The 72089-nt window shown below is 35.0% G+C and overlaps 3 protein-coding genes across 3 annotated transcripts; 1 reads left to right on the top strand and 2 right to left on the bottom strand.

Moving 5' to 3' along the window:
• Positions 1 to 23816: 23816 nt before the first annotated feature.
• LOC145607645 (acireductone dioxygenase 1-like) lies at positions 23817 to 27183 on the bottom strand. Its single transcript, XM_081663232.1, has 5 exons — positions 26864 to 27183; positions 26650 to 26737; positions 26474 to 26568; positions 24310 to 24549; positions 23817 to 24144 (listed from the first exon to the last, which is right to left on the bottom strand). Exons 1-5 carry the CDS (start codon positions 26873 to 26875, stop codon positions 24016 to 24018), a joined length of 564 nt encoding a protein of 187 aa, XP_081519358.1. The 5' UTR covers positions 26876 to 27183; the 3' UTR covers positions 23817 to 24015.
• Positions 27184 to 32006: 4823 nt separating this feature from the next.
• LOC145608674 (beta-glucuronosyltransferase GlcAT14A-like) lies at positions 32007 to 36894 on the top strand. Its single transcript, XM_081664280.1, has 4 exons — positions 32007 to 32743; positions 33466 to 33541; positions 33638 to 33753; positions 35886 to 36894. The coding sequence occupies exons 1-4, from the start codon at positions 32176 to 32178 to the stop codon at positions 36395 to 36397; spliced, it is 1272 nt and encodes a 423-aa protein (XP_081520406.1). The 5' UTR covers positions 32007 to 32175; the 3' UTR covers positions 36398 to 36894.
• A 922-nt stretch (positions 36895 to 37816) lies between these two features.
• On the bottom strand, positions 37817 to 55317 carry LOC145608284 (protein PAM71-homolog, chloroplastic-like). Its single transcript, XM_081663900.1, has 10 exons — positions 54944 to 55317; positions 49506 to 49677; positions 46521 to 46704; positions 45780 to 45827; positions 44292 to 44388; positions 39420 to 39577; positions 38727 to 38792; positions 38593 to 38643; positions 38403 to 38507; positions 37817 to 38321 (listed from the first exon to the last, which is right to left on the bottom strand). The coding sequence occupies exons 1-10, from the start codon at positions 55071 to 55073 to the stop codon at positions 38256 to 38258; spliced, it is 1077 nt and encodes a 358-aa protein (XP_081520026.1). The 5' UTR covers positions 55074 to 55317; the 3' UTR covers positions 37817 to 38255.
• Positions 55318 to 72089: the final 16772 nt, after the last annotated feature.

The following is a 72089-nucleotide window of genomic DNA, read 5'->3' as shown; positions in this document are numbered from 1 at the left end:
AACCTGGTAGGCCTATAAAATTTTCAAATAAATAATAAAACTTCGGCATGGATTATTTATTTGGAACAAAATATTAAAGTAGGGAAGATTATTCAAGGGCTGCATAATTAGAAATTGTAACTATTATAACTATGTCCATTAAAAAATTTTGACTACATAAATAACTATATATTAAAACAAAATTTAGAACAATATTTTAATTCTTGTAAGAGTTAATAGACATGCATTCTAAAAATATTATGTCAAAGGAACAATATTTTAATTCTTGTAACAGTATTATGCCACACATATACTTTCACTAATTAATTAAAAAAAATTAATATTTAAATTTAATTATATCGTGACCTTAAATTTTTATACTCGAATCATAACATTATAAATTTATTTCATATACAACTGAAAATTTATCTACTATAAGTCCAAAATGGTACACATTTTTAAATGATATTATTTGTGTACATATATTATACATATATTGTACATGTATCGAATATGTTGTTTGCATATATTGGCCCATATAAATTTATGTAAATAAAATTTGTTGATCAAACTTGCATGTTGTTTCCTTATAGTGATCAATTATTTAATTATTAGGGAAATTCTCTTTGGTGAACTCCAACTTTTTCATTTTCTAAGTGGTAAACGTTCTTAAATTTTATTATTAATGGTAAACCTAAATTATTGATTACCATCGATAAGTCTTATTTTAACAAAAAAAAACCTTAACTATAGCTAGTTTTTATATTTTAAAAAATTAAATTATTTTCAATATACTTTTCAAAAAAAAAAAACCCTTCCCCACCCAACTTAGCCACCAACACATCAGCTCCACCTCCTGCCAGCGGCCAACGTTTCTTCTCCACCAACGTCGGCGCTCAGCTCCACCTTTGACGGTGCACCGGCCGTAATTTGCTCGAACTTCCTCGGATTTTTGGGAGGCGAAATTAATCAAGTATTTAGTCAAAAATTCCCTGCATTGCTCGAATATGAGGCCAGTAATTTTGATTGAATTATTTGGGGTTCCTAGGGTTCGAATTCTTGTGGTTTTGATTCGATTTTTTTAATGAAAATGGAGGATTTATGCTCAAATTTGCTCAATTTTTCTGGGGTTGGTGTGGGTTCGAATTTCTTAGGGTTTTTTTAATGTTGTGCTCGAAATTGGGGGATTGTAGCTCTGAATTTTTTCCGATTATGGGTGTTGATTTGATTGTTATTTGGTTGTTGAATTTGAGGGGACTTTATGGTCGAATTTGCTCGGATAATGGGCGATTTGGTTGTGAATTTGTGGGGGGGGGGGGGGGGGTTTGGGTCGAATTTCTAGGAATTTCTAGGTGATTTTTTTGGTCGAAATTCTGTGGCGCCGGTGGGGGAAACGGGAAAGAGAGAACGTGCGGGGCTGGCGGTGGTCGGAGAAAGGGGAAAGAGAGGAGGTGCGAGGCATCGTCGACCTCAGGTGAGGGAGGCCAGGCGGCGTTGCCGGCCAGAGGTGGGGAGGCCAGGCGTCGCGGTTGGGGGTTGGCCGCCAGCAGTGGTGCTGGTGGCTAGGTGAAGGGTTTTTTTTTATAAAAATTATTTTTAAAATATGTAAAAAAAAAAAAAAAAAAACACCTAACTAACTATGGTTAAATATTAAGTTAAATTTAATTATTAATGTTATATTTGACTTAGTATAAAAAAAATTTAGGTTTACCATTGATAATAAAATTTAAAAACGTTTACCTCTTAGAAAATGAAAAAGTTGCAGTTCACCAAAGAGAATTTCCCTAATTATTATATTTTGATTGTATATAACAAACTTTTATAAGAGTTAATTGGGGTCAATTGGTTTCAATGCTTTAAACTTGACTTCAGTCACAATTATTTTATTTTTATTTTTTTTGTTGTTGTTAATAAGTTGGGTCAATATTAATTGGAAGTTTTTAAAGTTCAGAACTTGGCCTCGATATCTTTTAGTCTAAGATCCACCACTACTTTAGTGTGAGAGGTGGAGCCATATCAACTAATACCCAAAGAAGAAGAATGTTTTTAACTCTTTTTTATACGTTACATATAATGTGTATATTATTAAAAAGAGTTCCAAGCAATATATAAAATGTGCAAGGAAGATAAAGAGAAAAATGAAACCTCTCCAACAAGTGAATTAATTAGAATAAAGATTAAGAATAATCACCATAAACATTTACATAAAGAAGGGAGTTACAAAGAAGTTATATAGGAAAAGGAGAAAGCCAGTACACATGTTGTTGAATGAATCTAGACATGAAAAAAATCTACCGCACAATCCACCTGTGGGCAAACATGGTAAGCCACAACCTACTTGTGGAGTAAAGTGTTCAAGCTCTAAAAAAAGACCACAAATCAACCAAGAAACATGATTTTTACTCTCTCTAACCCAACAAGAGGGAGCTAGGAGGAGAAGGTGAGTGTGGTGACTTGTGGGCGGCAGGTGGAAGAGCGGGTAAAGGAGGGGAGGTGGTTTTGGGGAGAGGTTTAGTGACAAATGGGGAGGGGGAGGGGGACCGAGAGAGGAGGAGAGAGAAAGAGTGTTTTTTCTAAAAAATCAAATTCTTTTAAATAGATGTAAAAATAAAAATAGAAAATTTTAACCAACCAGGCCACAGTGCGACACATGTATGATTTTAACCTGTTAAACAAGTTATCGATTTTATATTCTATTTTGAGCAGATGTATGTTAAAAATCATTTTATTTTAAAGTAATCAAAAAGTCATTTTATTTTTGAATGATCATCCAACGGTCGTTTTATTCTTGACATTTTTTCTATTATTTAAAACATTACCAGAGTATCAATCCGTTTTGAATTTGATTATTCCGTATTATGAAAGATCAAAATGAAACCATGTCTAACAATTAGTTTACATCTAAGTTACATTATTTATAGTAAATATATGGTGGGCCGTGGACACGAAAAATGATATTATGATTGAATAAATTAAAATAACTTATTAATTATTTATGATGCTTGATATTTAAGATTGATTATTATTAATGTAGTAGTAGTGACTTTTCCTTTATGATTTACCAACGCCACTGCGTACGTAAGCACACGTAGGCAGCTAGTTAAAAGTTTTTATTTTCTCTGGCCTGCTCCACATATACTGCAAGAATTATCATTTTTTTAGAAAGTTTTACAAATATTGCAACATTTCTATATTTGCACATGTTTTTTCTTTCCTTCTCTCCTAATCAAATGGGTACATATCTTCTTGTAATTTGTGAAACCCCCCCCCCCCCACAACCCACCCATAGTGCAACATTAAGGGGAACAAACGAAGTACATAATAATTAAAAATGGGAAATTTTAGCATAGATGACTTAATACTTGATTAGAGTCCTAATATGATTGTATTAATATTACTTTTGATCAATTACTACAACCCTAAAACATACTTGGTATAAGAAAAAAATACTCTTGTAAGAATCGTCTTGTGTAAACTTGTTGGAATCGTCTCAATAAATAGTTTATTATTTTTTAAATTGTTATAATTTATACTTATTGATAATTAAAATATTACTAATCAAATATTTGCATCAACCTATGTACCCAAGAGAAATAAAGCAAGTAATAAAATACGGAGTATAGAGATATTATTTAATTTTTATTTTACCTTTAAGTTTACTTTCGTACATATCTTAATCTTAACCATACAAAAGTTTTTGTTTGTTGAGATTTGACTATTCATGCTGATGTGCTTACATCTCACCATTTTTGAAAAGTATTATTTTTTTTTTTTACTATTTTGCATTAATTTTTTTTTTTACCATGAAAAAGTAGGCAAATAAATTAATTATAGTATATCCTTAAAATTAAAAAAAAAAATCGATGTACGACACTTATAATGGAGATATTTAGTTATAGTATATCTATATAAGAATAAAAATAAAAAATCCAAGTACAACACTTATTGATAATGAAAATAAGAAAAGTAATTAATTGAAAAGGTTAAATTTTATTTGGATATTATTGGTTACCACTCACACAAAGTCGGTTGAGAAGGTGTATAATAATTAATAAAGCTCTACAAAATAAATAAAAAATAAAGACAAAGGACATGGAAGGAATTTAAGCAAAAGAATTCACTGTATTTCAAATAAATTAAAGGTCAAACTTTAAAAATTTTGAACATGAATTTTCATTTACATCAAGTTTTTATAATATGGTCACGTTAAGCTTTATTACATTTGTCTCATTGTATATTTTATTAAATCAAGTTTTTATAATTATTATGTATATAGAAATTAAGTTATATATGTTTTAAAACGCAACTTGAAGACTGTAAAAATTTAAATAGGATATAAAAAAAACATTTGGGGATAGAAACTACATAGAAATTATCATTCCTCTAAAAATATGATCACAAGTTTCAAACATGCATGGCTGACGTTGACAATGGGTGGGCCACGGGATGTGAATAACAAACACATTCAATCGGTTACTGTAACTCTAATAAAGTTCAAAAAATTGTAAATAAGGATAAAATAAATTAAAAGAGAACATGGATGAGATATTTGCAAAAGATGACACCTTCAAGCCCAAACTATCTTTTCTCTCTCTCTCTTTTTTTTTTTTTTTTTTTTTTTTTTTTTTTTTTTTTTGATTGAAGGGATATTTTCACTTTTTAGTATAGTGAGTGCTTTCCCTTAATAATGCTCCCAAAATTTGTAATTCTATAAATACAGCCACACTTTTAAAATTTCTCATTATACTATCCACATCATCATTTAAGTATTAATTCATTTTTTGGTATCCGGTTCAACCTAATACCGCCATTTTAGTTAGCGTTTTCCGAATGGGGAAAGCCGCTAACTGAAGTAGCGGTTTTCCATTGTACGTAAAATAAAATAAAAAATTGGAAATAAATTATCAAATCTACAATATCCAATCTAAAAAAAAATCTACAATATTCAAGATAGAAATTCAGAAGAGCATACTGAAATCAAGATATGATTAATTATACTTCAAATTAAATCAAACTAAAATAAAACTAAAAAAAATCAAATCTTAGCTATGATTGATAATACTCCGAACTAAATCAAACAAAAAAAAAATCAAATCTTATTTTTGTTAGATCTTACATATTGTAATTATAAAAAAAAATCACATTATACATTATTAACCAAATGGCGGAAGTTTGTGACGCTAAGACTACGGTACCGCTATAGCGGCAATGGCACAACGATGGTGGTGATAGCGGTAGGAGTCCATAGCAGTGTTTAAAATTTTAGGGTTGAGAGAGAGAATTGCAAGATAATCAATTTCCCAAACTTAATTTATCTACGCCCAAATTGATCAAAAACCCACCAACCGGATTTTGAGGATGATAATAAGCAATAATTGATGAAATTGTAAGAATGGGCGAAAGAAGTTTGAGTGAGATAAAGTTTGAGCAAGGTTTAGCAATGGAGAATATATCTTTGGTTTGAACGCCAGGAGAGAGAAAAAGATGTGGTTTTTTTTTTATAATTATTGTAAGGTGGAAACCGCTTATTCAAGTAGTGGTTTTCCTATCTAATCCGCTATTTGAAGTAGTGGTTTGTGATAAAACCGGACAAAAAATTTTAATCAACTGAACCGCTGACGTGGAAAGTATGTTTGGAATTTATAAAAATGTGGCTGTATTTATGGAATTGCAATTTTGTAGAGCATTATTAAGGGAAAGCACTCTAGTATAGTATAGATTTCTGAGAATTTTCCTTTTTATTTTAATTGATTAAAATTTATTTTCTAAATTATTTTTTCTAAACTTTTATTTTTTTTTTTAAGAATTTTTTTTCTAAACTTGATTGAACTATTGATTGGAATGTTGTTTTTTCCTTACAACAGTTAATATGTCAAATACCTTCAATTAGTTTTTTTTTTCTTTTTCTATAACATTTTAAAAAAGAGAAAAGTAAGTTTGGGCAAAAAGGGTAGTTGTACAGTATATTGTTTTGCCATATTTCCTTCCATATCCCAACTACCTTTGTTTATTTTTTATATTTATTCTTTTGGACTTTTGGTTGTTTGCTTGGTATTAGTCATTACGTGTCAAAGTACGTTTTGTATTTTTTTTTTATTCTTTTTGGTTTTTTTTTTATGTTTTATTTATGCAAAGAAAACGTGTGTAACAAATTGAAGCCAAAACATTGATAAATGTCATGCATGCATTTTATGCAATTAAGTGGCTTATCACTTGCATGGATGCCAACATTATGTTGTATCCCATCAGCCATCACGTGTCCAAGTACCTTTTTTATTTTTTAAAAATAATTTTCTTTTTTTTGGTTTTTTTTTTGTTTTATTTATGCTTTTTGTTTTTTGCTAGCTATGTTGTATCTCATCATGTGTCAACCTTTTTCCACAAGTCACATCACCACCTCCTTTTTTTGGTGATAATTCCCATTTCCCTTCCTTATTTTCTGGCTCATCTCATCCAAAAACAATACTACGCAGTACAAAATTACAATATATGACCCTTTTTTATCACTTTATATTGTCTTTTATGTTGTCATTAATAACGCATCAGCTTCAAATTAATTTGATTTTACCTTTTAACTTTATTACTTTATATAATAATGAAGAAATTAAGAAGAGTATATTCAACTTATCTTACAACTAAATTGTTTTCCTGAATTCTTATCAAATTAATGTAAATTGTTTTCTTTTTTGTTTTCCTTTTATTCCCATATATACATACACATAGTTATCAATATGTAGTATATCTTTTGGCATATATTCTTTTGTTGATGTGCATAGTTATCAAATTACTGTTCATGTTTTGGAATTTTGATTGTGCATATAAGTAGATCTTCGATGCTACGATAGCATCTCACTCCATCTTCATCCTAAAATATTTTGATATATCAAATTAACGTGTAGTACTACATTTGTATTTCTTTTCGTTCGGGTAGTTACATTGATCATCAGACAATAAAGTATTATTAAAAGGTTATTGTATGGTTAAACATGCATCATTAATGTAATATAGTGTATGCTATATTCAAATATTTTCAACACAATTAATAAGCAATTTTTTTTTTTCTCAATTTTATTTTTATAAATCATGGCCTTATTAGTTGTGTTATAACATGTGTTGTAACATGGTTTTAGGGGAGCTAGGGGGATGTGTTAGGCTCCTCTTATAGTGTCTTGGTGCTCGGGTTCAGGCAATTGTAGGGACTACCCTTTGTTGTAGTATGTTTAGGTTCTTAGGATTGGTTTTGGTTTGTTGTTTGCATGTTGTTAGCTTTTTTTATCTACAATAAAATCAAGAGAGTATACGAAGGTTATTCCTTGGTAAATTTATTTCATCTTATTAGCAATGGATTTTCAAATCATTGCTTTGAAAAACCTTTATCTTAGTCTTGTTTTCCAACATGGGGCTCCTTTAAGTTTCTTCTAAAGGTTTTTAGTATTGTTTCGGGGTTTTTTGAGTCCCTTGGGAGAGTTACAACACTAAGACTAGATGCTCGCTTGGATGCCTGTACCTGCAAAACAACGGAGCACCGAATGGTCGGTGGTCCGCCTCCGAAGCTTAAGTTAGTCTAAGTCCGAAGAATAAGGTGCGGAATGTAAAGGGTTATCTGCTCGGATTCCGAGCTCGGGTGTACTGTTCTCTTGAGAGTGACAGTTCTAACAATGATTGGCAATCACTGAGTATATCTCGTAAAGAGTGTCAAAAGAAACGTATATATCTCCATAAATGAGGAGGTCATCTCCTATTTATAGGCTTCTCGAAAAACGTGCACTCCCTAGGGTTTCGTGCCCCAGGGAATATTCACGCAGCTTTTGCAGACCTCGGGATTTGGGCCTGAAAGCCGCCAATCCCAGGTCCTTTTATCCGTCTGCCACGTGTCGTTCCCTGAGAGGTCCAAGGTGGCGCCCCTTTCAGTGACACGTGGCGGACTCTGATTGGGCCAACTGGCCTAGGGTATTTTTACCCAAATCATTTGCCCCTCACAGGTGACACGCGCTTGCCACGTGTTGCCTGTGACAGGTGTCAGCATCCGATTGGTCGGATTTTGAAGAGTTACTGTGGAGGGAAAATTTTAGGGTTTTTAACCCCTCTATAAATAGAAAGTTTTCACCCCCCCCCCGAATCTTTTACACCTTTGCGAATCTTTGGAGAATCTCTGACTTTTGACTTTAAGAATCTCAAAATTCCCTAAGTGTTTCTTAGTTCTCAAGCATCCGACACTCGGCCCGCTGTCCGACCGTTCTCAGCCAACCAAGCGTCTCTCACCCTTCTTCTAAAGGTAACGCCTGTTTCTTCTTTTACTTCTCATTTTTTCTTTGTTTTCGAAAAAATGGTTTCCCAATCGCATGCGGCACAGTATAGGATAGTGATCAGCCGGTCACCGGGGACGGCTGAATCTAGAACTTGCAGTGCCGACTGCTTGGCCAGCGACTGTGCTTTGCGAACTTCTCCGAATCCGACTGGTTTCGCGTCTGTGCAGGACACGATGGCCAGAACAAAAAGAACAGCGAGAAAACCCAACCCGATGGATCTTTTTTCCCGTCGGATGGTTCAACTCTTTATTCTGACGGCTCAATGAGGGTGCCTCGAAGTGAGGTGTCGGAACACCCTGATAGCCCTTCTTATCTTCCTCCTACCCCCACTTATTACCATTCGCCCTCTTCAAGCGGTACTCCTAGTGATAGGATACTGGAGGAGGCAGATGAAACCTATGCAGCCGGGCCTTCTGAACAGGCGCCGGAAGAGAGTCTAAGGGAGGACCCTGCTGGCACCAGTTGGCAGTCCCTTAGCTCTGATGACAGTTCTGATGACGAGTCGGCCTCGTCATCTTCTTCAGATAATGCCTCCGCCCCTTCAGGGGAGGCAAGGACAAGAATAGATACTGCCAGGGAGTCCCTGGCAGTTGAGAAGGGGGAATCTTGGGCCGAGCCGAGCGCTTCCAGGCGCTTGGAGAAAGCCCCTTACTATCATCATGTTCCGCAGAGCAGGCGCAACACCATGGCAAACGGCCTTGCAAGTTTTAGGTGCAGGGTTGTGCTGGGCCATGGCTTTACTTTGTGCGTCCCAAATAAGGACGACACCATTACTTGGCCGAGCATGGCCAGCTACCAAGACCGAGCATTCGGTTGTTATGAGGCGGCCTTTCAGGCTGGCTTGCGCTTCCCTCTCCATCCGGCTGTGGAGAGAATTTTGGATGGATACCAACTTGGTATCTGGCAACTTGTACCCAATTCCTGGATAAACATTCTGGGGTACGTTGCTGCCTGCGAGATGCTGCAGGTGGAGGCGAGTTTTGAAGCATTCGCCCACATGCATTATCTTAGTAGGGCGCCTGCTAGGGGTGGCGAGGGCTGGTACACCTTGACTACTTGCAAGGGGTACATGATGGCTGTTGGCAAAGAAAACAAGTGGAAAGACTGAAGAACTAAGTTCTACATAGTTAAAACCGCCGACAACCGCCTGAACTAAAAGTATAACAGGTGGAACAAGGATCCACCTCTCCTAGCAGGCAGGAGTGCACTGCCAGCTCTTCCTAGACGATCAAAGGAGGAGATCATGGATGCGGGTTTGTTTACCGTGTCCGTGAGGAGGAATGATGAGGGGGACAAGGAAGTCACCCCTCAAAGCTATCTCCCTTTGTACAAATGGTTTGAGGAAGGGACATTCTTGGCCGCTTGTGGGCTAAGTACTGAGATGCCGAGAGGTAGTTGGCCGTCTGTTTAATATGCCCTTTTTAATTTGCTTGTCTTCACTGGTTAAATGTGACTAACACTTGATTCTTTTTTGCAGACAAAGCGATGGAGAAACTCTCGGCCTCCAGGAAGCCGGCTGTATCTGCTGCCAGATATAGATCAAACGTCCTTAACAGGGCGGAAGCCACCACAAGGGTGGAAGAGCAGCAACCAGCCGGTACCCCAGGGGTGAGATTTTGTACTTAGCATTTTTCTAATTAATGCTTATCCTTTGCCGACTGTTTACTGACCTTTGTTTTGTCTTCAATGACACAGGGTACCTCCTCCAAATCCCCGTCCAAACCATCCGACCCTAAGCTCCAAAAGACTAGGGCGGGTGATGTGAGCGCATCCGGCAAGGGCGGTCGGAAGCACGTTGCTCATAAGCCCAAGAGGCCCTCAGACGCCCCTGCTGGTGAGAAGAGGTTTCTGGGGGAAAAGCCCCCCTCTTCTTCCGGTAAGGAGAGGCTTTTGGGGAAAAGGCCCGCCTCTTCTACCGGTCAGAAGAGGGTTCTGGGGGAAGAGGAGGTGGATGAGGAAGATGGTAAGGACCATTCGTCCCCTTTTCCTTTCTTCAAGTTATCCATACTTGAGTACTTTTCTAACTTTTTCTTCTTGCAGTTCCCATACAGAGGCCGACTGTAGTTCAAATGGCCAAGTCCATGCTGAGGGCGATTGACCCTGTTGATAAAGCATCCGTCAGAGGAGTCGGCACCCTAGACCTTGATGGTATTCTAGGGAACCTTTGTGAGGTATAGACTTAGCCTTGCCTTAACATTCGTCTCTCTCTTTTATCTGTCTGGTTCTTAACCATCCGGCTTCTTTTTGCAGGCCATGCTGCGCGTCCAAGGGCTCGGCAGACCCCTTAAGGAAAAGACCAAAGAGGTAAAAGCTGCTAAGGCTCAGGCCGAGTCCGCCTTGGATAGGGCTCAATTTGATATTGCTCGGAATGAATTTCTGACGCTTGATATGATGTATTCGCAGTCGGAGGCCAATCTGCAGGTGAAGAAGGACCTGGACTCGGCCCGCCTTCAAGTCTCCAACCTCAAGAAGGAGATCAGGTCCCTTAAAGCGGAGCTCGAGCCCCTTCAGGACGCCAAGGATGAGGCCGAAAGGGCCCAGAATAGGGTGAGCCGCCTGGAGCATAAACTCACCAACCAGGAGCACCAGCTGAGGACCAAGTTCGAGTCCCGTGCCGAGCAAGAGAGAGTTGAACTGGTCAAACAAATGATCAGGGATAATGATGCCATCATGCGGGACACTTGGGCGGCTGTTCAGCCAGGCTCGGATTACCAAATTTGGAAGTCCAAGTTTGATGAGTTCAGCAAAGCTCTCGACGATCGCCTCCTTGAGGAGATGGAAGAGGCTTCCAAGGCTGATGCCGAGGCCGAGGCTGCCGAAGGCTCTGGGTCCGACTCTTCTGGGGAGTCGTCCTCTGGGGAGGAGGAGGAAGATCAGGCGGAGGAGCAGGAGAAAGATGATGAAGAGCAGCCGAAGGGCAACAGGCCGGCTGCCAATGAAGAGGCTCTCCCCTGATTACTTAAGCTTTTATTTGTTGTTTCTGCGGCCGAATGGCCAAGTACTTGTTTTTCCGGCCTGTGTGCCGAGTATTTATGTATCTTTACCGACCGAGGGGTCGGGTAATTTGACAATTTCCCTGGCTTTGCAAGATAACAATTTAACCAATCGTCTGGTGGCGATTGGTCATTTTTAATTTGAATCATTCGGCCATTTGGCTGAAGTTTTTTCATTCTGCCCTTTGAATTGTTTGAAATTTTTGCATGTATTATAACCTGTATACCATGCGAATGTTCTTGCCCCTGGACGGATGTCGAGTGGTTTCGGTTTATGAGATTGATTGACTTGGAAATTATTGATACTTAGGCAAAAACAGGCGCATCCAGCCATTGGCCTCATTGAGATTAAAGTGTTAAGTCTGGGACTTAACTTATTTTCGTTAAATAATTCGTCCGCCTGTCTTGCCCCATAGGTAAGGGTCAGGCGGCATCCGGCTGATAGCCTTAAATAAGTGCTAAGTAGTTAACTTAACGCATTTTTATTAAATCATTCCGCCTGTTTTTCCCCTGAGCTAAAACAGGCGCATCCGGCTTTATGCCTCGGTTAGCCTCTACTTATGAAACAGTGACCATTTCCGAACTGTGCTAGAACAAATAGAAAATTTTGGCCTTTTAGATTTCACTTTCGATTAAAACAAACGACTGCGAGTGCTGTCTTAGCATTCGGTAGGGCCGCTTGATATATTCGTAGAGCAATGTGCCACCCAAATGGGAGATGCTTCTCCTCGACGAATTCACTCAAATGGGCGTCGCCGGTTATCTGACTCATGTTGGAGCAGACGGTCATACTCATGTTGGAGCAGACTGTGACCATTCGGTCTCTTTTTATCTGGCCTTAGGCCTCGTAATTGATTAAGTAAATGTTGGTATAAACTTAATAAAATTTCGTAGGAACGACTGTTTAGAACAATTGGCTCCTTCAAAGGGTTTGGGGCGTCTGCTGTTAAGGACAGGCGCCTTTCAAACATATTGGTCGTCTGTAGCTGGTACAGACGGTGCTGAAAAGCATAAAGTTGAAAAAAGGAAGCATATTCTCATTAACAAATCTTTGAGATAACAAAATGTGAGTATTTACATTCGTACTTAGAAGTAGTACTTTTTCAAGTTGTCTACATTCCAAGTTCTGGGCAGCTGCCTGCCGTCTGGTTCTTCCAGGCGGTAGGTGCCATCTCTTACTTCCTCATAGATTCGGTAGGGGCCTTCCCAATTTGGGGTAAGCTTACCCTGCTCATTCGCCCTACCGACTGCTTCCATTTTTCGTAACACAAAGTCCCCTACTTTCAGAGGACGCTTGTGTACTCTTTTGTTGTAAGCCCGAGTCATTCTCAGACGGTATATCTCATGGCGCAAGGCAGCATTACCCCTGCGCTCTGGTAGTGAGTCCAATGCTAGACGCATGGCCTCCCAATTTGCCTCCTCATCATACAACATGATTCGAAGAGTCGGCTCATAGTGTTCAATGGGCAAGACAGCTTCTGCACCATACACCATAAGGAATGGGGTCTCTCCAGTTGCCCCTTTAGCAGTCGTCCTGATGGACCAGAGGACGTGTGGTAATTCATCCGCCCAAAGGCCACCAGCCCGTTCAATTTTCTTTTTAATCCCGTCTGAGATTAACTTGTTAAAGGCCTCGACCTGGCCGTTTGCTTGAGGCCGGCCGACTGATGCAAAAAAGCTAGAGATCCCTTGGTCTCCCAGCCAAGTCTTGAGTTGAGGCGTTTCAAATTGAGGACCATTGTCAAAAACCATAGACATGGGCACCCCGAAACGAGTGATTATGTTTCTCCAGATGAAGGAAATAACATCTTTTGTCTTAAAGTTTTTGGCTGCCTCCGCCTCTACCCATTTAGTAAAGTAATCCACAGCCACCAATATATAGCGCGTGCCGCCTGGTGCGGCTGTATATGGCCCCAAAATGTCCATGCCCCATTTGGCGAAGGGTATTGGGCTGTGGATGGCCGTCAGATCTGTAGCTGGACGATGAATGAGCTTGCCAAATTTTTGACATTTGTCACATTTTCTCACCAATTCCATTGCATCCGACTCCAGTGTAGGCCAGAAGTAAAGTCGCCTGGCTTTGGCAGCAAGGGATCTGCCCCCTATATGGGAGGCGCAGAATCCCGCATGCAACTCTTCGAGGACTTCCTTACCCTTCTCGGGGGTAACACACTTCAACAGAGGTTTCAGAAAACCAGCCCTGAAGAGTTCCCCTTGTCGCAACTCGAAGTTAGCCGCTCGTTTTTTCAAAAAGCCGCCTCCTGTGGTGAGTCAGGGAGTGTGCCGTCTGTAAGATAAGCCCGGATGATGTCCATCCAGGTTGAGCTTCGGTCAAGAACTCCAATGGGGTCTTCTTCAGGGATACTCCTTTTTTCCATGACCTCCCAGAAGACTGACCGAGGCGTTTCACAAGAGGCGGATGATGCTAGCTTGGACAAGGCATCCGCCTGATTGTTAGAAGACCTGGGCACTTGACTTAGTGTAAATTCTTCAAGTGTCCCAACTTCAGCCTTGACCGCCTGCAGATATTTTACCATGGCCGGATGAGTGGCCTCGTACGTTCCATTGACTTGGAGTACGACCAATTGTGAGTCTGAGCAGGCGTCAATTTTATTTGCCCCTGTTGCCTTACAGTACCGAATGCCAGCAAGCAGGGCTTCATATTCGGCCTCGTTATTGGAGACCTGGAACTTGAACCGTAGTGCATATTCAAATTTGTCCCCCTCAGGAGACTGGCAGATAATCCCTGCACCACAGCCATTCGCAGTAGAGCTCCCGTCTACATACACTTTCCAATCCTGACTAGTGTCATCCGGAACAACCGGCCTTGTCATTTCCACAATAAAGTCGGCGAATGCTTGCCCCTTTATTGCTTTCCTGGGTTCGTAAGTGATTTCCAATCCTTGCATTTCAATCTCCCATTTGAGCATTCGTCCAGAAGACTCCAAGGTTGTCAGAGGTCGTTTAATCGGCTGGTCAGTGTAGACCACTACCGCATGTGCCAAGAAGTAAGGTTTCAATTTCTTGATGGCCATGTAGAGGGCGAGACCAAACTTTTCAACCAAGGGATACCGAAGCTCAGCGTTCCTGAGAACATGGCTGATGAAATAGACCGGGAGCTGAGTGCCGTCTCTTTCAGCTAAGAGAACAGCGCTGAGGGCATGATCGGAGACGGCCAGATACATGAAGAGCGTCTCTTTGGGCAAAGGGCTAACAAGCCTCGGCAAAGAGTGCAAATGAGTTTATAACTTTTGAAAGGCCGCCTCTGCATCAGCACCCCATTCAAAATTAGTCTTCTTCCTGATTGCTTGGAAAAAGTAGAGACACTTATCGCCTGACCGACTGAGGAATCTCCCCAGGGCCGCCAGACAACCTGTAAGCTTTTGAACCTCTTTCACAGTTCGGGGCGACTGCATGTCGATGACCGCCTGTATTTTCTCAGGATTGGCCTCTATTCCCCTTTGATCAATCAGGAATCCGAGAAACTTTCCAGACTCAACACCAAAGACACACTTTTTTGGATTTAGCATGACCTTATGCCGCCTGAGTGTGGCGAATGTTTCTCGGAGATCAGCAAGATGATCCGCTTGTAGTTTGGATTTGATTATCATGTCATCAATGTATGCTTCTACATTCCTCCCAATCTGATTAATGAAGACCGTATTAATCATTCTTTGGAAAGTTGCAGGCGCATTCTTCAAACCAAACGGCATCACATTATAACAGAACAACCCCTGATCAGTGACGAATGCCGTCTTTTCTTGATCTTTTTTCCACAGGGGAATCTGATGGAAACCTGAATAGGCGTCCATAAAACTCATCAAGGCATGACCGGCTGTTGAATCAACCAGGCTGTCGATCTTTGGCAACGGATAACTGTCCTTCGGACATGCCTTGTTCAGGTCGGTGTAGTCAACATACATCCGCCAAGTTCCATTAGGCTTTTTTACTAACACAACGTTAGCTACCCAGTCAGGAAAGTTACATGGCCGAATGAACTTGGCGTCCAGCAGCTTTTTAACTTCAGCTGCTGCCGCCTGACTTCTTTCTTCGCCGTGATTTCTTTTCTTTTGCCGAATGGGCTTCTTTTTAGGATCTACGGCTATTTTGTGGACAGCGAGATCCGGGCTTATGCCAGGCATCTCTTCTACTTCAAAGGCAAAGATGTCTTTGAATTCTTTCAAAAGCTGGTGCAGACTGTCACCTAGCTTAACAAATGCAATCGTCCCCACCTTAACAGTCCGCTCTGGCCGAGAGTCGTCCAGAGGGATATCAATGTGCTCACCAGTCGGCTGGGGACGGAGATCATCCGACCGTTCCCCGGTCTGGTGGGGCCGCTTGGTCTTTGTCATCATCAAGGTCGACTGTTTGTTTGCCTCGGACGGCTGCTGCGGCCGCGGGCTTGACATCCGAGAGATAGCACTCCCGAGCTGTCTTCTGGTCCCCATTAAGGGAGCCGACTGTGCCATCATCCCTCTCATACTTAACGAGCATGAGGGCAGGAATGATGACAGCCTTGCACTCGTTAAGAGTGGGTCGACCAAAGATGAGGTTGTAGGCAGTAAGCTCTTCAACCACGAGGAAACGGATGGTCATATGCCGGTCGTTTCCCTTTTGCCCCAGCCGGATGGGCAAATCTATCCGTCCGACTGAGTGCACGAGTCCTCCCCCAAACCCTACAAGGGTGTGCGAGACCTCCATCATGCTATCTGGCTTGTACTTGAGATTGGACAAGCATTTGAGGCTGATGAGGTCAGAGGAACTGCCTGTGTCGATCAAAATTCGACCAACCAGTTGGTTGGCCACTTTGCATTCAATGACAACAGGGTCATCATGCGGCCGACGGACTTTGCCTCTGTCCTTTTCGGTGATGATGACCTCGGGGAAGGCGGATGTGCTTGCCGCCTCTCCCTCTTCAACGGAATGGATCATCTTTTTCAGATGATCCTTGGTGCCCCGAATGGTCGGGCCACCCCCGGCGAATCCGCCTGCTATGGTATATACCGGATCTTCATAGGTGTCGGTACTAACAGTCGACTGGGGAGCCTTCTTTTTGGACTTCCCCTGATTCGCCTTTGAAGTCACTTTGGACTTCACATAGGACTTTAGCTGTCCTTTGTCGGCCAGACGGTCAAGCTCTCGCTTGAGGCTAAAACAGTCGTTGGTGTCATGACCGACATCTTCATGGAAGTGGCAATGTTTATTTTTGTTCCGATTTTCAATGGAACCTCTCATTGGAGTCGGCTTCTCAAGAGTCAGCCGGTCCTTGATTTCCATCAAGATGGAGCAGCAGTCCTTGTGGAATTCGTACCTTGGGACGTACGGTTTCCACTCTTTCTTCTTCTTCTGGGCCGGCTGATCAGAGTTATCAATGGCCCAGACTTGCTTTTTCTTTTTGCTCTCTTCTGGCTTGGGAGCCGACTGAGCAGGCCGACTCTCCTTCTGTCGGTCGGACCTCTTAGAGTCCGACTGTTTGTTGGAGGAGCAGAGCTCGGTCGCCTGTATATAGGCTTCCGCCTCTCGCAGCGCTCCCTGCAGAGTGAAAATTTGCTTTCGGACAAGTTCGTACTTAAATGTAGAACCGTCCTTTAGACCTTTGAAAAAGTCTGTAAAGGCGACCTCGTCAGATAGCCCATGGATCTGGATTCGTACCAGATTGAACCGCCTGACGTAGGAACGCAAGCCTTCTTTATCTCCCTACTGTACATTGCCAAGATCAAGGCTTGTCTTCTTGGCAGGGATGTTCATAGAGAAGTTGGAGGCAAACAAGAACGCAAGCGTCTTGAAGCTATTAATGCAACCAGCCGGCAAGTTGCCGAACCACTGTTGGGCTATGCCCTTCAACGTGGCTGGAAAGCAACGACACCATGCGGTATCATCCAGCCCTTGTAAATACATGAGGTGGGTGTATGCTAGCAGGTGGTCTTCGGGGTTGGTGGTCCCATCATAGGTTCCTACCAACACATTTTTAACCTTGGCCGACTGTTCGGCGTCGGTTATTTCCTTAGAGAAAGCAGAGGGTTGGTCTCCAAGGTGCTGCAGCCTAAGCTGCCAGTCCATGGGCTGATAGCCGCATGCCGCCTGTCCTCCAAAGAAAGCAGGTTGGATGTAAGGTTGAGCAGGCGTTTGGTACAATGGCTGAGCCATGTACTGAGCCGGCTGGATGACATGAGGTCCAACTTGAACCAGGGGGCTGCTTATTGGAGTCTCATGCACAGATTGTGAATACCTCAACGAGGTATGCTGGGAGCTGTCGTGATAAGTCGACGTTGAGGCCGACTCTGAAAGCTCATTCCTCTTCTGCTCGATGTAATGTCGAGCATCAGAGAATGTTTTCTTGTTACCATTCGGCTGAACATGCCGAATGGCTTTTCTTGCAACCGTTTCTGGGAAACAGAGTCTTGAAAGGTCAAACTGAGGCCGAGCCGTGTCCTTGGGATGAGGAGTCGGTTGTCGGTCCCTGATCGATTTGTTCTTGCCCATTTGGGCTGACTTCTTGGCCGACTGTTCCTTGGCAGGAGTAGCCGACTTCTTGTTGGTGAGTTGTTTAATCTCACCACGGAGAGTGCTCACAAGCTTCATGAGCTCATTTCTAGTTACTGGGTCTGACCCTTCCACGTTGGTAGAATCAGACGGCTTCTTTGAATGTCCGGCTGGTTTGCTCGGAGCAGTCTGAGAGTGAGGGCGCTCCCGCTTTTCCCTGATGCGGACGCGCCTGGAGATGAGAGACCCATCTCTAGCAGTATAAGTTTCGACGTCACCGTCGTCACCTGAATCATGGTCCGTCTGGACCAACACTTCGTCCAGGGACCGATTGGTCTCTGGTGGCTGATTAGTCTCCAGTGGCCGATTGGTTTCTGGAGGCCGATTAGTTACAGAAATGGGTACAGTTTCCAAAGAGGCCATCTTAGAGGTACTCTCCCCACAGACGGCGCCAAATGTTTCGGGGTTTTTTGAGTCCCTTGGGAGAGTTACAACACTAAGACTGGATGCTCGCTTGGATGCCTGTACCTGCAAAACAACGGAGCACCGAATGGTCGGTGGTCCGCCTCCGAAGCTTAAGTTAGTCTAAGTCCGAAGAATAAGGTGCGGAATGTAAAGGGTTATCTGCTCGGATTCCGAGCTCGGGTGTACTGTTCTCTTGAGAGTGACAGTTCTAACAATGATTGGCAATCACTGAGTATATCTTGTAAAGAGTGTCAAAAGAAACGTATATATCTCCATAAATGAGGAGGTCATCTCCTATTTATAGGCTTCTCGAAAAACGTGCACTCCCTAGGGTTTCGTGCCCCAGGGAATATTCACGCAGCTTTTGCAGACCTCGGGATTTGGGCCTGAAAGCCGCCAATCCCAGGTCCTTTTATCCGTCTGCCACGTGTCGTTCCCTGAGAGGTCCAAGGTGGCGCCCCTTTCAGTGACACGTGGCGGACTCTGATTGGGCCAACTGGCCTAGGGTATTTTTACCCAAATCAAGTATGGTAATGGTATTTTTTAGAGAAGAAGCTAAAGGTACCCACAGTTAAGGGTACTAAGTCACTTTTTACAGTGACTTTGAGGATGTTGTCAAGCCTGGGTCGTCTATTGTTCCTACTCTTGTTGCCTAATGATAGGATAAAGTCGTATCTCCTAATCAAAAGAATTACTCAAGTCCTCTAACTAAAGTAGATAGGGAAGTAGGGTCGAATCCACAGGGAAACAAGTCTTTCTTATTTTAATTCATTAAAACAATTTAAACTATCAAGTAACCAAATTATTATTATGTGAAAATTATACTAAGGGAAAAACAATTCAATTAAGCAAATCGAATAAGGTAGAGATCAATAAATCAAAGCCTAAGGTTTAGGTTCACCAATAAACATTATTCCAGGGTTAATATAAGACAATCACTTATTAATGCATCAATCAATCAGATCATAAAGGGCTTTTGCTCAGTATTACAATCACAAAATTAACCTACCAGTATTAAATTGCATCTCTTGAATATTGACTTAACCATTTATAAATTAACATGCCTATTGAAACTAAGCCTAAACATCAATTCTTATATCTCTCGAATTTTGAATCTATATTGCATAACTCATACAATTAAACCAGGTTTAATCTAATTGCATAGCATTAAATCAATCAATAGGAAATCAACCAAAACATTGACAATCAACGATAATAAATTACCCCTTCATATTGTTTATGGATCACCACAACCCTAGAAATAAAACTACTCACATATATTAAAATTTAAATTACGCAAAGCAAATTAACAAGACATGATTAACCAAAGCAACTAAATTATTGAAAATAAAAGGGGAAGAAATTGTAACAAAAATAAATGGAAATAATGAATTGCATAAACCAATGCAAAAGTGTAGAGAGAGAACAAGAGTATTAATCAAAAGCTAAAACTCAGAGAATTTAACTAATGAAAGACATCCCCAAAACTCTCTTAACAAAAGCGTATTTATACTAAGTTAGAAAATGTTAAGGTTAAACGAAATAAAAGACGCTTAAATGTTACTTAAAAATATGCGCCTGTTCGGGTGCCATCTTTTACTTCCTTTTACTTAAAAATGTTAATTAAATTAAGCGTATTCAATGGAGGAAGACTCGCTCGCGCCCGGTTGGGCGCGCCTCTTTTACCTTCTTTTGCCTCGCACAGCCGGGTGCGCCTCAGGGTGAGGGCCTACTCGGTCGGACCCTTATTTGTTTGTTACCTGTATGTCCATTCTTGTTTGTTACAAAGCTAAGATCTCATCAATGAACAAATAAAACATACTTCACCCCAAAAATCAATTAAAACCTAGCATAACCAATTCAAGGCAAATCCAACAAATATGCATCAAAGTCAACCAATCAAATCCATCCAACTATTCATCTTCTCTAACAACTATCAAATAGAGCAAATCACAAGTGTATATGGAATACAAGACTAGTGCTCACGCACTCTTCACTCTTTTATGTGGCGCGGATATAAAATGTATCTGATTGCTTCCCATCCAATCCCTTTATTGTGAACAATGCCCTCCTAAACTCACAACACTTGTGTGTTTAAGAAAACATGCATTCAACCTAATAGTCGACTCGAAATATGTCAAATCATTTTTTGCATTGATAAACAACTAACTTCCCACCATACGTATTTTTAGATGCTATAATACGCTTAAAAATACACAAGAGATGCTATGTTGTCACCCAAATTGGGTAGTTTATTATTAAACTGTCCAACTAGTATGGTATGGTTAATATCCACCATACCATCCCACGACACCGCATGTTCACCGAAATTATCCCCAGAAAAAACCTTTGAACAAGCAGAGCATAATGTCGAGACAGAGCAACGAATGGACCAAAAAAATCAACTTATAAAGCGTTCTTAGTTCTTTACGCGATATATATATCCTTACTCATTGATTCAAATGTTCATTAGAGGTAAGGTAATTTAATTATACAGTTTAACTAATAACATCTCACAAAAATTTATTAGAAAAAGTCTAACGATCAATTATAAAATTATTTCTTTGTAAAGAATTACCATAATGGGTATTGTTGTATGAACCTTTTTATATTTCATGCACTAGTACATTTCTCAAATAGTCAAAAATAATCTTAAGTAGAAATATCTTTTCCTTGGGATTGCCAAGAATCTCTCTTTAATCTGTAATATGTATAACTTGTTTGGTAGGTGGTAATAAATAATGATAATTTGAATGAATTTGTTTGCATATTTGTAAAGGAAATTCCTACATCTATAACCATGGTAATTCTAGTTTATTCCAATTTGTTTCTTTTGCCATACAATTTTCCATTACCATGCTGACCTAGGAGTTATCTTGTTAGGGGCCCGGGCCATTGCCCCTCAACGAAGTTGAACTATGGTAATGGGGATTTTTGTAAGAAAAAACACTGGTTTGGGGATGGATTTGCATTACTATGGACGTTACAAGTTAGGACGATACAATCTTTGTAAAATTTCATTTGATATCATTCTTTCCGCTTTTTATGACTATATGATCACCTATCTATTTAGTTGTTTAATGAGTTAATTTTGACGGAGCCCCATTTAATCTATGAAATTAACATTTTGTCAAAAAAAAAAAAATCTATGAGATTAACATTTCAAGTTAATCTCCACTCATAACTTTATGCATTTGTTTTTGTGTCACTAAACTATTTCACTTTTGTTATTTAAAAAATAGAAGTAAAGCAATATATTATGAGAGGAGATTTATTTATATATATATTTTTTTTGACAAGAAGAGAAAGGATTTCATTAATGAAAGATAGCCAAACAGCACTTACAAACAATTCCGAGGAAATCTAAAATTCCAATACAAATACAATTCACCTTAGAACTAGTTACATCGCAGATTTGATCAACGATCGCCTTTATAAAAATCTTCATCTGAAGCAATACAATCTGTGAGTTAGCACTAATTCGGCTTGAGATCCACATATGAATAGTTGTTTGGGTGAAAAAACTCATATGACTTTCTAGACACTTTTGGAGATTGTGAAACCCTAAATCTTCGAACTTTGACAGACGAACAAACAAATAAATTAAACCTAATAGTAGATCAAACTCCATCATAAAAATGTGATCTTTTATTGAAAGCAATTAAAAAGTTTTTTTGGGGCTTACCACCGGTAAAAATACCGATGGAAGCCCCTACAAAAATTTACAATTAAGATCAGAAGAAAAGAGATGGAAGAGAAAGAGAGAGAAGGAAAAGATTGAAGGAAAACCTTCAAAAAAGAAGAAAAATCTATCAATGGAGGCTAGAAAAACCCTCCCAAGGGAGAAACCCTAGAGGGGACCAAAAAACCCTCCCAAGGAGAAAACCTAGAGGGAACCAATTATTTATTTTTATATATTATTGCAGAGATAAACTTGAATTTTCCCTTTAATTTTCGTTATGGCAATTTATTTATTTTTATTCATTTTTAGTTAGTCTATTAAAAAAAAAATTGAGTTATTTATTACACTTTTAACTTTACTATCTATTTACATAACACCCCAAGTACCTCACCTACAACGTATCATATTAAAGTCAATTTATAAACCTCCTAAATTTATGATTAAGCGTATAAAAAAAGTGATGAAAAGGTCATATTCACTTCACCTTACAAAAATATATCCAGAGTTCAGAAAAAAAAAATGTACGCAAAGGAAAATGATTATATATCAAGGCGGGAAGTCTCATTTCCCAAATTCCCACAAATGGAATGAAAAGTGGGTCCATGTTAACTTTTAAGTAGAATATGATAGAGAAACAGGAAAAAGATTTTCAACTCAAGTAAAATTAATTTAAGTTCCTTAAAAATAAGGTGAAGTGAACAAGGCCTAAGGGGCATTGGGTAGTCCAACAACACCAACTTTTTTCTTTCCCTCCTCCTTTCCATGGGGAAATTCTTGTTAATCAGCTTGATTGACAAGCTATGTAAATCAGGGGGTATATGGGTAATCTTCCTCCCTTCTCCATTCTTCCATTACAGCAAGTCAGCAACCCACCTTCTTCCTCCATGAATCTGTACCGCTGACCATCGCCGCCACCGCCTATGGTGGTTAAAATTGCTTCCACGAAGTAGAGGATTTCCCTAAGGGATTGATATGGCCATAGTTTACACTGTTTTTCAACTAGGGTATCATTTTGTTACCGCCGCAAAGCGTCATTTGGGGCATTTCGCCATTGTTGTTGAAGAAGACGATGAAGAGGAAGGCCGGTGGTATTAGGGTTTCTTCTCTCATCCTTTTCGGTGGTGGAAATGGTGGTGGAACGGGGAAGCCTTCGGCCTGTTCTCTCCAGCTTAACTTTAGTTCAGTTCAGTTCCAATCAGTTTAGTTCAGTTCGGTTCTTAATTTCCTTCTGTCATAAACAATTCATTTCAGTTCAGTTCAATTCAGTCCAGCTCAGCTCCAATCAGTTCAGCTCAGTAAATCACAACATGCCCTTCGTGGTTGATCGGCGGGAAGACGGAGTGTACTGTCGTGGTGATCGGCAAATCGGTGGTCATCGGAGGGGTGGCTGACTAGCTGTAGATCTGGTTTTGGAGAGCTGGTCGTGGCTCGTGGTAGATAGCTATAGTATTTTTTTATTTATTCATTTTTCTAAAAAATAGAATAAAATTGGGACTAATCTACAATTTTTGTTAATCAGACTGATTGACTGGGGCGCTCCTCCTTTCCATTATGTAATACTTGTAGAGATTAACAAGATACCAAGACATATACTTAGGGGGTGTTTGGTTCAAGCATATTAGGTATAAGGTATGAGTTTGGAATGACCAAAACCCATACCTTATGTTTGTTTCTTGAAATTTCATTTTTCAAACCCATACCTCAAACCCCCAAGGTATGGGTTTTTGAAACCCAAGGGGGGAGGTGGGTATGGCTCATACCCATACCTGTTTAAAATTAAAAGGAAAACTATCATTCCTAGTTTAAAACCAAACACATGAAATCAAGTATCAAGTTCCAACCCCATACCACCTAGGTTTCATTCCTCATTCCAAACCCAGACCATAGTTTGAACCAAACGCCCCCTTAGAAAGTTTACATATAGCAATATATAATAACAATAATTGTGTAGAATTTTTTACACTATTACTTCCTACTAATGTCCACAAAGAAGCAGCAATACACATTACAAGCAGCCATAGCTCTAGCATATCAATGATTACAGTCACAGAATACCTATATAATTTTGATACGCACGAGCAACCACAAGGTATGGCTCGAATGACTAGTAAGCAGAAACAGGCATCCTCGCTTTCTCTGCCAAGTTCTTTACGTACTCCTTTCTAACTGGATGATCCTCCTGTGGCCGATTATAGGGTGTCCACACTGGTTCTCCTATGAAAAGCCTCATCAACTGCATGTTGTTCATAAGTACTCTCATTAAATCATAACAGCAATTTCCATAGATCCCTTAGTGGTAATAAACAGATATAGGTAACAAAGAGGGGATGCAAAGCTCAACAGTAGTGAGACTATATCACACAAAATTACTGCTGTATACTACGAAGTGTATACTTGCCTTCACATAGTTAGAGGTGTCAAGAGTGAAACGATGGTATATTCCAGCAGGAAGTATGATCATATCACCCTCTTTAAGCCAGATCCGAATCCAACGGTCTGCCTTGTCTCGTACATCAAAGTAGCCACTTCCCTCCAAGCAGTAGCGTATCTCTTCATCTGCATGTATGTGTTCTGTGAAGAAGTTCTTCAGCTTCTGCTCATAATTCTCCACCTTTTCAGGGCACAAATCAAGAATATCCTGCACATCAGAATAAATCGTATGAGCCCCTACAGAGAAAACAACCCTTGACTTAATCGGAAATCATAAGATAGATAATGTAAACTTTGCAACTGTTGGGTTCAAGACATAAAGTTCCATAACTCTGGTTTTATATTTTTCATCAGAATTGATACACAATTCCAATCCTTCCCCCACCCCACCCTTCTGAACAAAAAGTAAAACACAGCTGCTGATTGCTAGAGTTACGTCTGCCCAGCTGCAATGTCAGCAATATGTCAACTCCAAGCCAAGTACGCTAGGATAAAAAGGCTCCTCATAAAGTGTCATAAGCATAGCCAGTCATTTGAGGGGTTCGTGATGATAAATTTTTAATTACTGGTATGGCCAAGAGCACTTTTAATTGTTACTAGTAGGTGTGTCGTTTTGAGTTCAAATGTTAAATCCTACAGAAAAGGAAACAATAAGCTAATATGCAATTGCATTCTACCTAGAGGTTCGTTAAAGCTTCACAACTGTGGAAGAGCAAGTCTTCTAAGGAAATAAATAATATCGGCTTAGGCTCTTAGCCGTAGTAGTGTAGCAGGATATGTATGTTGAGAAGAAAAGAAATAAGAGAGATAACAGTGAAGACTGACGAGCATCATTTAGCTGATTCAATCAGATGTCAATGTGTAAAACATTAAATTATAGAAGCAAAGAGCTCTGCAGAAATTGGAGAGATTTAGATTTTTACCCTGCTAAGTTGAGACACCCTTTAATATCCCCCCTATAGATTTTATATAACAACATTATACCATGTTAGCTAAGTACCAAGGACAACAGACTTTGATACAAATTGATTATAGATGGATATCCTGCAGCATATTACAAAATTCACAGCACTCACAAAAGATTCACATGTAAAACCAGAACCATGAACTGCAGAGTACATAGTAACTCTTAACAAATTTAGAACGAATTACTATCATTCTCTCTAGATTGCTCCTCAACTCCTCGCACCTTAACACTAATCAACTCATACATTCAATTCCTCAACCTTAATCTAAAGCACTGAACCCAATGTAACTCCTTAACTCTTGAGCATCATAATCAGTTAGCTACAATTTTAAATACTACCTCCGCTTCATATTATGTGCAACATTTACTAAAAAATGATGTTTACATTATGTGCAACAAATGTTGTCTTTCATTTTAAGTTGTCATTTCTTCTACCTCTTTCCTCATCACATGCATTTATATCTTTCTCTCTCCATTTAACACTCACAAACAATCTTTACCTAGAGTCAATGTCAAGGCCTTTATTGCACATAATATGAAATGGCGGTATGTAGTAGCATTTTTGCTTATATTACTTCTAGCAATCAACTCAATCTCATGTTGATTATCCCTTAAAATTTTTCGTAACTCACAATCCTAATGCAACATCAAAAAACAGATTGGAGCCAATTATCAATTATGCAATACATATACTCACCAAATTTCCAATTCAATAAGATCAACATCATCCAAGTATTATTTTTTTTTTGGTAAGTTTTTTATTTGCCCTCAAAATCCATTATGGAATAATAATTTAGAAAACGCGACAACATTCTCCAAACATTTATTAATAGTACCTCCATTTTCTCCTGTTTGTCACATATACCATTTGTGTTCAAACAAAAAAAAAAATATCATATCATGAGTTAAACTCAAATATATTTTTTGGTACATAAGAAGAATATGGTCAGGTGAGATTGAGTTCATATTCAAAATATTAACTTTTTATAAGTTACAGGAGTATAATTTGTAATCACCCATAATTAAATACTGCGTATATTATATAGTTCAATCATGTGTATCAAAAACTATGCAAAAATCAAATGGAACACACAGGGAACAGAGGTAGTATTATTACTAGTATATGTGACTATTATTTCCGAATTCATATAGGGAGCAAACTTACCATATAGTTGTAACCCCTCTCATCTCTAATCTTGTTTAATTCAGGATCATTTTCATAGTCCTTAGCATTCAATTTCCAGTGTAAAACACCAATTTCTGCAACAAACCCATTTTTTTATCATCAATAAATGCCCAAAAATTCCCAGAAAAAAATAATGGGAAGGAGAATTAACAAACCAGAAAGGGTATCAAGGGAGACAAATTCTTTTGGGTTTCGATGATGAGGTAGCCTTGGATCCTCATTACTTTCATCCATATACCAAGCCTTCAAATTAACATTAATAACTAATCAAATCAAATAATTTTAATTTGAATTTACGTAATTATAATTTATTAATAGTAATTAATCAAAGGTAAAAGGGTATTAAATTTGATGATGAAGAAAACTCACCTCGATTGCCATGGCTTCAGTTGAGTATTGTAATGGTGGGTTGGTAATTGAGGAAGGTTGATATATTTATAAAAATGGATTTAATTAGCTGAAAAATTATATAAAAGGAGTATAAAATATGAGAGCATGAAATGGGACAAAAACTTATGAAAGTGTGTGGTTAATGAGGTGCTTCTAGTTTCTACGTTTAAAAAAATCTGGTAAGAAAGTTAGCATGATGACATTTGGAGGCTTAAAATTTTTGGAAGTTGGTTTTCTCATGTTTAATTTTGTGGATGGATTTAAATTTTTAAAATGGTTGCCTATCAAGAAAATGAAGTTTGGTTGTTCATTTTGCTTGTGTTTGAGCTTTGAGGGATTGAGGATTAGAGAGAGAAAGAGATCCAACTCACCTATCAAGAAAATAAAGTTAGTTTATCATTATTATACTAATGAGGTCTTTACCTAGTGATAAAGATTGAGGGAATATATAACATGCGGAGTAAGTTATATGTTCAAACTTGCTCCCATAATCGTATAAGTTATTATAGACAATGGCGGATCTACATAGTCACAAGGGGTAGAATTTTGAGATTAAAATTTAAAACTGCATAAAAATCTATATGTCAAGCTTTGCTTCAGTGGTAAAAGGGGAATTTATGAAGCTATGTGCTGTGCGGCCAGCAGGGTTCGAATCCCAACATTTTTTTTCATTGAATATTTTCTTTTTAAGTATTTTAACCCCTTGCTCTTTGTTCCAAATCAAATTTTCCCCTACACTTTATTTTTATACTATGTACAAGGTATAAGCATTAATATGATTAAAAGTAATTGAAATTTCTCAATTACTCTAAATAATACAATTTTTTTTTTCGAATTTACAAATTAATTACGGAGTATGGAGTATTTTATTAACCATATTGATAATTTAGATATGAATTGAAGTAAAAAATATCAGTATTAATTAAAATAAAATAAAATAATTTGACACTTCATACTATTATATAGTTTATTGTTATTGTAATTATTTTGATATGTATAACATATCTTAGTATTGTTTAATTTTTTGAATAAGTTGTTCTCCGTCAATTGTACGAGTTGCGTTCCCTACAACAATCGTTTGTTTAACGAGGAATTGCATGTCAAATCAAATCGTCAATTAATAAGGAGCATAACAATGTACTAACACATTGCATTGCATCAAAAAATCACTCAGTTTGTTATTTTGCTAATCGTTTTTGGGGAAATTTTATAATATGAATTGAATCCTTAAAATAAAGTTCGATTTTAATTTAGTTCTAAATATTCTTAAACAACTATTCGCTATTGCGCTACCCTGAGTGAAAATCCTAGATCCGCCACTAACTATAGACATGTTCAGCAAAATATAGTTGTGAAGGTTGCTATTATTTGTGAAGATAGATAATTAAGGTATAAGTATTTGGTAAAGTAGCGATTAATTAGCTGTTACATATAATAATCAATATATTTTCTACACAAAAGTTTAAAAAAAGCGGGTTTACAATAAGTTATTGAATGGCAGTAGTTATGGACTTATGACCCAATTACACGTGTGAAATTTCACTCTCAAATTTTCTTTCCTCTGCTTTTTTTTTTCTTCTGTTTTTTCTCTTTCCTCTGCTCTTCTTTTTCTCTCTCCTCTTCTTTACCCCTCTTTCTAGTTTCTATCTCCTTGATTCTTCAATTTCACTCTCGTTTTTCTATCTAATCTTGGTTTTCAACTTAATTTTGTAATTTCTTTTGTTAATTCTTCTTTTACATCCAATTTTGAGGTATGTATGTTCATCTATTTTTTGTATTTTTGGTTATTTTAAGGTATGTTCATGTAAATTCGATTTTGATTTTAGATTTCGAATATAATGGCGAATGTTAAGCTTTCAAAGAAGGAGACAATTGCTCCTCCTACTACTAGTTCAAACGAAAAAGTTGAAGGTATATTTTCTGAATTTTGTGACCTATTTTTTTTTTTTTTTAAGGTCGGCGAACAGTACTGCGTTTTTGTAAAATATGGGTTACTTTTGTGAAAAAAAGGGTCACTTTTGTGAAAAAAAAAGGGTCACTTTTGTGAAAAAAAGGGGTCATTTTTGTAAAAAAGGTTCATTTTTGTGAAAAAAAAACACTTTTGTTAATAAAAAGGGTCACTTTTGTAAAAAAAAAGGTCACTTTATAAAGAAAAAAGGTCACTTTTGTAAGAAAAAAGGGTCACTTTCCGCAAATTGTTCAATGTACAATAAAATTATTGTAAACTGGGGGCATGCAAAAGTAATTGTATTTTCTAAACCTATAGATTAAATTTTCAATAACTACCTCTAACTTCAAAACCTAATATTTCTATCTTTTGATAAAAGCTACCTCAACCACTATATACTTAGACACTCATAAAAGTCATAATTTTTTTTTTTTTTATTAAATATTGGTTTAACAAAGCACTAAAAGCTACTCATTCAAAAGCTAATGTCAGCTCTTGTCAAAAAAAAAAAAAAAAAAAAAAAAAAAAAATACAAAAGCTAATGTCAAACAAGCCTTATATTGTGTTTCAAGGAAGCAACACCTCAAAACTGATTTGTTTTAAAAGAATTTGGCATCCTTATTTAACAAGCTATATGATATATATCCGAAAGATAAGTTGAAGAGCCATTCAAATTATATCTTTTTTTAATAATATTCATCTTTTGGGTGGTAATTATAAATAATGTTTAGTTGTTATTTATCTTTTACTTTGACAGCTTTAGTTTAGAGACCAGATTAGTTTATCTTTTGATTTTAGAATATTCTTGAGTTTATTTTGCCTATATAAAGGGCTTTAGGTTGTAACGTTTTGAATAGAGATAATTGAATTTGAGTTATAGCCTAGTTTGATCAATTCGTATGATCGAATTGTCTTCCACAAGATAATTGCATATGTTATTCTGTCGGGAAGGCTACCAATTTTAGTTGTTGTTAAACCTTTGTTAGGAATAACAACTCCATACCCTAGTTACAATTTGATCTTTCTTAGATTTAATTGTTCCGTATCTTTTTGATTTAGTTCCTTTATCCCAAAATTGTGCAAAGCTTAAACTACAATCCATCTAAGTTCGGAATTTTAGTGGAAACCATTAAAAAAAAAAGGCATCACTATCCCTTATGTCGTCACGTAGTGGTCGCTGATAGATACGCTTGCCGATAACGTTAAGCTAGGGTTAGGATTTTAATTTGGGAGAAGATGGGTGTTCCTGGCCATTAAATTTTTTCGTTCCCCAACTGAGAACATATTTTCATATCAGATTATTTATAGGGAATTTCGGCAACATGTCATGATTATCTCTATCATCACCGTCTTAGAGTTTGTAACTTTGTAAATTTCATCAAATTACTCACGATAAAGGTAAAGATTGGGTTAGGGTGTTTGGTTTTTTGGGGTGTTATAATAGCTAACGTACTTCTTGTTTTAATTGGTTATGTTCTAAGTTTTAATGCTTAGTTTTGTTTAGACTTGGTGACTGGGGAGTCGAGATTTCCTCAACTTTTCCATTAGACCTATAGTTATGTCTACCTGTCTGGCTTGCATGCCTAAAGCTTCAAGCAAGGTCGAGGTCAATGCAGGTTGGGTTAAAGAAGATCACATTTTGTAGAGCCAATCGATGCATGTACAAGATCTAAAATAAATATAGTCACGTAAAATCTTATTGGAATTATCTTATAATTTTTAATATCAATCCATTATAATTTACACTACTCCGTAATTAACAATTACTAATTTCTTATGAAAGATAACTAAAAATATCCCCGTTAAAATTTCACATCAAAAAGTACTAAAAGCATAAATGTAACAATTATGGACTTAATAAAGAAGTGAGGGAGCACCTAATAGTCAGAAGCTCACCAATTACTAGGGGTGTTCAAAAAAACCCGACCCGATTGTCCCGACCCGATTTCCCGATGACCCGGCAAATACCCGATGGGAAATTTGGAGAAAAAAACTGTTTTTTCGGGACGGGTACCCGACCCGGGAAAATTGCTTGTTATCCGGGTCGGGACATGGGCCGCATTTTATGATTCGCGGGTACCCGAATTCCCGAATATAAATTAATATCAAAAAAAAAATACTAAGCCCAGCCCACAATCCCCACATGCCCCTTCTCTTTTGAAACAAAATTAGGGTTCCTTCAATTCCTCACAATCGCCGCTCTCTCTCTCCCTCTCTCTTCCTCTCCAAGTTCCTCTCTGTTCCTGCCTCTATCTCTCTCTTCCTTCTTCTTCCTTGAGGTCCCTCTCTGTTCTTCCTACTTCTCTATTCTCAAACCTCTTCTCAACCGTCTTCTCAACCGCTGCTTTGCCCACCTCCGTCTGAGGCTCGCTGCTGCTTTCCCTAACTCCAACTCCATCGTCAGTGGTCACTAATTCAAGAGTTGGTCAACATCTTTGTATACAACCAAGACTTGCAACAGTACCTTGGGAGCAACAAACCTTTGTATATCGTAGAAGCCTTTGTTTAATTCTTTGTTTACAACCAAGACTTGCAACAGTACCTTGAAGCAAATTAATTACAATTTCTAATTATATTTTCTAATAAATTATATTTCTAATATATTATTATTGAAAAAAGCTTTGTGCAATTGGTTATTTTGTATCTTGGTTGTTCAATTGTGTGGCGTTTGGGTAGTAGATTTAATTTTTTTTTTCATTTTTTTACCTTTTGGGAGCAAATTAATTATAATAATTCAAAAATCCGGGTACCCTATGTCCCGACCCGAATAATTCGGGTACCCGGAACCCGGATACCCGAGATATTCGGGCCGGGACATGGGACAAATAAACAAGTACCCGAAACTTCGGGTACCCGGGTTTTCGGGTACCCGAAACTCCGGGTACCCGGATTTGAACACCCCTACCAATTACATCACATTCACTTTTGTTAATTCATTCCAATCTAACCACCTTTCTTGCCTCCTTAATCTTTACCCATCCTTCACTTATACACTACTAATAAACCAATAATAAATGGTAATCACATCATCTAATCAAAACCATAAAAACAAAACATCTTCCTAATATCTAGCCTTCCTAAAACACACCAAAACCCCTAATCTTAGATCTGGTAATCTCAAAACATCCCCAAAATCAAAAATCACTCTCAATTTTTTTCATTTCAATACACAACAATACACGAAAACATAATAATCCCCCTATCTTAAGGACGAACCACCCTTGTAACCCTGTAGCACCATTGGCATTAATCCCATTATAAACACACACACCTCCCTAAACACAACCCATCTTGTACCAAAAGAACCAAAAATTAGAAACTATTTTTAAAAAACACAACAACAATGTTGCAAAACCAACAACCACCATCACCACCACCAAGAGACAACTCCACAACCTTGTACTTCATAGCAGCCTCCTTCATTTTCTCTCTTCTCTTCTTCATCTCAACAACCCCAACAACCCCAACAACCACCGCAACAACCTCAACAACATCACCTGACCCACGCCTCTTCCCCAACCCTCAATATGTCCTCAACAACCCCAACTCACCCCCTCTTCCTTCTGTCCCTTCAATTGCTTACTTCATCACCGGATCATCGGGGGACTATTCTAGAATCTTCCGGCTTATTCTCTCTATTTACCACCCTAAAAATCTTTACTTGCTTCATCTTGACCGTTTTGCCCCTCAGTCTGACCGTGACCGTTTGTCTCTTAGGGTGCACGGCCTGCCCGTGGTTAAAGCTGCCCGGAATGTTCATATTATTGGAAATGCCGATTTTGCTTACCCTAGAGGATCTTCCCCTATTGCTTCTTTGCTTAGGGGTGCTTCTATTTTGCTTAGGTTGAATTCTAATTGGGATTGGTTCATCAATTTGTCTGCTCATGATTATCCCCTTGTTACTCAAGATGGTAAATTTCTATCTTTTGAGTTTTAATTTTTGTGGGTTTTGCTTGGATGTTTGATTTGCTAATGTTTTTTGTGATTTAATAATTGCTGATCTTGTGAATTTGTGTTATTGGCCTATTGGGTTTTCTCTGATTTGCTGCATTGATTGTTAATTTGGTGTAAGATACTAGTTTTGTTTTTATTAAGCGCATAGGAAGTCACAAAGAGCAGTGATGTAGACGGGATTTGATCCGAGGTTTTGTGTATTACTTTTTGACTTTAATTGACTAAGGTTTTGAAGTGTAGTTTTGTTGGGTTTTCACTGATTAGCTGCATTGATTGTTAATTTGGTGTATACTAAGATACTAGGTTTTTTTTTTTTTTTTATGATCATGGAGAGTGGCAAAGAGCAGTGATATAGACGATATTTGATATGGGGTGTTAACTATTACACCCTGACTTTAACCCAGACTATAGGTTTTGTTCAAATTTGCTGCTCATTTCGCGGTTTTTTGACCTAAAGATTACAACTTTTTGACAATTTTAGTTACATTGGATGAGGAGACTGTTATCTTATTGATATGTAATTTGGTTCAAGTATTCAAACTTCTGTTTAACATTGATTTCATAATGTGAGTCTTTCAGGGTTTTGCTGTATATTGCCCTGCTTGATTTGATAGTTTGGTTCAATTATTCAAACTTTTATTTACTTTTAATTTTGTTGTTATGATTCACATTTGTACAGATTTGTTGCACATATTGTCATACACGCCAAAAGACCTTAACTTTGTGAATCATACCAGCTACATTGGATGGAAAGAGTGAGTTACTTTCACTTGTTTTACATGATTCAATTTTTTTGGTTGTTGAATAAGTCCATTCCCTTTTAGTAACTCTGGTTTCATGTGGTATTTTAGAGCTCGAAGGCTGAAACCCATCATTGTGGATCCTGGACTTTATCTTGCAGAAAAGACTGGGATGTTTTATGCGACTCAAAAGCGGGACTTTCCCAATGCTTATCAGTTGTTCTCAGGTGAGTCTGCAGCCTCTCTTGAATATTTTCAGAGCTCAACTTCTAGGAAAAGTTAAATATACTGCTCTTGGTTTAAGCTATTATAGACTATTTTTTCCTTTGAATTGCCGCAATCTTAGTCTATTGCTGGCAGCTGCCCTAGTTGCTTTATACTCCCCTACCCTCTTGAAAGAAGTATATAATTGGATTTAGTTATGGTTAATTGAAGCTTCAAATGGGATCTCTTTCCTGCATTTTCTGTCTCATCTCTGATGTTACCAAATTATCAGGGCAAGAATCAGGGATATGTATTGAAGCTTTAGTAGTATTCGTATTCTTTGAGAACAGTTACTTGAGATTTTAAGCCACTTTTGTTTGGATAATATATTGGGAAGGGAAAGGAGAAAACTGAGAGGGGACTAGGGGAGAAAAAGGAAAATAGGAGGGGAAGCGAACTTTTTGGTCTTATGATAGTGAATAGTTAATCTTTTTTTGCTTGCTATTCTTCATCAATGGAAGAAGAAGACCCACAAATTTGGAGCCCCAAAAAATTTGATTCTTTACCTGAAGGTGGCGTTCATCATCACTCTGAAAATCTCCACCGCCAACACTACCAAAAACTACAGTTGCCGATGGCTGGGTGTGATTAGATATTTTCTCCACTTCTGAAATAGTTGTTGCTAGTCTTTCCACTGTGATTTAAGGTAGTTTCATCTTCAAAATTCTTGATTTGAAATTGGGGAAGTTGGGACAATCAAGGATGTCAATTTTGTGAATCTGGCTTTCACATCTAAGAGAGAGACAAAGAAAGGTGAGGGAAAATGAAAAAAGGGGTTATTTTTTGGAAGGACTCAAGGAATAAGGGTTAAAGGGAGAAAATTGAGATTTTAGTAAAGATACCGTAAAAATTGTCGTTTAATGTTAATGGAATGTCTTATTCCCGTTTTGGTATTTTCTTTCCACATCTTTCCAATTTTGGAGAAATGTGTTCCTCAAAGATTAAACAAACAATATTTCCTCCATTTCCCTTCCTTTCATTTCTCTCACCTATATAGTATACTATACAAATTAGGGAAATTACATCCCTAATCCCTCTATCCAAACAATGTGCCAGTAAAAGTGATCATGTGAATCGACTTTAGGTCCATTACCAGGGTACTTTCCTTTGTTACTAACTACCCTTGCTCCCCTTTCCCTCCCTGTTCTTTTTTCAAAGTGCCTAGGCCTCTAGGATAAGTATGGAGAACTGCAACTTAATGACACTGTAATGAACTGTCTTAGGGGAGGGGTATTATGGGTAGTTTAGTATGTTAGTATGTTAGTAGTCATCAAATGTAGTGCATAAAATGAGAAAATAATATAAAAAAGGAAGAAAGGTATTCGGTAGATAGGCAGAAATTTGTAGTGGGGAATCTATGAGAGTCCTGGCCTAAAGCCATTGTTAGGCAGTGATAGCCTAAAGCTATTTTTAGAGTAGTAGCCTTAAGCTTTTAAACCTATCATTTAGTAACCCTATTGCCATTTTCAATCAATTTTCAAGCTTCCATCTTTATTATTTCTTCTTATTAAATCAATTTACCATCATTATGGGACTAAGGCTTTGTTGTTGTTGTTGTTGCTGTATAAAATCTATTTATTAAAAATCAGATTATCTAGTTTAATCAAAGAACCAATCTTTTCTCTCTATTTTACTGTTATTTGCGTAAGTTAGCAGTAATCCCAGTCTATTACAAACACCTTCCCTCTGACACACCTATTAACTTGCTGCATGTTACCTTGAACAGATGAATACTCTTGGACGTTATTGTAGGTGCAACTAGGAGCATTGGTTGTTTGATGTTTGTGTTGGAATGGCTTATATTCTGGATATTTTATTGATGGCACTTTTCTTGTTTAAAAATCACATGAAAGTGAGGAAACTGAAAGAAAGCTGTTATGTTAATTCGTCTATTTCATCCCATAATTTGCCCCGATTTTCAAAATAAATCGATGAGAAACTACAAAAAATGTAGATACAAATCTTTTCAAAACAGATTTTTTGTTCAGAATATGTCAAAGAAACTGCATCTTCTGCTGGCCTATTAAGCAATAAAAAATTTACCAGAATTTCTGAGTAATGCATTGTCAGCTGACAATTGGTGTTCTTTGTGCAGGTTCACCAACCTCTGTTTTGAATCGGAAATTTGTTGAATTCTGTGTTCTGGGATCAGATAACTTACCAAGAACTTTACTGATGTACTTAGCAAACTCCCCATCATCTTTATTGAGTTATGTACCAACCGTTGTTTGCAACTCACCAGAGTTCAAAGAGAGTGCTGTAAACCATAATTTACAGTATGCATCTTACTCTGCATCTTCAAGTGATAGTCCCAGACACCTGAATGGCTCTGACTTAAAAGACATGCTACAGAGTGGATCGGCATTTGCCACACAGTTTCGTCCGAATGACCCAATACTTGATCGTATCGATAGAGAAATTCTTGGGCGGAGACGTGGGAGTGTTGTGCCTGGTGGCTGGTGTGTTGGTGACAGGAACAACACTTGTGGTGAATGGGGTGATGCAGACATCTTGAGGCCGGGTCCTGGAGCTAAGAGATTTGAAAGACGCATCACTGAGCTGCTTAAAAATGGGACATTCCGAACTCAGCAGTGTTTGATTGAATAAATTCTTTACCCTATTTATCACACGATTTTCACCTGAATGACACGTTAAGGAATGAAAAAAAAATTCATGAGAGCTTTTGCAGCATCAGCTTGTAAAAGCATTTTTTTCCTCGGCTCATCTTAGCTCTGCTCTGAGGTTTTTATAACTGCCAATACTGCATCAGAGAAGTGGATTAGACGATTAGTGGTCAATTGTAATGTTGGAACAGTAGGTGTCCAAGCCTTTGTGGTTTGTTGGGGATGCAATTGTTGTACGATAATATTCGGTTGGGGTTAGCTGCATGGATTTACGCTCATGAGTTGCTCGCGTTAGTTATCTTTTCTCCCTCTAACTCTATTCAATGCACTTATGACCCTGAAGATGCAGGGAATGTAATTGCTGTAAAGTAAATTAACTTTTTTTGTTTAGTTGAGAGGGCTGATTATGTTGTACCTAAACGATGCCTCTAGTTCCTCTATTGGTACCTGAGTTTTCTTAATTGCGAGTAATTGTTTGCACATATTATTGCATCATATTTTGGTGATATTATGTAGCGTGAATCCAAGCTACAGAACTAGTGAAAATCAGAAATGAAACAGAATGAAACAAGTAAAAGTTTAGGAAGAAGGGATAGAGAGAGGAGACGGAACAAGAGAAAAATCTGCTCACAATGAAAAATCGATTTTTATTTTGACCTGTTTTCTGTAAAAATCCGAAAGGCTTGAACTCAAGTCTGAATCTCAGAACTAGGAAAGCTATTCTCAAAATCAAAAGTATACTCTCAAGAAGCTTCAGATTCAAGACAACCCTTAAATTACTTAAATCCTAAGTAATGGATTTCAGCAACATAGCGATCGCGATGCTTGACCACCCACCCTTCCAAGATAGTTAAAGATAACATCAGTACAGAAGAATTCTTATCATGAAACATGATGATACACGCGTCGTTGTAAGAATAAAACCTCTCAACTGTTTCAATTGTGAATCATGAAAGGCTGGATGAACTATTCCAGGATCTTCATATTATAGCATTATTACTTGTAATGGATCAAACACATGGATGATAAAAATTCATTGATACCATTCTTCACTCATCTTTGTCCTATGGGTGTTGTTTCGAGTATAATCACCAAGTCAGGAGTGTATTCCTTGATTAGTAAGGAACATCTTACGCTTGAATCATGATTCACTTAACATAATTAACTGAGCTCGAGGGGGTGTATGAGAATAATTGCTCTAATAGCAAAGTTAGTTACGAGTACTTGAGATAGAAAAAAAATTTGCAATCTTTCTCAATTAGTATGAGCAAATAAACAAATTGAAATTACCTTGGGATATGTCACTAAACTGATATTTGTACTACCCCCGTTTCATATTATATGAACCTTTGACACATTTCTGTATCAAGTAATGTAGCTATATATGCCAAAACATGAAACGTACTTGAACTAAGAATACAATTTTTCTTACGATCAATAAAATCTACACCGTTTCATGGTAAATCATTATTTATACAAAACTGGTTTTGCAAGATTGTTATTTAAATACATGTCATACAAAGGAAGGCACAAAAAATTTATCAGTAACAATAAATACCTATTCTTCACAGGTTTCACTTTGTTTATCTGGTTATTGGAATTTGTCAAATTTCCTACTCAAGGTGTTCTGTTGCTAACATGGCATGGCATAACTTGTATGAACATTTCCAAACTGGCTATAAAGCTGATAGATTCTACGTGCATGATCCAACTAAAGTGTCAATGGGGAGGAGTTCCTGATCTGGAGAACAAATCTTCTGACAATTTCCCTTTTGAAGATAAACGTTTTGAATATAATATCTTAGGGGAAATCTCCTTCGACTTTGTTATGTCACAAGGAACTAAAAGAATCCAAAGAATGTTGCTACAGCAAAAAGAAGGAATAGGACTCCTCCCAAGTAGCCAACCTAAAGGGAAATATAGTGAGCATGATAAATAAGAGCAGCAAGATAGAAAAACTTTAAAGCAGAAACAATTCAGTGACCTACCAGCTTTTCAGAAATGTACTTGGCAAGAAATGCTCCTCCAAGAACTGCGACAGATGTGGCAACTAGGTGTCCCACTATGGCTCCACTTGCCACGCCCCATGGAGACTGAAAGTCAAGTAATTAAGATATAATTGTAAAACTTATGGATGCATACAAGTTTATATCTATGAATGCTAGTTCTATATCGTACCTGTGCAGCACCAAGGGCAATGGTAGCAAGCATTGAGCGATCACCCCATTCCTTCAGAAACAAAAGTGTAAGCATGTTTCAGCAAAATGAAATTAATAAAAATACAGCTACTAATGATCGTATTAAATACTCACTGCAAAGAACACAAGGCAGAATGACTTCCATAGAATTTCAAATGGGTTTGTCAGTCGTTTTGAAGCCTGCACATCAAACAATAAGCTATCAGCCACTAATGCAATGGTTATCATTACAGCTTTTTCACCTTTTGTAGGATAATTAGAGAAAGTCAGCATGACCTCCATTGTGTCAATACAGAGAAGTTAATTCTTGGAGGGAGGGGGGTAACAAATTTATAAGATCTAATCTATATTTGTATTCCAGCTTGATATAGATTAAATAAAGTAAACAATCGATTGTAACCCCATAAAAAGTAGTAAATTAATTTTGTTTTGTTCAAGCAAAAAAGGTCATTATTAGAAACTTTGGAAGGAAATTATAATTTATTGGACACAATGGAGTCAAAGAGATTTGTTATGTCCTATTTTATATATCATCGATTCCTCATGACGATTCATGTTAGCCGACCCCAAATCATTTTGGGACCAAGGCTTTGTTGTTGTTGGACAAAATGGAGTCGAAGAGATTCACTTGAGAGCCTAAAGGTCCAGTACTAGGGCAGTAAATATATACTTCATAATTTGTTAGTTCAGATATGGTGTAAATGAGACAGAGGTAACAGTATGAAGGAAGTGAGAGTTAAGATGTTTCTTGAGAATATAAATATGTGATCTATAAGTACCCTGAAAAACTGGTGTTTTGAAATTCACCTTCACAAGCTCCTCAGCCTCAGTATATTCACCAAGTTCAGAGCCATCTTTATTTTCATCTTTGGAATCATCTGCCGGAAGGTCCCATGCATCTTTAATTGACTTCAAACCAAAGAATAGTAGAAGAGTCACAGCAGCGTATTCTCCGATTGGAAGAGCTGAAATAGAGACCATTCATGATTAGCATCGAACTTTTATATGTTTAAAGAGCTCAATGCAACACTGACCCATGATATAACAGATACTCCTTCAAATGGAAATCTTCTACATTTTTTTTTTTATTAAATCTCTCCTCTTATGAAATACACTCACTTATTTCATTATGTTTCTCTCACATCCTTACACAAAAAAAAAAAAAAAAAAAAAAAAAAAAAAAAAAAAAAAAAAATAATAATAATAATAATAATAATAATAATAGTTACACCCACTATTCTCTTATCATAAAAATTTTTAATTCCTCAACAAATCCCAGTTGCATATTTTTCTATTACATTTAATTGAACCTCCTAAAACTTCATGCTAGTCCAAGTGTTGCAACTTAAAAAAAAAAAAAAGAAAAAGAAAAAAGTATTTGCGACGTCAGTTGACTGTCCGAGTGTCAGCTAAATGTTAAATGCATCCTAAACACTACAGATTACCTGGATATATAGCTAAATACATGAGTTTCTGGATCATGATAGACACAAATGGCATTTATGTAAGAGACAATAATAAATCAGATCAGCTGATAAGAGATAAGCTAATAATATTAACAATGACCAAATTAGCCACGTGAAAAGGAAATAAAAGAGCTATGCCAAATAAAACAAAGAAACTTAAAAATCAGAGGTAATCTTTCCAAGTTGCAAATGAGCCGGAACAGAGGTTGGGGACGGAGCAACATATAAACACAATATCGGGAAGAATAATAATATACGGAACAACAAGAAAACAACACACAAGATTTTCACGTGGAAAACCCCTCCTCAATAAGGGGAAAAACCACAGTCCGGATCTCCATGGACGAAACAACTTCACTAGCAATAATTAAGGGAGTACAATGACCACCACTGCAATTACAATATTAGATACAATGTATTTTAGAATAGTCAACACTAAGTACCCCTAACATTGGTACTTATACTAATCCAAAAATACCCCTCACAATAATATTGTGTTTGCCTCTCGTCTGTTCTTCCATCACAACTACAGCTATTGTACACTCCTTCACATGGAGATGCACTCACTGTTTATACTCTCAATTGCTAGCTACTACATTTTGCTAGCTCCACTCTTCTTCACGGTGGTGTGGCTCTTTCACCCACGCACTCTTCAACACCCACGATACATCACATCTATATACACATATATGTGTAAAGCTTATCATATAAGCTTCCTACCACATGCCATCCTCCTTGTCTTCTTCAACACACCTCACCAAGCTTCTCACGTACACAAGCAACCAAGTCAACACTTGAAAGAGCTTGTCCCCCCAAACTAGACATATTATATCTAAAGTCATCATCACCATTTAATGCTCAACCAACTTGGACTTTGTTAGTCCACAAACTTCTTCCAATCGTCCAAATGCAACAAGCTTTCATTCTTCTTCTTTCTCACCACATTAATATTATTACAATAATAATATTAATTAACTATGATTTGAGGAGAATAACCCAACAAATTCCTCCCTCGACCCAAATCATCAAACACAACTACAACATCACAAAAATGGACACTTTCCACTAGGTCTCGATTTTGTGGCCTCAAACAACTTAGCCCTTCGGATAACAAATATTGTTATCGGCCTTCCAGCTTCGCAATCGTCTTATACCGCCGCTTTCACTCGCGGGACTCGCCTCCTAACCATCCACATTATTATGAGAACTTTCGACAAAAGACAACAACAACATAGCCTGGATCTCCCAACTCACATTATCCCTAGCTATCATCCACAACAGATACCAGTTGTTGGAGGCCCGGTCACCCACCTTGACAGATCACACGTGCACTCTACTCCACATTAATATGATATTGTCCGCTTTCGGCTTAGCCTGCACGGATTTGTTTTTGGGCACCTTCCCAAAAGGCCTCATGCTATTTGGAGTGTGCTTCTAATTATAAGGTGCTTCTCACTTCCTTAATCTTTCCATGTGGGACTTGAGATGAACACCCCAACAAAGGTTAATCTCCCCAAATCACAATTAAGTAAGTATTATTATTAGTAGTAATAATAATAATGGTGTAAGAAAAAAAAAAAAAAAAAAAAAGGTGAATGCATTTAGTTGGATGGTGGAGTAGCAGTAACTTAGTAAACTTAAAAGTGAATTTGTTGGGTTATTCTCCCCAAATCATAGTTAATTAATATTATTATTGTATTAATAATATTAATGTGGTGAGAAAGAAGAAGAATAAAGGCTTGTTGCATTTGGACGGTTGGAAGAAGTTTGTGGACTAATAAAGTCCCAAGTTGGTTGAGCATTAAATAGTGATGATGACTTTAGACACAATATGTCTAGTTTAGGGGGACAAGCTCTTCCAAGTGTTGACTTGGTTGCTGTGTACGTGAGAAGCTTGGTGAGGTGTGTTGAAGAAGACAAGGAGGATGGCATGTGGTAGGAAGCTTATATGATAAGCTTTACACATATATGTGTATATAGATGTGATGTATCGTGGGTGTTGAAGAGTGTGTGGGTGAAAGAGCCACACCACCGTGAAGAAGAGTAGAGCTAGCAAAATGTAGTTCTCCACGGAAAAACCCCAAGCAGAGTGGAGCTAGCAAAATGTATGGAGCCACACCACCGTGAACAAGAAAACAACACACGAGATTTTTACGTGAAAAACCCCTCCTCAATAAGGGGAAAAACCACGGTACAGATCTCCACGGACGAAACAACTTCACTAGCAATAATTAAGGGAGTACAATGACCACCACTGAAATTACAATATTAGATACAATGTATTTTAGAATAGTCTACACTAAGTACCCTTAACAATGATGCACGGATACGCCAAAGTGTAGCCGTTTCCCGTATCGGGGACGGTACGGGTACGGCCCAAATACGTCCCCATGGAGTACCCTCGAAATGTGGTACGGGAAGCTATTTTGGGGACGGCTGGGAGGAGCTCCAGAGTGAACATTAAAATAGATTTGACTCCATCCCAACCCATTTCAAAAACCCCAAGCAAACACCCCTAAGTTCTCCATACAGATAAGAAAAAGTAACAAGGAGCAATGAAGGGGTCTTTTTTTCCAAGTATAACCTAATATACATAATTCAAAAAACTTGAACTACACTCTGTTATGCGCGCATATTAATACTATCTGAATAATATTTCTTACGATCAATCTTGTTAGGACCTACAATGTCATAAAAACAATTGGTAGGAAATGCCAAGTGCAAGAATGATATTCTCCAAGACAGGATTTATTTTGTTAGCGTTTTATGATCATCTCCTATAATCTGTAGAATCAATTAGATTATCTTGGTATTCATATGACAAGTCTAAGGTGCATTATGAAACTTAACAAACAAGCCTATGATTTCCTATCTTTTACATTACAGAAACAAAAGAAAATGGAATATTCTCAATGGTAGCCTCTAACTTTTGCTACGCTGAATTGGTAATCCCCACCTCACCCCTTCCCCTTTTTATTTAAAATCACAAAATGACCCTAATTCAAATGTTATCTCCTTAAGTCTTTAATAATAAGTCTAACCATTGTCAGTGATTTTTATTTTCTTTTTTTTAAAAAAAAATAAAAACCTCAACCCCGCACCCTTCTCTATCTTTGTTTACAATCAAACCACCCACTTCCATTAACAACACCCAGCCACCAGCCCAGCCCCATTTCCTTTCCTCCATTAACACCTAAGTGCCCAACATCACCAAGCAATCTGAGTTTTTTTTTTAAAGCAGGAGTAGAATATTGAGAGAGAGAGAGAGAGATTAGTGTTGAGGATGATAATTTGATAGGATTTCTTGTCGCTTTTGTTCCTGTTTTTCACGCCTTCCTAATTCCTACTGCTACTATATCAAGTCTCCTTTTCTTCATCAATCAATTATTTAAAATTAATTTATTTAATTAATTTCCCAAATTTAGCTTCTTCCCATTCTTTTTCTGCTTCCTTTATTGTCTTTTGTTGTAGTTAATTGGAAATTGAAGATTGTAAATCATTTAAATTGATTAAGACAAAAATGGGGTAAAAAGGCGAAAAAAGTCCATTTCTTTTTTGTTTATTGCCTTCTTAAATGATTTAATTACAACTCAAAATGAACTACATTGCCCTTTTCATTTGCATCATTGGAAATTTATAATATAGATTTCTTAAGAAATTGCCAGATTAAGTTAATTCATAACAGGTTTCTATATAATATTTTTTTTCAGATTCTCAAATGCTTAAATGTGTTCGGTGATGATTGTAATTTGTAAAACCTCCTTGGATTCGAAAGCAGCACTCAAAACCCATATATTAGGATCAAGGAGGGAGAGTGATTGGTGTACTGTGCTGGGCTAAAAAGGGTCTTACTAAGAGTTGTGGTGATGGTGGTTGATGTTGTAAAGTGGTGTGAGTAGGGAGAAAGTTGAGGATTGTAGGGCCATTTAAGTAACATAATAGGTTAACCATGGTTTGCATTTTAGTGATAATAATCCATTTAGGTCTTATTAGTTCTTTAAGTGAATAAAAACTGAATTAGGTTCATCATGTGAATTTTTTTTAACAGAAGGGGCTACCAATCAAGCGTAGCAATTGTTAGAGGCGACATGAGAATTTCCCGAGAGAGATAGAAAAGGTGCTTTCATGAGCTTGACTCCCTGACACATAGTGCATACATAAGTTAGGCCAATAGTTACAAACATGATTCCTCAAATATGAGGTAAACACTTACTTGTCTGAAATTGAGCTGGTACAGACTGAAATACTCGTCCTATTATCACTGAAAGGATGGTCATCAGTCCAAGGGCACCCATTGATCCTAACAGCACCTGTTTCATGAAAAAAAGACTGTAACATAGGATTTTCATCAATGGAAATACACTCAATTTTGCACTTGTGATCATACTCCCTCTAGAAAATGCCTTAACAGTTAATCATGTAGCAGAAAAAGGACTTGTGCAATGAAAAAGCTACACTCAACACTGACATGTGGTAGCTCTACAGAATGGCGACCCAAAAGATCAAGGTGAACAAAACTTAAGATACCTGGCAGACAGTAGTTAGTTATGCTAACTTTTTTCCAATAGAAAAATATTCATTGTAATAGATCTGGAGAAATTAGTGAGTAATGACACAATAAGCGCTAGCAAAATAACAATTTACTCAATTTTTTTTGACAATCTTGGTTGAAGGCGGATAAGTAAACATGCGCAAGCAACAGAGAGTAACAAGGTTCTAGTTTATATCTTATGCTTCTTTAGTGCATCAATCCATGTTATCATAAACCTTGGCATGGCCTAGTCAGATAAGCTTACTCTTTTACTTTATCAGTTTCTCAAGCTTCATCAATTTCTACATGACTTGTGGTTGTCACTTCTCAAGAACCAACTCATCATTGATAGATATATGAAAAGTTAGACTGGTTAACTACATGTTTTAATCATAAGATGTTCCCTTCAATCAATAGGGAGTATACCATCATGTGTCCTTAATAGATAAAAAGATGATCTTTACATGGGGCACAGAATTCTTTAGTGTCATGCAAATCTCAGGAAAAGATCATTTTTACAAATTCAACCCTAATTGAAAACAATGGACCCTCCACTCTGCTCTTCATGATACTTGGCAAAGCATTCCTTATTACAAATATTCAATTTTTCATGCCTGAATTCTGAAACCAATATTCAACATGCAGAAAACAGGTAAAACTAGCTGGCATCCTCTTAATTAATCCTGAGCAAAAAGCACATTTGAACCTATGCCTAAATTATGCTGCTTATACGCAGAGGAAACAGGAGACTTCTTTGTATATTGGCTGAAAAGTGCCACCTACGCACAGTAATTTTAAGAAGGCTATCATCTATAGTGTCAAATTTTATTAGAGCTCACTGGTAACAGACACTCAAATTTCTAATCTTCCATGATTATTTTATATTAAGTTGGTAGGCCATCCACCTTCTGATAATATTGAGCATCAATATGTGGTTATGTACTATTATTAGCTGTCCCACCAAGTGAAATACATGAAAGCATCAGACCTTAGGATGAGATTTTATGTGATACGTTGTCAGCAAAATCACATGAACTTCATTTTGGCATTTACAAGAAAGCCGTTACAGAAAGATTTCAATGTCCGTACATAAGTTCAATAACATAAAGTGCAGAGTCATGAATGTGGAGAGAGAGAGAGAGAGAGAGAGAGAGAGAGAGAGAATCATACCAGTCCTTTTTTGTACTGCATGGCCAGGAGAGCAGCAATAAAAAATGTCTGTTCCACGGACACAAAGCAACTTATCAATATTTCCATTTCACAAAAAAATAACATTCCAGAGGCAGTCTAAGGGTATATAAATGGAAATATAACATTTGTCCTTTATAAATAAAAGAGCTCTGAAAATTGCATGAGTTATTTGATCTCGGGCCTATCACAGTAAACCATTATACTGAACATTGACAGTGCATTATGTAAAGACCTCCCATAAAAAAATATTCATTTTATGAGGACTATTACTCTTCTTAAAGGCTCTTCTTTGTTCACTTTAACAGCCTATAATCCTACCTATGGATTTATTGAAAACGCAATTCAAATCATAGAATCATACGATTTTTGTATGGCCATGAGATCCTCCTTGACAGCCAAACAAGAACTCAACATAATTATAATAAAATCGCATCTACTAATATAACAGCACAGTAATGCTGGTTAGTTCATATGAAAATTATTTATCTCGATGTTTCCAAAAAAAAAAAAAACATGGCTTCAACATCATTTTCAAATTTAGGTTAGCAAAGTAAATAGCCACCTGTAATTAACATTATATACTCAAATCAAAAAAATATGTGATCAAGGAAGTGATATGCTCCTGGTGATTATTCTAATTCAAATCACGGACTCAAATGACACTGCAGACCAATATAACTTCAAAAGAACGGATAAAAGCTTTATTACAAAAATGTATACCTTGTCCCCAATTTCTGAGACAAATATTAATGTGAATGCAGCAGTAAATCCAGTCTTTGCAATTGCAGCCAATATTGATGAAGGCCCTCCTTTGACAAACATTACAAGGGAAAACGCCAGAGCACACACACCTAGAACCATAGCTATAGAGAGAGGATAAGGGATTCGGCTAGGACGCTTGTCACTGCCAAACAATCAAAATTTGATCATAAATTGATCTCATCCTAATACACATGGCAACAGATCATACACAATTAAGATATGACATATTCTGTATGAAAGACTAACCAGAAGTCAAAAGGTGAAAAAAAAAAAAAGGTTGTCACATCAAAGTACAGGAGCAGGAATCACAAACATGTTATTCTGATTGCCAGAGACATCACAGCACAATTTTCAGACACAGCCACATGAGAAATTATCTTAAATAGGACACTAAAGAGATGGCACAATTCATACAACAATCATGAAACGCCTTCATGAGTGGAATAAAATTACCCTTACCAAAATCCATTTGGCATTAGCTTACAGAAAGGACAAACTTTGGGTAAAATGAATTCACATATATTATGTCAAGGAAAGGGATGTCTCCACTATGCCTATTCCACACTTCATGGCTTGTGAGAAAAATTTGGAGATATAGAGACTACATTGATAAGGTTGGTGGGTGGAATACAGTTAACAATAGAAGTGGCTTCTCATTCATACTAATGTAACAGAAGCTTCAAGAACTATATGAAAAGGTGGTGTGGAGAAGGGTGATCTGTAATATTAAAGCTTGTCCTAATATTGTATTCACTTTATGGATGACTATTTTGCATATACTACCCACTAAAGCTGCAGTTACATGATCAGGCTCCAGAGAGCATTGACATTAGCTCTTCTCTTGCTCTTTCTCAGCTCATCAGCTAAAGTCTAGAAATATGTGTTCAATGTGTTGCAGCTGAGAAGGCAGCTGTAGTCTTTTAGAGAAAACGAATGCAGCTAGTAATAATATTTGATGGCTATTGCTGAAGCAATTTATGGCATTTGGGTCTGGACTCTGGAGGAATGTTGTAATTAATTATAGAGAAAAAATGACTCCTACATAGAGATATAAGGAAGTCATTTTTGGAGTCTACTGATAGTGATAGATTGTATTTACTGTGACAGACCTTTGTATAGTTTTTCCTTAGATGCAATTAGCTTAGATTTTTATTGCTTAGTAGGAGTACAGTTTTTACAAACCCATGTAGACTATTGTAATAGGCTAGATTGAATTGGATAGGATCAGGACCAGGACATGCTCAGTTTCAACGAAACCGATCTTAGCACAATCAATGTGGGTGATCAAATCACCCAAGTAAATGGGACAGCACTGCAGTGCCCTTAGCTATCTTCTTATGGTGGACTGCAAGTTGGTACACTATTAATTTTGTATGGGTTAGTTGTTCAGTAAACATAACTACCGAAAATGGCCAATTCCTCACTCTAAACATTTAGAGGCTCATGCCTCCTAAAAACAGTAATGCAGGCAAACCATTGCCAAACCTTAGGGATAAGGTGGTGGATTAGAGTGGCACATAGATTTTGGAGCGAATCACAGTTCTCTTGACCTGTGAGAGCCATCCAAAGACTTGCAACGATATATTTGTGTGGCGATTTGTGAATACAATTAATGCTTAGGCCGAAAGTTCGAGCAAACTCATTCAACCTCATATCAATATCTCCATTTATTAATCTAAAGTACAAGGTGATATCACCACCTCTAGATTTCACGACACTTAAAGAGCTCAACAATTCATAAGTAATTTGGGAAAAAAGTGTAACGAGACAAACTAAATATTTGATTTGAGTCATTTAACACATTAAAACAACATTTTAACCTCATTATCAATTTCCATATCATTTAAAGAATTTCTATGAATGAAATGAGTAGGAATTAATGGAATGGACGAGTAGGGTTCCCCCCCTCCCCCCCCCCCCCCCCCTCTAAGTGGATCTAGAACTTTCAACTTTAAACTCCCCTCTTTTCTGATTGTTTTTTAAAAAAATAAAAACACAAAAATATTAATTGTAAATCGGTTTAAACAATTAATTTGAGCTTTTTTCTACATCTTTAATACTCAGAAAACAGTAAAATAAATAATTAAAAACAATCACCTCATACACGATAGGCGCGCGCCTGCGCCTCGTGCCTAGCGCCTATCGTGGCTATCTCGAATTTCGGGTCTTGACCTTTTTGGTGTCATATTTGATTACTTGAAGGTTTTTCTCCCTAGAATATTTGAGATATGTACAACTATAGAGAACGGGGAAAAAGTAGAGAGTATTAGATAGTATACGTAACAATGATCGAGAATTTGAGAGATTTGAGGGAAGGGTGAAAGAATTAAAGTTTGTTGAGCGAGAGAAAATGAAGAATTGGGGATGAAGGGAAGGGGGAGTTAAATACCCATGAATCTTGATTAACCAAGGGGAGGCTTGGTGATTTTACTTTCCATGTTTTGTGGGACGCTGCAAGCGATAAATTCATCTCTCCAGTTGAAATTCCCATGAATTTCTACTTCCTCAATTTTGCTTTTGTGCATCAACCAAACAACTATCCACTTATCATTCCCATGAGTTTCCACTTCCCCTATTTTATGTTGTCAACCAAACAAGACCTTAGTATTTATAATTCCCTATTCAATTATTGTCTTAGTTTCAATTATTCCAACATCAAAACACTCGACCATATAAATAGTAGGATCAAAAGGACATTGTATGACCCTACTTCTCTCACTAACTTGTTAGTGGACTATAGGATTATTTTAGTTAGGTGATGCGTATCAGTCATACTTGTTTTCACATAAATACAACTGTTTATGACATAAAAATTACAAACAACAGCTTACTTGGTTGCAAACTGGCAACAACAAAAACTGATACAAACTTTTTATGACATAAAGATCACAAATAAAAGCTTACTTGGTTGCAAAACTTGCAACAATGGAAACTGATACTTACATTTGAGAGGAACTTTCAGTGGATGAGCCATTTGAAGATATATTTTGACTATTTAACTCCTCTCTTCCATCAAAGTCGCTTGATCCAACACTAACATTTGAGGCCTGGCTTCGGACTGGACTTCGTATTGGACTGAAGACTGAGTTGAACTTCCTTGTTTCCTTGTGTTTTACTTCAAAACATAAATAACATTTATTTATCATCAATCAAATATTTAGTGTATCAAAGTGCAAATAACAAAATCTAGGATTCCAGAGACTAGGTTTGTATAAAAATATGTCAACATAAATAGGGATTCTCAGTAGAAATTAATGTTTCTTATGAGAGTCGGTATAGAAAACATAGGTATGCAACCAATTACACAATCAAAATGCAAGGATTAACTAAGTCTCACCATTTCAGCAGCGGAAGGAGAAACATAACATCCTGACAAGAAAAACACAATATTTCAAGTAAATAGCGGACCATATCAGAAGAGAAAGACACCTATAGGCCATGGTACAGGTTTGATCTCGTAACAAGTCATCATTCAAACATGGAATACAGTTCCACTTGCTTCACCAAGCTCTTTCAGTCAAACATTGTCGAATTCTACAAAATTCTGGTCCCTTCTTCATTCAATACGATATTTATACAAAAAAATGTAGATACTAAAGACCAAAGTCAAAACATGTGCATTGCCCTTAGTTCAGTAAAACATCACCAATGTTAGCAAGATTGACTGTATAATGGCATATAAGACTGTCCCATAACGATGTACATATCGGCATTAGGAACATTGATGGTCACACTCAAATAACTCCGGCACTTCGAAAGTGAAAATCACCAAATATAACAAACAATATTAACAGCCTTAAATATCTCTTATGTATTGACAGGGCAAACAGACACTCAGAAGCAGACAATGTAACACTACCCTCCAATCCAATATTGTGTACAACTATTTTTACACCCTTCTCGACCCACCAACCACACAACATGTCAAAGACAACTGAACTAATCACAGAAACAAAATAATTGCACGTGAGAAGATACAAGAGGTTGGCAAAAGTAGATTACTGTCTTTAACAATTTCAAAACTATGATAGGATTATTTGTAAAGATTGCCTTCAACTCTAAATGTTAGTAACACTTCATGTGGATACCATAGGCCAACGAGAGGTGAAAAGGGAATGTGAAAGGTGGGATATGTGTAATAAGAGCAGGAGAGAAAGTGTTGTAAGAGGGCTTTTTGTAAGAAAGAGTAGAGTGGTTGTAGATGAGTTAATGTGAGAAAAGTTTGCCAAAATAGGATAAAAGAAAAAGTGTAACCAAGAAAAAGAATGAATGAAAATAGAATGTACAACTAACAAAATAGATCACGAATTTATGCATCTTCCAACTTTTATGAGTAACATTGAGTCTTTCTATATAAATCACAAAGACACAACACAGAGTACACATTTAACAGTATACTTATGGCAATATTACATCCAAGGACACCAACTTTGGGGTGTGCTACAATTATCGACTCTAACTTGTGCCAATCATCAAATTGGTACCAACTTGCTAAAAACAAAGTTGACATAAATTACACCAGCATCCAACCAATTTGCTAGAAAGTTGTTTTGATGCCATTTTAGAACAAATCTTAGTACTTTTTAATTGAAGATAAAAGTGAGAAGATGATTTCAAATTTTCAATGAGTTAAAACTCAGGAACATTTTAAGCACATACAAATCACCTAAGGTGGGATATATTTTTTTACTTTTAATTTAGGTGATTGTAAATTAAATTGATTAAATAAACATTCCCTTTTTTAATAAAATGCTTAAAAGGATTTTAACTGGTAAAAATAACTTTATGGCGAATAGGTCCCAATACAATGTTATTCATGTAAATTTGTTCTTTTCGTACCAAGTTGGTGTCAATCCAATGGGTCGTAGAAGTCAGATTCAATAAATGTAGCCACACCCTAAAGTTGATGTCACCAGGTTTAATTTTTTACCAATACTTTTTCCCTTTATCTTTATACTAGGTTAAGAGAATATAAGGTAGTGAAACCATGAGTAAATGGGACAAAGATGCTACCCCAAGTCCCCAACTATGCTAAGGAGGTGCTCCGCATATTGACGGAGTACTACTTTGCTATCTATAAAGTAGGAACAATTAGCATGTTTGATCACCTAAATATTGCAATTGATGTGCTTGATGGAGTGATTATATATCCGCACGAACGTCCTAATATGCTAATTTTCTGAAGCACTTATTACCAGCTATCAACGTAACAATTACTATCACTCAAAAGTAAAAGCCAATATAGTTGTCAAATTGCTAATATATTAAAGACTTTTTAGATGGTTTTGTCGACTTACACCTAACAAGCCTACTAACTCAAAGTGAAGTCTACATGAAAACAAAGCCCACAATGTTCGATTCTTGTCTATAGGAAAGTTAAGAAAACGTGAGTGGGTGTATAAAAAAGGTAAATAGAGTCAAATAAATGGAGTAAAAAGGTAGGTAGGTGTAACAAAGAAGTGGATAAAGTAGGAGAGTAATTGGAAAGGTGTATATATTGTGGATGGAGTAAAGGGGGTTAAATAGTAATATGAGATTGCCAAAAATAGAATAAAATATAATGGAGTCGAATAAAATAAAATTGAGTCTTGATTTCTAGACATACCAAAAAGAAAGCAAGTCGAACTTTCGAGAATGGATGGAGTACTTGGATAGCAAACTGGTAGTTGATTTTTCATACACATTATATAAATGGTAATAGCTAACTTCCTAATTTTCGTGCAAATTTGATTAATCGTTCTTATCAATAACCATAATAAGAGCCATATATATATAGCATTAGAACTACTTGAAAAAGAACAACTCTTTTGCTCTAATTACATGATCCATGATAAATCAACAACCCACTTTATTTTTGGGAAGTACAATAATCATATGTTTTGGATTTTCTCATTGGAAACCATACTTAATTTTAATTCTCAATTGGTAACCCTGTGATTTTAGTTGTACTTGAAATATGTGGTTTAACAACTTTTTTCTGCTCTAAAAAGTTGTTAAAAGGTTTGTTTCAAACTAAATAAGGTTTTTAGAAACTAAAATGACATAAGTTTCTTTGATAAACTTGTTATTCCTTCATTTCCCATTGAAATCCTATTTCATTCGGGTTTTTAAAGAGACACAAATGAAGAACAATTTATAAAGTAAAGAACCTTTATTAGTGCCACATGTTCATGTTTCACCGAAAACAATCAAACATAGTGCTACTACTACGAATTAATTTTCGTTTGGCTACACAACAACAACAAAGCCTTAGTCCCAAAATGATTTGGGGTTGGCTAACATAAATCGGCATAAAGAACTGTCTGGTATAGAAAAAGGGACATAACAAGATAACTCGTTGGAAGAATTTGAAAAAAGATGTTTTAAGTGAGAAAAAGGGCATCCAAGTAAAAATTCAAAGAGAAAAATTCAAAATTAAGGGTTACCGTTGAGAATTTTTTTTTCTTCAATAGCCTCACTCAGGTTGTTCAAGCTAACACATCCTTTCCCAACCCAACATAATGTAACCCCTAATTATTCAAATCATCTATTACGATCTCATAAGCTCAATTAAATTAGGTAAAGAACAAGAGCCTATTCCTACTCTAGATTCAAGAAGCGAAAAGAGGGGGAAATTCAATAAAAAATGATTACACATTTAGCACAAGAAACCTTTTTCCCCTTGGAGAGTTAGAATAAGAATAACCACAACACCAACTAAAGAAGTATCCTCAAAACAAAAAGTAAAATTGAATCCCAACTGATAGATCAGTTAATAGCAGAGAAATGTACATATTAGAAAATAGGGAAAGAGGAGAGAGAAATCATATGAGATAGAGGCATGTGGGTAAAGAGAGAATTAAGTGGACAGAACATAGGACAGCTACGGAGCAATCTCGGAATCTCCCACCATAGACAAAACTAGATTGGGAGAATCTTTATCAGGGACCAAAACCTGACAGAGAGTATATCTATGTATATTGGTCCTAAGTACACTAATTTGCAAATGCTCATTCTTCCAGCATTTCAGTTTCTGGATTTCAAAAGTGAAAGCCAACGTAGTTATTATTTTTCTAATTACCAGACACAGTTTATATAGTCATCTTACGTCTAACAAACCTACTACCCCAGCTTGCTAGTAATGTCTTCTAATTGGTAATTGAATATATATACCTTCTGCACAATGATATCTAATTGACAAACAAGGACAATTATTTGGTAATGTCAAAATCTATCAGGATGCCAAAGCTGATGGTTTTGTTGAATAATTAAACAGCAGAAATTCCTAAAGTGTTTATAAAAGGGTAGCTTAAAATTTTTAAGTGAGTTGGCTACAAGAGGAGAATAATAGGCAGCATGTACAAAGGTAGACAAGACATGATCACTCACAACTCTCAAGAGTCATTTCTGACATTGACATATATACTACTATACGCTCCCTTAGAGATACTTGACCCAACAATTTATATATTACTCAAAGTCTCGAAGTCTTCCAAGTTCCAACACCCCTTAAAAGTTAAATACTGATATTCACATGTGAAGATGCTGTGTTTAAATGCTGTAGAGCATACAGCTAGATGGTAATATATCTGTGTCCATTTTCTTCAGCAATATGACAGTTAATCAATCTTTACTTGGTCTCTGAGCAATTCTGTCAATGTTTGAGGTCATAGATATCAAAAATGCCGGATGTTCATAAAGATCTCCAGTTCAAATTATGCTCAAGCATCAAATTTATGACCGAACATATGAGTAATCAAATGTGCCACAACAAATTCAAGGCAGTAAAGACACCTAGTGAATGAACCATTAGCATGAATTCAAATCCGCATTTAGAAAACATTACACACACACTTTTATGTGCATTTGCCAATAAATGGCGCACCTCATCCTTTTCTAGTCAAACACATATCATATGCTTCATATATGATACCAACAGACTAATTACAAGAAAACATCACTGATTACTAATATGAAAGCCTAAATCAACCTTTCCAAACCAAAATGACTTCCATTCGGGTTCACCATTCCCCTATTTAAACTATTTTCTATAGGGTTTTTCTTCGCCGAATTTACAAATGTCCATGGGCACACGTTAAACAAACCATTTTGAATTACTACCTCCGTTAATGGTTATCTGCAAGACTGCAACTTTGGGGATTATTTGTAAGATATAAAATATTCCAAAGTTGCAGATAACCATTAACGGAGGTAGTATACAAAACACCCTACATGTTAAACATACAAAAGCAAAACTTTGATATGGTTTGAGGCAATTGAGCAATAAAAAGTAGACTAACAAGTATCCAAAATTACAGTAAAATTAAACAGCAATTAAAAATAAAATTCAAAGGAAAAAAAAAAAAAAAAAAAAAAAAAAAAAAAGGAGAGAGGATTATTACATGAGAGAGAAAATTGGCGTCTGGGTAAAGTGGGATTTGAGCGGACAGAAGAAGGAACAGCTAACAATGGAAGTAATCCTCCGCCATTAATGCCAATTTTTGATGCCATAAGCTGCTGCTTCACCACCATTTTATCACTTACTTTGTCTAATTTTCTGCTTAATGTTTGTTTTAAAAACAATTAATTCTTCATATTGGACAATAATTGAAGCACATAGAATTTGGGGGTTTGGGTTGTAATTGAAGGAATTTGAGTTTGGTGATTGGTGGTATCACTACTGCTGATGTGGTAGATGATAGATGATGAAGAATGATGAAGTAGGAAAGCTGTAGTGTTTTGGACTTTTGGAGAAACTGATGACAAAAGTAAGCTCAATACCCCCTTCTCCATACGCCCATACGGCCATACCCAATCCATTTCTTTACGAAAACTAAATTTTACTGAACTGAACTTATTTTTACTAAATTGAAAATTATTTTTATTGAAATGAAATTAATTTTATTGAATTGAAATTATTTTTACTGATTTTCAATTACAGTATAATTCTTCTTTATGAAAACTGAATTTTACTGAACTGAACTTCTTTTTACTGAACTGAAAATTATTTTTATTGAAATGAAATTAATTTTATTGAACTGAAATTATTTTTACTGATTTTCAATTATAATTCTTCTTTAAGAAAACTGAATTTTACTAAACTGAACTTATTTTTACTGAACTGAAATTATTTTTATTGAAATGAAATTAATTTTATTGAACTGAACTTATTGTTACTGAACTTAAATTATTTTTACTTAATATTTATTTTTTTTAAGGTGAAGAGAACAGGGCACTCTCCCGTATTTTTTTTAAGTGATACACTTACCAGCCCATGTTTTCTTAAGTATTATACTTTCTATTTATTTTTTTTGGCAAAAAGGTATATTTTACTTCCTTCATCGTAAAATAACTGACACGTTAGACTTTTTCACATTATTTGTATATTAATTTTGACTATATTTTTTATTTTGATCAACATAATAAAGAACATGCTTTTGGCATGAAAATTGAAGAAATTTTTTTAAATGTTAAACTTAACGGTTTTCTTAACAGAAAGTGTTAAATTGTGGTGAAAATTGAATATTTTTTTTTTCCCCTTTTCGGGTTGTATTTTAAAAATAATAAAAAAATGAAAACAAAAAAACATATTATAGCAATAAAACATGCATTATTGTTAACATGAAATTGGATAGTAAACTTGGGCCTTGACTTTGAATTGGACTAAAGGAACTATGAACTTGGACTTTGACAAACATTAGTGGCCCTAAAACCTTGGATTGGATTGAGCCTTTTGAAATTGAAAAACTTATTTCATTTTGAAAAGGGCCGTTTATTAACAAGACTCGAGGTTAGAAGGCTTGTCCTAAGAGGTTAGACCATGACACAAGAAAGACAGGAGTAGAGTAGATAGCATACGAAAACAAAGAGGATATAAGAAAAAGCAGGAAAATGAGGCTACTGTAGACACCTAATCGTGTCTTCCCAACTCAACCCGATGATGAATAATCTTTCACCACCATTTGGTTGGGTAGCATATCGGATTTGAAAACTACTTGATTTCCCTAAGCCTAACCCATTTCCCTTTTAAATCCCCTTTTCACATCCCAAAATCCACAAATCTTAGCCCAATTTTCTATTTTGAAAACCGCAGTTTGAAACCGAGCAAATCTGTTTTTCATGTCTCATAACTTTAATGCAAATCCTATATGGTTGAATACTTGAAATAATTTTTCCAATGATATATCATAAGCCAATTTTCGATTTGAAACGAATAAGATATGAGCAAAATATTAAGTGAGGTCCAAAACTGATACTCACTATTTTGTCCATATATTATAATCTTCAAATTATTTTGACTTAATTCTAACTGGATTGGAAATTAGACTTCTAGTGCTTTCCAATGATATATTAACGGTTTATTCCCAATTACGAATAAAAAGTTATGGATGTTTTGAAAACTGCGTGCAGTGAAAGCTGTCAAATTGTCGTGCAATGTCAGTTTTGTCATGACACGACAATTTTGTTGTGGCACAGTAATTTTGCCTTGTTGGGGAAATTTTCTGCCTTTTTAATTTCCCCTTAGTCCCATTTTATGAGTAATCTAACTTTTAAGAGCTAGACCATCCTTTTTCAAAAGAATTAAATTATGACCCTTTAAGAGCCTACTCCATTTATGTTAAGGGTCGAGTTCGTTCCTTTAATTTTAGGCTAAATCAGGGCTTTTAGTGAAGCCTTGCCCCATACACAGGCCTACATGTGTTACTTTTATGTGTAGGTACTATCTTAGTTTATTTCTAGTCGTATCACTTCAATTCAATTCAGATCGTTTTATTTTAGTTTAATTCAGTAAATTTCAGTAAAAAAGAACGAGACCTTATAGATGCACCAAACATACCTTTCATTATCACAAGCCAAACGCAAAGCCCACATAAACGATAAACCTGGAAGAAAAAGTCAAATAATTGGATAGTTGTAAAAGCATAGATACTTTGTAGGCCATTGCATTGCATTGCATCCACTATGATTTAGGCAACGAATTTCTTAATTGTAATCATTTGCATTGCCATTAACTAACAATTGATTCAATGAATTCAATAGTGTCAAAACCCATCAACTTGTTTCTCATCTTTGTCTCAAATAGCCTGTTTATTCACATGACACATCGTTTACTTCCAACTATTGCGTCCCATCCCCATTTTTGTTCTTTTGTTATATGATATGAGAAGAGTTTGGCCTCCATCTTGTCTTTCCCTACTATTCCAACTATGTCACTCACCCACTTTCTACATTCTAGAATTTTAATTATACTTTTTCCGTTCTTCCGTTCTATAAATATTGCAATGTGCTGACTTTACGCTATGTATAAACTTATTTCTTGAGATTCATAATCATAATCATCATACAAATTAACTTGGTTAAGTTTATCACGATGTATACTTAACATATATGTTATAATATTTATGGAGCAGAGGAATAATACTAAAAATAGGAAGAGGGTATTGCGCAGGTCTAACCTCATAGTAAGATGTATACGAACTATAAGTTGTTTGACATTTCATATAAGTTTTTTAAAATCTTGAGTTTTGAAAATTAGATTTATTAAGTTTTTAGACATTTCATATAATTTTTTGAAGATTTCAAACTCTCTTAGTTTTTTTTTTTTTAGTATTGCACCGTGACTTTTGCACCTTTCACCGTCCTTTGGCTAGTACTAGTAAATTTCACATAAGAGAAATAGCCATGTAGGTACTTGTTAGAATTGTCTCAATCTATCTATCTATCTATCTATCTATAAATAAACTAAAGGAACAACCGCTCACATGGCAGCTTTATAAGAAAAATTTTCTCGCCTAAATTAAAATTTGATGTCATTATATTTTCTTTGGTTTCAAATTTCAAATTTAATTTCTCCTACTCTCAATTTATCTATACTCTTTAATTTATTTATTTTTCTTTTATCACCAATTATTGGTATCTAATACATCTTTCCCTTATACTTCATCGAACAAAATACTTTGATGTATATATTTTTTTTTCTATGTTCCTGTATATATTACAAGTTTAAAATCATCTTTTATTTACTTAATTAAAATCGTATATTAAAAATCTAACTTTTATGTATATGCTTAAATTTTCATATTTGATTTGTTCTTCTTCAAAATTAATTTTATAAAAGTAGTATTTACAACTAAGGGTTATGTCTCAATAATTTTTCTGATACGTAATAATACATAAAATATATACTCTATATTTCAAAGAAATCCGTGCATCGCACGGGACTAATCTAGTATATAGTTTATAAATATTCAATTGTTATAATTTATACTTATTGAATGAAGTATTTAATTGGTTAAAATTCTACATCGGCATAATGGAGCACTTAAATAAAAATTGAGGTAATACAAATTATTGAACATTATTTATTCCCTTAAGTTCAAATTAAATGTCCTAATTTAACTTTTGCACTATTTACATACACCAATTTGACCTCCGTTGATGCTTTATATATAAGATATGTGTCATGTGTATACTAGTTGGAATTGTCTATGTATGTTTTCCGAATATCAACTTTTAATATTTTATATTAATTGATAATTACAATAAGAAATGGTCAAAATAACGCATTGACAAATATACCGATTAAATTGATTGAGATAATTATTTAAAAATAGATGAGTACTAATTTTTGAATGCGTGGACTCACGGCAAGACGGATTCTGCCACCCAATACTCTGTGGGAAAGGGGGCCAATATTCCTTTTTAGCACGTTAATAGGGGGCCAATAGGAGTACGTTAAAAAATGAGAGATACAATACTCTTTTTTAATAGGGTAAGTGGATGACTTCAATTCTAGTAGATAAAGGCTATTGAGTAAGTTGGGATGGCATGAATTATCCTTTTCATGAAGATAGCATCACAACTTGTACATATAGTCAACTAGTTACTAGCTAGCTAGATCACATGTTTGAGATGTTTGGTGGATGGAAAATTAGAGCTTTGAATTTTGTCATACTTCAAGATAAGATTAAATTGGTTGTTTTAATATTTTCGCTTAGTACATATACAATGAAAACAATTAGGCAATTTATTAAACATGATAAAATAAAAAATAAAATAAAAAAATTAGCCAGCACATACATGAAAATATTGAGATGATTTTATGCATAATTTAATTGGTTTAAATGAGCGTTTGAATTACATTTTCTCACAAGAAAATCGTGTATATGAGACCATTTATGTGAAATACTAAGATCGAGATAATTATTTTCATGACGATATTTTTAACTATACATGCAAATTTGTTTGAATAATGATTTATTTGAACATAAAATATGTTTTTAACAATCACTTAAGCTTGTATATCTCCACAGCTCCACCCTAATATTGATTAGAGGTGTCAATTTAAGTCATTTGTCATATTCGAATCGGATCGAGTCTAGTTGTGTAGGGTTATTTTGGGCTTAATCATATTAGATCATTGTACCTATACAAATCAAATTTGATACTGAATCACTTTGTGTTAGGAATATAGGAAAATATATTATTGTGATATATTTTCCATATAGATTTTATGATATTATATTTAGGATAATAATATATTTTAGTGATATTCTATGATAGGTTTATGGAAGTTTATATGATAGAGTTTTATATTATGTAGGTTATTTTTTGTAGGCTATAAATATTAGCCAAGACCATCAATACAATGGAAGTTATTCTCTCATAAATAATTTGTCACTTTGAATCAAACTAAACCGGATTGTGTTAAATCGGATTAGTTTTTGACGATTTTACCTAATTTAATGTCATGTCTGTGATGGGTACTAAAAATTAACAAGTTCTCCAACTCTTAATTGAGTTGATTCTATAACAACAATGTTTTAATATAACAAAGTAAAGTGGTACGGAATATATTACTAGGAGGAGTATAATATTGCGACGGTGCGACACCGATACTGATAGTACGAGTAATTTGTGTGAAAGGAAAGGCCAAGGAAGGTTGAGAGTGTTGGAGATCAAAGAACGAATATTTACAGATCACATCGAGATGAGTTGACTGCCGAGTCAAGGATCCACTTTAACAATTTTACTATTTTAGTCAATCAAACCTTATTTATAACACCTAATTCGATGATCTATGATAGTACTACTAGGTTTTTTGGTACCATAATTTAAAATCAACTTGAAGTAATTAATAACGGTTTTCTTCTTTCTTCTCTAATTAATTTGTTGAACCTTGATTGTCCTTTTAAGTCTTTATATTTAAAATATACGAGTAATTATCATAGATGTGGTTAAAAGAGCTCAAAATTTCTCAATTGCTCTACTTTTTATTAAAACTAGTGAGTAGCCCGGGCGTTGCCCCAGGTTGAAACTGTTGTAGACGTGCAATCGATAATTTTTACGTGTATATATATATATATATATATATATATATATATATATATTTACGTATTAATTACATACTCAATAATTGGCTAAGATGGTGAAATGGCTATTGTTATTATACGAGATTAAGGGTTCGATCCTCCTTATCCTTATGTTTTTACATTCAATTATGTTGGTTGCTTGGGTGATGTGTTGTTGTTTGAGTGATGATGAGGCATCACAATATATTGAAAAGATGATGTGGCGCAACAAAAAAGGGACTACGTGGCACATCGACGTTCTTAGAAACGCCTTTTAATATATAACATAGATTCCTTACTTTCGTCCAACCTCTTGAAATATGTTTTTTCCCCCTATTTTAGAGCAAAACTGCTAACTCTGAATTAACAGTTATATATATACTAGGGTATCCTACGCACGCGATGCGCACGGAGGGGCTAGCTCTTGCGGAGAAGTTGTATTGGCGTGCATTTACACCTTTGGTTAGGGTGGTAGACCTAGTAATTTTAATACGTACTATTTGATTTATGTGCATATGTGGTGAATTTGTAGAATTATAAGAAAGCCACCAAAATCTTTTAAGACAATTATTTTTTAAATCCTCAAAAGTTTGACAGTGTTATTTCAAAATTATTATTATTATATAATATTTAATTGTTTTCCATCCCTTCATATTTTAAGCGGTCATTGTTAGTTTAGAACTCTTAATTGTTGTGCATGTTTCAATAGTACTTAGTATAATATTTCTATCGTGTTTTTCTTCAAATTAATTTTTTTGTGATCTTTGGTCATATGGAGTAATAATATGTAAGCAAATTCTTTAATGTTCTACGACGACCATCTAATATCTATATCAATACTAAAGCAATAACTAATTAGTTATATTTTTCATCTTAAATTCTCTTCATAATTAGTACCATTTTTTTCTACCACCGATTTCTCTTGATTTTAGGATTTTTAGTTCTTTATACCTCTTGATAACATACACCTGCTCAAATATCACCAAACTATTTAATATATGAATCCCATTCAAATTCTATGATGTTGTTTATATGTACACTTAAAAAGCTAATAAATCACATAGTGAGGGATAACTCAAGTGGTTAGAGCTCCCCTCCGGTCCAAGAGATCTTTGGATCGATTCTCATCATCCGCCGTTGTGGCTCTCTAAACACCAAAAAAAAGCTAATAAACCTTAGCAATAGTTGCAATTAAAAGACGACAATATTTTTTTTTTTTGGAGGGGGGGGGGACGGTGGAATGATAAGTTAGTAGGAATTTATTCCAAATCAAAGTTCGCAAGAGTCAAGAGACTTTGCGGAAATAAGAAGATCAACTATGAAAAAGTAAAAATAAACAGTCACTTGGTAATAAACTGTTTCATTGTACATACAAATTTTTTCTTTTTAAATAATAATAATAATAATAATAATAATAATAATATGATATAAGTATAAAGCATTAGAATTTTTTTATTTTAAAAAAAATCATTACAAATTATTTGTTAACAAAAACAAAAATAATTGATGATATGTTTAATGATAAAAAAAACATTAAATATATTAATGATAGTAAACATATTAATGAGGGTATTAAAGTAAATACACATTTTGTACACAACTTTGTACATAGTTTTGAGGGTATAATTGGTAGTACACTATTCCTAAGAGATGTTTTCTACTTTTTATAAGGTAGGGATAATCGGCAATAATTCAATTAGTGATGTTATGTATATCAACAGTTCAACACTAATTCAATTAGCGGTTTAACGTTATATTAAACCCACCCACAATTTTTTAATATGGTGATTTTTTTACTCATATAAACCGCTAATAGAATAAGTGATTTTGTTTTACACAAAAAAAAAATAAAAATAAAATAAAAATAAGTAGGATAAATGACGTGGACGATATGTAGGATATTGTTTAAAGGACTTTTTGTGAGAAACTACCTAATAAAACCGAAATTTTGTGAGAACACTACCTAATAAAAAAATGTTATAAGAAACTACTTAATAAAAGGTAAGATGTTGTAAGATACTACCTTTGACCGAATTTCCACCGTTGATTTAAATTTACGACGGTTTTCCACCTTAAAACACCCCCGAAACCACCATGAGGGTTGGTTTTATTTCAAGGTGGTAAGGTTATTTTCGAGGTGGTTGGAGGATATTTCGAATTGGTGAGGGTAGATTAGTGCTTTGGGATGGTGGCCTAGTTTTTGGGGTTAGAGGTGTTGTTTTGGGGTTGAAAGGTGATTTAGGTGTGGTGGAGGCAATTTCAAGGCAAGTTGTGTTAGTTTTGGAAATGAAACGATGGTTTCGAGAGTGAATTGAGGTCGGTCAACGATGGAAATCCGGTATAGGTAATATTTTACAACCTTTTACATTTTCTTGGGTAGTTTTTTACAACATTTTACCTTTATTAGGTTGTTTATTACACCATTTTTTATTAGGTAATTTCTCACAAAATCTGGGTTTTACTAAGTATTTGCTGACAAAATTTTATTAAATAAAGTAATGTAATTGTGGGATTTTGATTTCTTTTAACAATTTTTACAAAAATCACACTTGAATAGATATTAGATAATTAAACTTGTCCGTACTCTTATTTTCCTTCCCATGCATATGATAATTACTTTTAGAAGACTAGAAGAACATGGAAGGGTTTACCAAATCGAAAAATTAAACAAGATGGCTGACTTTAAAAATAGATATGAAAAAATTATTTGATGTAGTTGAATAATCATCATTAATTATCTCGTTTAGAAGGTGTTGTCAAGCAGATTAATTATTTGAGAGGGTTGTTCTACAGTTCTATCTTTAGTATTTCTTCCTTGGTAGGATTAATCTAACCTCCTTTTTTTTTTTTTTTTTTTTTTTTTTTTTTTTTTTTTTTTTGGTTTGAGGGAAAGAATTAATCTAACCTTCATTGTTAGATTTTTTTTAATTTTTTTTTTTTAAAGATTTTCATTCACTGTTCTCCCTTTTCTTCCTTACTTCTCTTTCATCTCTTTTCTTACTGGTCTTAATTGTGAACATTTGTAGGGGCTTCTACTGGTGCTTTTTACTAGTGTTAAGCTCCGAAAACCTTTCAAATGCTTTCAATTAATAGATATCATCCTTGAGATAGTAAATCATTTCAACGCGTTTAATTTCTTTGTTTGTTTGTTTGGCGATGATTTAAGATTTAGGGTTTTAATAATCTCCGTTAGTATCTAGAGTACGTAGTATGTACATGAGTATTTTCATTAACTATTCATCGGTGGATTTCAAGCCAAACTAGTGCAAACTCATATATTGTATTGCTTTAGATGCGATATAATTAGTTCTAAGATGCTATGTACATGTGTTCAAATTTTAGATTTCTTTGAAATTGTTTGTAAGTGCCGTATGACTATATTTTATTAATGAATTTTTTTTCATGTTAAAGAATAGGAGATCCTTTACACCTAATCTTATTTATTATTTGTATGAAAGTTCTTTTGAAAAAAAATTCCAATCTTTAAATCATTGTAATGGTTTCAATTTTGCCTTGTTAGCTCCAGTTATTCCTTTTTTTTTTTTGTTGTTGTTGTTGTTGTTGTTGTTGTTGTTTTGCATATCATAGTCTTCTATTTTATAAATCTAATAATATCATAGCATGTACTTACATTCGTAATATATTTTGGAGAATTTTCTATTACTCCTGGCCAACTGAATAACTTTCAAAAGGCTTCTTCCGAGAAAGAGGAAGTTAACTCTTTTTTTATTTTTTTATTTTTAAACGCACTTAAGTTCCTTTTGGAAAGATTTATGTGTTGTTTAACTTTAGGTCTTTTATGAAGCACAATTGTCAACAATTAATCATTAAAGATGAACATGAAATGCTAACACAGTTTCTAAAGCTGAAAAGATTGTTCTTATAGAAATTAAATTGAAAGCATTGCCTTTTTGTTAGAGATATGAGATAATCAATATTATTGGAAAATATATGTGTGATATATATTGATACTAGATTATAAGGGCCTGTGCCATGCACAATAGTTTCACTACTACTTGTAATTTGAAAAGCAATAATATTTTTTTTAATAAGAATATCATGGACAATATACAACTACAATATATATATATATATATATATAAAAGCCCTCCTCTATATAAGAACCCTATCTTATATAAGAACCAATTTCAACCTTTTATTAGTTTTGATCTAACCATCTAAAATGATCCTTTAGTAATGGCATTTATGTGATTATAAGAATTTCGTATTTAGAACATAGAAAAAAATTTAGAGCATAAGCAGAAAATTTTAGAACATAAGAAAAATAATTTAGAAGATAGCAAAAAATTTGAACATAAGCAACCAAAAAAGTTAGAACATAAGAAATATAATTTAGAACATAAGTTTTAAAAAATAATTATAGCATAGGTAAAAAATTAATAACGTAATATGAAAAAATTAATTTAGAACACAGGAAAAAAATTTAGAATATAAGCAGAAACAATAATTTAGAACATAATCTAAAAAACAATTTAGAACATTGAAATTATTTGGAACATAGGTAGAAAAAATTTAGAATATAGGAAAAACTTTAGAACATAAGCAAAAAAAAAATTAGAACATAGAAAAAAAATTTAGAACATAAGTAGAAAAATTTTAGATTATAGGAAAAACTTTTAAACATAAGCAGAAAAAAAATTTAGAACATAGGAAAAAGTTTAGAACATAAGGTAACATAAGATTGGGTTCTTATATAAAGAGGGGTTCTTACCCTTATATATATATATATATATATATATATATATATATATATATATATATATATATATATATATATATATATATATATATATATAAGATTGGCGAATGAGATTTTTAAGTTTAAATTAATTAAATATTATATATTATCTTTTAATATTTGAAATTTTAACTAAATATTAAAAAAAAAATTAGCACATAAATACATAAAAAAAAAATACGATTTATTTTTAAAAAATCAAACAAATCGTGCATCGCACGAGCTTCATTTCCCGAGTTTTTTTAAAGAGCCACGTAGGATTAAATTTTCTTAGCGTGTCATGTAGGATTATAAATTTTAGTTTTAGCCAATTAAATAAGAGACTGTTGATTTCTTTTAGGATAAAATAATTCAAATGCCACGTAAGAAAAATTGACAAATGAGATTTTAAGTTTAAATTAATTATATAGAAAATATTATCTTTTGATAGTAGGATTTTATCTAAATATATAAAAAAAATTTAGCACATAGATACAAAAAAAAAATTATTTTAAAAAATTCAAACATATCGTGCTAATAAATTTATAAATATATTGTAAACATGTGCTCAACCTGACTAATAAGAAAAAATCTAATAGATAGTGGAAATTTTGATAAATTTATTGAATGAGGCTAATATTTTTTTTTTTTTCATATAAGGCCCTGTTCTCTTCACCTTATTTTTGCTGAACTGAAATTATTTTTACTGAAACAAAATTATATTTGCTGAATTTAAATTATTTTTTACTAAACTTAAATTAATTTTACTGAACTAAAATTATTTTTGCTAAACTGAAATTGTTTGTACAGATTTTTTTATTATAATTCTTCTTTAAGAAAACTGAATTTTACTGAACTGAACTTATTTTTACCGAACTGAAACTATTTTTACTGAACTGAACTTTATTTTACTGAATTGAACTTATTTTTACTATATTGAAATTATTTTTTCTTAATATTATTTTTTTAAAGGTGAAGAGAACAGGGCCTAACACGACAACATGACATGAACCTAACACAATTTGTGTCAAGGGTTTTCGACACGTTTAATTAAATAGGTCATTTAATCCTTCAGTTAGTGTTGAGGCTTCCTAACCCGTTTAATTTCGAACACGACATGATGACAATCTAACTTAAAAAATAAAATATATAAAGTAAGAGATATGGAAAATATTTTAATATAAATATAGAAAATTTATGAATCAAAATTATTTCAATTACATGATAAAATGAATATTTTGTGCAAATTTTATAGTAAGTAGTTTAATGCATTGGCAATAAAATAAAATAAAAGTGGGAGAGAGATTTTTGGAGGGAAAAAACAGCACCATGAATTGACACGTGTCATTCTTGGTGTCTGTTTTAGTATTATACTAGTTCTTTGCCCGAGCAACGCTCGGATATTCACATGAAAAAGATTATATTTGTAAATTATTATAAGTTTGTATTTGTTTATAGATTGTGTATATTTTTAATATATTGTTTATTTAAATTTGTCGTAATTGTTCTATTGTTTAGGCTATATATTCATTTTTTTTTTTGAAAATGGTTGTTTATTTTATCTTTTTTTCATCAATTATCTTATTATTTTCTAGGGAAAATAATTTAAAACATAAAAAGTTTTTGGAGGGAAATTTTTTAATGTAAACGTGACACGTGTAATTCTAGAATATTACTGGTGATTACTTTAGTATATAGTATTGATTGATATTATATATTGATTATTAGAAGAATAATATACTTGTATTTATGTTATTTATGTTAAGATAGTATTTAGTGATTATACCCTTATTAGGATATACGGTTATGATAGTATATCTTCTAGGAAAATTGTTTCTATCTTATGATCTTAGGTTTTGTATAGATATTCTATTTATAAATAATAATCAAGTCATTATATAGTCTTTGGAAAAAAAAAAGTCATTCTATACTATATCTATGAATAATAATCAGCTAACAACATCCAACATCTCTCCCAAACACTTCTTTTTCCTCTAAGAAAAAAACCCGTAAACCTAGGTGCTCGCCGGAGATCCGACGCCACAACCGTTTCTCCAGCAAGTTTCCTCTCTTTTCTCCTCTTTTAATAAATGATAATTGTCATTCGATCCTCCAAGAGAAGAAAAGGCAGATTCGCAACCTTAAAAGGGCTTCAATTTCAGGTATTTTCTAATCAACGTGAAGTACGATTGTGTTAGTGTTACCAACGAAACAAGAAGTCAAGGCTATACGCCGCCATTGAAAGGGGTATCGGTAAAAGATTTCCCCAACGGTAAAGGTGAAGTTAGGGTAAGGGTCGGTCGAGGTGGAGCGAGTTCTTGCGTTGGGCTACAAGATCGGTTCATTGTCGTCCTAGTGGTGTTTCAGGGTGAGGTAATTTGCGTGCTGCTTTTCTTCTTTAATTTGTAGTGTTATACAGGTTGCTCTTTATCAGTTTGGTGTGGCTTTTGTAAGTGATGGCCTTTTTCATAGTTGGTTTTCTCATTCTGTTATTTGGTTTCGTGGATCTCCTTGAGGTTCTTGTTAGGTGTTGTTTAGACTACTCTAACCATGTGTGGAGCTTTATTATTTTGGTGGTTGAGGTTATAAAGGATAAAGGAGTATTGTGGGAGTATTGTTTTGTGTTAGTTTATGTCATAGGGATTACAAGGTACGATACTGTCTTGTTTGGTTCTAGGTTGATGGCGGTGAAAGCTTGTTTTTGTTTAAAAACAATATAATGGTGTTTGGTAAGGAGTTGGTTGCTATTATTTGGTCTTTGTTCGTGTTCTCTTTCGATTCCAATTGTCGAAAGATCTTTGGAGAATTGACTATGTTTGATTCTCGTTGAAACTTAGCAATGGTTTCTCAAATCGTTGTTCAGAAGGCGGCTCCCCAAATGCAAAGTTTTGGGGTTCATAGCATGTCAACAAAAGTCTAGCTCTCTTCTTGAGGAGAGACAAAGAGTACCTATTTACGGTACCGTGTCACAAGTTGTGGTTCTTTTCACCTGGTTTGGCCTTGACATTTCTTTTTTACCAACTCTTTTTCCATTAATCCTAGTCCGTTGTGGTTCGCTCATCAACAACAAAAATTACTCCGTCCTTCTCTCAACTACTCTGCTAGTTCTTGTGACGACTCTTCAGAAGTATGATCCAAGACAAGTGAAATTGGTTTCAAGCAACTGAGATCCTTCAAACAAGAAGTTTTTAAGTTTCTGTTATTGGTTATGTTGGTTTGTAAGAGCTAGTTTAGCTCATTTAAGTGTTTTGATGTAGTTTGAAATACTTTGATTTTGTTGTTGTAAAAAAAATAAATAAAAAAAAATCAAGTCATTCTATTATCACTTTACCCCTAAATTTGTTATTGCAATGTCTACATCTTATCTACTGAAATCTAAGTTCATTATTTTGGTGGAGTATTATGCATATTTTAGAAGTTTTCAAAAAAATCAAGCAAGGTCTCATGATTTCTCTAGAGCAATAACCTACTTGAATGTTCTAGACAATCCTTGACATTGGAAGTACTTAGAAATATAATTCGTGAATTTTGTAGAACACCATGGATACAAGAATGATAAAGATTTTCTGAAATCTTCTGGCCATCTCTCACAAGCTCCATGTACAACTATAAATATAGGTCATTGGCATGCAATCAAGACATATGCACAAGAAGCCATACCATTAAACCCATAAGCCTTTCATCACCTTCTTATAAATTTCTACCTACCTACTTTTTCTCCACAAATCCACTATTCTTATCAATAACATAATATTAAAACAGATATCGGAATAACACATGCATGTCACTTACTGTTTTTTCCCTCCAAATTTACTATTTTTAAATTTCTTTTTTCAATGTCAATTACTATATAAAGATTATTACACAGAACTCACATTATATTTAGCGTTTTTTTCAAAATCATGATAAGGTTTGGACAATTTAATTACCAAGGAAAGAATATTGAGCAATTAATTATTTCATTTTTTTTTGGAATAAATATTGAATAAATTTTATGTTACATAAATAACAACTTACCAATTTATATAAAACAAAAGTAGTGATTTAAACATTGTAATTGCTACAAAAAAATTGTCTTATAAATAATCGGATTACTTAGAATAAAACTAGTTTTTCACTTTCTATAGTGGTTGTACACAATTACGACTTTCTCCAAGTGGGAACTAATCTTCAAGTCTTTTTCTGTTATAAAGAATTTTTAATCTTAATGCTTAGATAATTTGTAAAAATCTGTAAAACCAAAATTGAAAAAACCTTTAATAGTTAGCAATTTTTATTATAAATTTTTTTTTTTATATCTTTTAGATTTATAGTTAAATGAATTTTATGTATTAAATGTTGTGTTATTTCTCAAATTAGATTAGATATCAAAATTTATTTTAATTTTTGATCCATGTATATAAAAAAAATTGTTTGTTATATATGTAAAAATTAGTACTTTATCTGTTCTTTTTTACTTGACCCGTTTCTTTTATCACGTTTAATTTGTCAATGCAAAACTTTAACGATCAATATATAACTTTAATTCTACATAAGGAAAAATTATAAAAGTTATATATTATGATAGTGCTTATTGAAATGAACTCAAAAAGATCCTACATGAATATATTTTTCTACACATATTATTCACAAAAGATGGTCAAAGGAAAGGTGATGAATAGTGTAAAAGTCAAAGTGGGTCAAGTAAAAAAGAACGGAGGAAGTATCTAAATTATTGTTTTTGAATTTACTAAACTAGTTTTTGTACTTTTTGTTATTTATTTATTTATTTTTCTTTTAAGGGTTCTAGTACTCACCTATTTTTTGTTTTTTTCAACATCTTAAATTTGCTTCCACTATGCACTCACCAACTGTAACAATTTACTTGATCAGTTTAACAAAAAATTTGTAGAAGCAATTGCCAAATAAAAATGGTATCCTAATGATTTCATACGGGACAAAATTTGTTGATAAAAAAGTAACAGAGGCTTGTACTTGCGTAAGAATGAGCTTGTTAATTCATTTTTTTTTAATTTTGCTACAAAATTATCTATAACCCTAATAATCTTTGGGTTCATTGGGTTACAACCAAATCTTTTATCTCTGACGTGGTAGAGAACTTTTCAAATTAATTATTTTAAAATATCCTTTTAAATTGTTCAAATTCATACTCTCCTATTAAACGCAATTTTTATAGTACTCCTGGAGTGCATAGTACTCCAAGGGGGGTCAAAACTCAAAATGATGGCGTTTTACTTAAAAAAAAAAAAACCTTCCTCGTTTTCCTTCTCTTTTTTTCCTTCTTACTTGAAAAATTCTTCAAATAATTTCAGAATTTCTGCAACATTCAAGATCTATCTTCTTCATCAGGCTATATTAAGAAATTTTGTTGAATTGAAGAGCTAATTGTTCAAATTACCAAAATAAAAAATGTTAAAACTCTAAAAATCAAATTGAGTGTTTTATATTTGTGAGAATCTGATTAAATTTGAACGTCAAATTGAATAACATGAAATTTAATGTAAAAATTAATTTTCTAATAATTAATTGAGTTCATTTTACGGAAAGGGATATTAACATATCGTTGTGTAAAAATAACATACAATTGAAAAAAATAACAATAGGTTGAAAAACACAAAGTTCAACTAAGATAATACAATACTCTTTTAGAAAAATAACAAATGATTTAAATAAAATAACTCAATCTTTGCGTGAAATAACACAAGTTTATAATAAAATAACACGGGCTGAGGTTTACACAAAATAACGCTAGAATTTATCAAAATAACACATGGTTTACGTAAAGTAACACAATGTTTTAGGAAAATAACATATATTATTTTAGCAAAACAACATAAGGTTATTTTATCAAAATAACACAAGGTTTGCGTAAAATAATATAATGTTTTATCAAAATTACATAGTATTTTTTATTAGTAAAATTAAATAACATTGAATTTTCATAAAATAACACAACGTTTAGCAAATTCAAAAATAGCAAAGATTCGATTGAATCAAATCAAATGAACATATTTAATTCAAATTAGCAGTACATTTTCAATTACTTTAAGTAAAAACAAAAACAAATTGAATCTACTTACTTTGTTTTGCTCATTCTTGTTCGCGATTGTCGTATCTTTATAGTATTCATGAATATCAATCATTTTTTATGTAGTGAAATTGATTTTCTACTTGGATTGAGCAATTTTGTGCTTGTTTGAGTGTTTAATTTAAAATAATAATTAAAAGAATTTTGTGGTTTTTGTGTAGTGAAATTGATTTTCAACTTGGATTGAGCAATTTTGTGCTTGTTTGAGTGCTTAATTTAAAATAATAATCAAAAGAATTTTGTGGTTTTTGTTGAGAAGAATGAAGGATTTGTTGATACTAAAATAGTGGGTTGGGAAATTAAAGAGAGAAAAGGTGGGGAGAGAGAAAGTGGAGTGAGAAATGAACTTTTGATTATTTTAGGTTTATTTC

The sequence above is a fragment of the Chenopodium album genome, chromosome 23 (genome assembly GCF_948465745.1).
Source record: "Chenopodium album chromosome 23, dcCheAlbu1.1, whole genome shotgun sequence".
Taxonomy (NCBI): domain Eukaryota; kingdom Viridiplantae; phylum Streptophyta; class Magnoliopsida; order Caryophyllales; family Amaranthaceae; genus Chenopodium; species Chenopodium album.
The sequence above is the reverse complement of the archived record's forward strand: the minus strand, read 5'-3'. Positions and strand labels throughout refer to the sequence as shown.

Excerpts from the sequence above, each read along its gene's own strand:
- LOC145607645 (XM_081663232.1), bottom strand. Across the intron at positions 24,550-26,473 it reads AGAGGGGTTACAACTATATG|GATATTCTTGATTTGTGCCC; the intron begins GTAAGTTTGCTC and ends TCTGATGTGCAG. Across the intron at positions 24,145-24,309 it reads ACACCTCTAACTATGTGAAG|TTGATGAGGCTTTTCATAGG; the intron begins GCAAGTATACAC and ends AACAACATGCAG.
- LOC145608674 (XM_081664280.1), top strand. The coding sequence starts at position 32,176 with ATGTTGCAAAACCAACAACCACCATCACCACCACCAAGAGACAACTCC. Across the intron at positions 33,542-33,637 it reads AGCTACATTGGATGGAAAGA|AGCTCGAAGGCTGAAACCCA; the intron begins GTGAGTTACTTT and ends GTGGTATTTTAG. Across the intron at positions 33,754-35,885 it reads TGCTTATCAGTTGTTCTCAG|GTTCACCAACCTCTGTTTTG; the intron begins GTGAGTCTGCAG and ends TTCTTTGTGCAG.
- LOC145608284 (XM_081663900.1), bottom strand. The coding sequence starts at position 55,073 with ATGGTGGTGAAGCAGCAGCTTATGGCATCAAAAATTGGCATTAATGGC. Across the intron at positions 46,705-49,505 it reads ACTGAAAGTTCCTCTCAAAT|TGACAAGCGTCCTAGCCGAA; the intron begins GTAAGTATCAGT and ends ATTGTTTGGCAG. Across the intron at positions 38,644-38,726 it reads TCTGCCTTGTGTTCTTTGCA|GAATGGGGTGATCGCTCAAT; the intron begins GTGAGTATTTAA and ends TTGTTTCTGAAG.